Raw genomic sequence first — 65,375 nt, forward strand, 5'->3', positions numbered from 1 at the left:
GTTCAAACAAGCGAACCGGGTCTTGAACTGCTCGGACGAAGCATCACGTCTCCAACCATCATGTACTAAACTCCCCGCGATCATCTACACGATAAAACAAACACTTTACTCTATCGCTTACCAACGCTCCCAGAGCTAAACGATCGTATAGCGAATACTACACGATCGTGTACCTTTTACTAAGCGATGAAGCCTGAGGTACGTGATTACTTAGTGCGCTCTACACAATGCACGCCTTCTGCAATTGTCTAAATGACTACGATGTGGCAAAGTACCATCACCTAAACGATTTCTTAGCGAATGCCTTAGTATCGTATATCACGCGATCGTGTATGTAGTAACTAAGCGATGAGACTTGCTAACTACACGATCATCTAGCGTGCCCCTTTTACTAAACGATGAGCATCACATGCTCTAACTATGAACGTCTACCTCCAGCGCCTACGCGATCGAGCAACCAACGCTACGCGATAAAGGGAACGATTTACCCCATCGCTTAGCATTAGCTAAACGATCGTTTAGTAAATACTACACGATCATATAGAAAAATCTACACGATCATTTAGATAAATCTCAATGATTGTTTACTTTAGGCTACACGATATGACCAACGCTTGGTCTTCTTCTTCGTTGAGAACCTCATCTCCACGCTTCGAAATTTCATCATGAATGACTCGACAAACTCAAAATCTTTGAATTACAGACTGATTGCAAGTTAATTATGCCCAGAAAACACAGGGACCCTTACAAATTAACACTTTGTAATTGAAGAAAGTTTTAAGTAAAGGCAATTAAACCCGAAACATACATCAGCTCCATCCACAAATGCACTTAACAATTAAATACAAATGCAGAAACCCACCGATACTGTAAAATGAAGTTAAAAAAAGACTTGTAATTTGGAATATCAGAACAACCTGGCTCTAATACCAATTGAAGGTAATCGAACACGAGGATTTCCATGAGCAGCAAAAAGATCATTCCAAATTACAATCATATATGAACTTTACAAATTACAGTCATAAACAAAAACATAAGGTTATGCATTCGTTACAAAAATTATAGCATGATAATACAAATAATCAAGGAGAAATGCTACATACATTTGTAGACTCATCGCCAAGGTCATTGATCACGAATGCTCGAACATAGCAACCTCGAACGCTCGTCCAACACAACCGCTACACTACTCGAACACCACGCCCTCAAACTCAGAGATCACCTCGATCACGAACACCTCAACAACACGAACAGCCTCCACAGAACCTCGACGGTGTCGAGTTGAGTATGACACTACCAAGAAGGCTACCTTGGTATTCTCGGTGTGAGAATCCAAAGGGTGGGCTCTGTGTGGACTTGGTTTGAGGCAGAAGACGGAGGAAACAACAATCGTGTAAACGATTGAGCAAGTGGGAAAAGGCTGAACTTATCGTATAGGTTGATGCCCAATCGTTTAGCAAAAGCTAAGAGATAGTCTAGCAAAAGTAAGCGTATCGTTTATCTCATCGCTTAGTTGCGTGTCTGTCGCCTACAAACGCTACACGATCGTTTAGCTCGCTCCAAGTTTTCGTTTAGTAAATCCTATTTACTTGACAACTTCCTTGAGATTCCGAGAAGAAAAAAATCTTAAGCTTACAAAACATAACCTTACTAAAATTAGGAAAACAATTTTTCTTTATCTCATAGTTACCATGAAACCATCAATAACCTCTCACTCAATTGGTTATTTAGAGAAAAATATTTAATTAATCCAATAATTAATATTATTATAATATAAATGATAACCAACTTATCATACTATATTTATAACTATAGTTTTATTATTTCATCTCATGAAACATATAAACCATAGCTCTTTTTCTATTCCATGATACTTAATGTAAATCCATTTACATTAATCCTCCACTAGATGTATCTCATACATCATACCGATCATATCATATATAAATCGAATTACTCTTGTCAATTGAAAAATTTCAAATCAACACCAAGAACTGATCCTCAACTGAATCCATTGAGCTACCAAGGGGACCTTATGGACCTATAGCTCGAAGCTCCAATGGTACGTGAATAACTGACTAAACTTTTTAGTCACGGGATCCACCATCTGTTAACTGCCAGACACTCCACTAAAGATCGACAGCTGAACTCTCCTTACCGCAGATATATTATGTGCTTAACCAATCAGTAGTGCGACAACCCTTCACAGATCGCTCATAAATACAGCCTGGCCAATAACCGTTATGCCCCAATAGTTACATCTAACTCCTTAAGTATCACTGATCTCTCTAATGAACATAAGTCATAGTCCTACTATGACTAAGTCCTCTCTTCTAAAGAGAAGTTGTGGCCACTATGTTCAAGCCCCGAAATCAGCCCTTGAGGGAGTAATCTCTCTACTTATCCCTGCTTCGGGAAATGAGTGAATTTCATTTTGTGGATTGAGTTTCCAGCTCCTAAATCAAATAAGTCCCCAAAAAAGGTAGGCATGTTGAGTTAGAAATGTGGCCACTCTCACCCATACTAATCAAAGGACCGCCTTCAAAGGCAGGAGTTCCCAAAACACTCAGGATTGAGGTCGTGTCACCTATGGTCGTTTAGATGAGATGTAAGTCTCTAGTATCAATGACGTTATATACAAAGTCTAGTCATCTCGTGGTCCGGTCTTATACAAACTTTTTGTATAGGACACCCCCCTCGCACGTCTTTACATGAATGGTCAGGATCTATCATTTATAGTAGTTTACAATACTTGCAAACCTCTACAAAGTGGGTCGTATCCATAGTGTCACAAGGATCAAGTATCCAACCTTAATCCTTATACTACAGACCTATTTAGGTTATCACTTAAGGCATGATCCACTTGTATATCACATATACATGCTTAAGTTCACATAAGATAACTATGGAGCTTTGTTTATTGGATATAAGTAAATGCCAGAATGAAATAACATTTATTTTATTCATCAAATAATGTGTATCATTACAAACAACGAGACTTAAGGAGAATTAATTAGGACACCAATCCCAACATTAAGGTCAAGAGATATTGATGAGCCATATGGGTTTTATGTATTAAAAAACGATCTATTATTTGTCTTAACTCTCAAGACTATGGTGGGTGAAGGAAAATCAAAGTACAAGTGAGCGATTAAGATTTTTTTATTATTTTACATAGTGATTGATTACGGCTTGTTTGTTGTTTACTAATTAAAACTAAACCAAGTTTCAAAGAAAAAATACACATGGTAAAAGTGAAAATGGGGTTAAAAGTTGGAGTCTTCAAATATTTATGGGAATTTGACCGAAACTGAGATGATGGTACCTTAACTAACCAAGCTTATATTTTTTTTATAAGTTTAGTTGTTTATAAGTTTTTTTTAATTATATTTATGCATTTGTCCAGATAAATTTGGTTGCTATTAGTCTTCTCTTAAATGGATAAGTTTACACTTTCTTGGGTTTATAAAGTGATTGCATTTGTTTTCTACTTTCTCTTCAACTTTTGGGAAAAATCGAAGGTTACAATGTGGATGAGAAACTCCCTCTTTCAAATTCCTACTTTTGAAAACTCTTCCAAATTTATCGTTTTTTTCCTGTTGTAGAGGGAAGATTAGATGTGGGTTTGTTTGATTTGACATGGATATTTAGCCTTTCTTCCTTCAGTTGGGGGGCTATGGCTTCAACTTATATGTTTGTATATGAATGCTGACTTCTTCAACGTCTTCTTTCATTTTTCTGGAATTGTTATTGGAAACTTGAGAGCTAACTTGTTTTGTTTGACATTGTTGTTTTGTACTTCTAATTATGTTGATTAATGGTAAATGAACTCTTCCTATTTACGGTATATGGCTTAAGCTTACTTGTGTACTTGTAATGGAGTTTGGACTAGTTTCTGAAGAAATCAGTAGAGGTCCTTGAGCACAACCAAGATCGGTCTCAAATCCCAATTTTTACAGAACTTACAATTTTACAGAATCAAACAGAGCATTATGCATTTAAAATAAAAAAACAAAAGCATGCTTATAATAAATTGAATAAAAGACAAGAAAAAGGGTTTTAAAAAAAAAAAAAACTTTACCTTTGAAGAACTTTTCTTCTATAATTCCTTTTATCTAGAATTGCAATGAACTCAAAACTCAAATGGCTAGTACCACTTGATTTCCTCTGTATTCTCTGAGATGAGGATCAAGGAGTTTGTGGGCTGTTTTTTTGGAGAGGAAAGAACAATTATTTTGAGAGGAAGGACAGTAAGTTTTTCAGAGAGATTTTAGTGTTCCAATTTTTCTTTCTAAGTTTAAGGGAAGAAGATGATCGTATCAACCCCTTTCACCAACTCCCCACTTTCACATATTAGATAATATATATTAAACTATATGTTATATTGTATCTAATACAATATAATATATAGTTTAATTCTCTCATTAATGCACGATTTTTAATATAAATCACATTTATACTAAATTTAGTTATATGAATCTAATTCACATAATTAATATTTGAATCACATTCAAATATTTATTTCCTATCAAATAGATTTTATATTATAATGTATCAGTAATTATACCATATATAATTAAATTAAATTAATTATATCACATATAATTAATTTCTCAATTAATTTGAACAATTTGAATTAATCCAAAATTGATTCTCATTTAATCCATGTTGAGCTACAAGGGGACCTCATGGACTTGTAGCTTGAAACTTCAATAGTACTTGAATTAATTATTCAACATCCATTAATTGCTGGACACTCCACTAAAGACCGACAGCTGTACCCTTCGCACTACAAATATATTTCTATGTCCATTGGATAAAACCAATCAACGGTACAATGACCATTCATAAATTGCTCGTAAGTACAGTTAGTCCATAATTATCGTTTTGCCCATGTAGTTACATCTATCTTCTTAAGTACCATCGATCTCTCTAATGAACAATAAGTCATAGTCCAACTATGACCAAACTCCTATCATGCCAAGAGAGGGTGTAGTTATTCAAGCCCCGGAATCAACCCTTAAGAGAGCAATTTATCTACTTATCTCAACCTCAAGGAATAAGTGAATTTCGTCTTGTGTAGTTGTGTTCCCAACTCTCCAATCAGATGAATCCCTAAAATGGTAGATATGTTTAGTCGGCGATCTAGCCACTCTCACCCATACAAATCAAAGGATCGCCTTCGTAGACAGGATTTCACAACTTATTCCGGATTCAGGTCATATCACCTATGGTCATCCTGATGAAATGTAAGTCTCTATTATGAATGGTGTTATATAATAAGACTAGTTATTTCATGGTTCAGTCTTATACAAACACCTTTGTATTGAATACTCCGCTCACATGTCTTCACATGAATGATCAGGATCATCATTTGTAGCACTTTACAACAATTGTAACATCTACAAAATGGGTCGTATTTTGTAGTGTCACCAGGATAAGGTATCCAGCCTTATCCATTTACTATAGACCATTTAGGTTATCACTTAAACATGATCCATCTGTATGTCTCTACATACATGTTTAAGCTACAGATAATAACCTTAGATGTTAATTTATTGGTTTGTGGGTTTAATGCTACTAAATATCAAATAAAATATCTCAGATTTTATTAAATAAATAAAATGTTTGTACAATACAATTACAAACTACATAAGACATAGACCCCAACAGTTTCCATGTTAGTGATTTTGTGTTGCTTCTTTTGCAGGTGATATGAAAAAACACCTTGCTCCAATGCAGTATCCCAATAAAATGTCGCATCAAATTTCTAGCTTATACTACATTTTTCCTCTAGATTGCACTAATGTCATTGGGATACTGCAGGTTTACAAATTATTGATGATAAATGTTGAAGACTGAGGTTGTGGCACATGTTTCATATTTTGCTTCTTTAACATAACTATTGAATATTCAAATAGAAAACATGTCGATTGGTCAAGTAGAAAGCATGTTGTTGCAATTATGTTGGGGGCTGGTCAAATAGAAAGCATGTTGATTTTTAACATTGTCAATACAAGATTCGAAAAAAGCTCGAAAGGAAAGACAATACCAGTAGAGAGCTCGTAATTATTCTTGTCTTGAAGTATGATGTGCAGCAGGTACTTTCTTTATTAACATCATTGATCTTATGATTTTAATTCATATTGTTGTTTGAACGTTGTTGGAAGTACTTTCTTTGCTGTTTATATCCTTTCTTGCAACTTAGTATGGTATTTTTTTGGTTTATTTTTATATGAAGTGCTTGATTTGGTAGGTTTCCAAAGGAGGTTCCGTGGGAATATATAAATCTTCAAATCAATTTAATTTTGCCTTGAAAGGATTGATCTGAAGTAATGATGGAGTTCATTATTGATCAATATTAGCCTTGATTCTTTTTGCTATAGCTTCATCTTCTTAGGGAATGTGCATTTAATAAGAAAAGCTTTTTAATAGGTTGCACACACACTTCGTGACCTTGGCTTTTGAAGCATTGAAGGTTAAACTTTGTAACCAACATTCTCATATGTAATTTATACTGACATTCTTTTTCCTTTAGGGCCCGTTTGTTTTTTGGAAATGTAGATCATCGGAATGCCCAAAATTATATATATTAGAAATTATAGATGTCCGGTATCTTTAGATTACCATATTTGTTCTGTAGGAATATTTTCACAAATATCTAAAAAAAATTTGATAACTGTGTTTGTTTTGTAGGATTTCTACTTGGAAATGTCTTAAATTTACATAAAGTTTCAAGAATGCACTTACGACTATTTATTGCTTTACAATTAATTTGATATAATTTGAACTTATATAACATATTTGTTTTTATCAATTTGAATTTCTTTTAAAATTAATACAATTTATATTATTTTTATATTTGATTTTTCTCAACAAAATAATATATCATAATTTAAGATTTTTTATAAAATAAATATTAATTTAAATTTAAATTTGAATATATTATTAGAAAATAATAAGAATTATGATATAAATAAAAATATATGATATACATTGTTGACCGTATTTATTTTAATTATATAATGCACGTGAAGAATAATATATATATGTAAAATAAAATAAAAAGGAAGGACAAAAAAGTAAAATGGGGATACCCTCAACTTAGAAATCTGGAAAACCCATGTTCCAGGAGTGTATCCAAGATGTCTTTTGTCGGGCACCCTAGGATGCCCGGAATCTTCAGATGACCGTAAATACGGTAATCCAGATGTCCACTTCATAGAAATCTAGAGCCCCTTAATGAAATGTACTTTCCAACTTGTATGGATTTAGGGCGTGATATATTTTGAAGAGTTTCATTGGATCTCTTATTTTTAATTCTCTTACAAATGTGAAAGCTTAATCATAAAATCTAATGAATAAGGTAAGTAGCCCTCCTCTTTGATCCCTCGCATTCAACTTATATGTGACGTGCCTTTGATTTGTTTCCTACTTTTGTTTATATGTGACGTGCCTTTGATTCGAGGTTATAACTTCAATCCAATGAAGAAGGTAAGTAGCCCTCATCTTTGAATTCGAAGGTAGTTACTAAATCCTATTTGATTTTATAGGCCATAACTTCAGTTCGTATATTGCTAACTTATTATTTTTCCTCTCATTTCTTACACCAAAGTTTTCAATTTCAGTTATTTAATTGGCAACTTTGTATGTTAATCTTTTGTCTTCCTTTGGCAGATCTGCAATGTGGTGGCTATGGCAGGGCTTTTAAATGTTGTTCTAGTAATTCTCCATTTTGAATGCCATAATGTCTGGAAGGATTCAAGGTACGCTTATGGAATTTTTGTTTTATAGTATTAAGAGCTTTTTTTTTATGCTTTAATATAACCTTTATTTACAATTTTGTAGTATGATCTTGTCTAATCTCAATAATCTATCTTTAAAAAATCAGAAATGGGTGAAGTAAGGAGTTGGAAGCTTTTAAATTGTTGTATGGACCTACCTAATTAACGTACTGAGATGATTATATTTATAATATTAGCTTTTAGGAGAGTTAAACATACATGACTAATGCCTTTTGTTGTCACTGGCAGAACAAGAAAGGAAGTAATGGAGACAACGGTGTTCATTATAATATTGACAGATTATTTATATAAAGTTAGAATGCAAAATTTTGTCATGGCAACCAATACAATTTGTTATATATTATCTTGGTGTATATTCCTCAAATTCTTGTTGAATATTTAAATTTCAGATAAATTTTTAAAATGTCCCAGAAATTCTAGAATAGAAGTGAAAACGCTATGATAACATATAGCTAAAAATCATTACAAGTATGAATATATGATTAATTTTCTCTACCAGCATTCTTTAACATCTTATTTAAATTGTTAGTATGTAGCTCTGTAACAGAATCAGTATTTCTATTGCATTAGTAACATTTTCGTATTAGGATTCATAAGCATCATTCTAATATCCGATTTAAATGTTTGATCATTCGATAAACATCAATATAATATGGTGCCTTTTTTTCTCGCTTGATTAATTTCGCTCATAGCTCGAATTTCATAAATTCTCTTGTGTGGGGTAGTTGAATTCTTATATGTGTTGTTTGCCCATTTCTCTCTGCTTGTAGGAATTCTTGCTTTGGATTTGAAATCTGTGGTGGATGGTGGAAAGAACATAATGAAGGAACACCTGAAAGACTATGTTTGGAAAACACTATATAATGGCAACAAGTGTGTGCGTGCACTTTTATTATTATTATTATTATTTGGGGGGGAATGTATATTTATAAATAAGTTCTTACTCTTTTTTTATATTATACACCAATAAAAGTTGTTTGTATCTAACAAAGTTTTAATTTTGCTATATAACCCTTATGAGTTTTGGTAATTTGTTGATTACCTTGGTTTTAGAGTTAAATTATCATCAAATTCCTCTTTTGTGACTTATTATTATAGATTTGCAAAAGAAATTAAGATTTTATTTTGTGCATGTACAGGTAAAAGAGAAATATTATTGATTTACATGTGTAAGCAATATATATATATATATATATTATCTTTTTAATGACAAAACGATGACAAACATTTAACATCGGATAATTACTGAAAAAAGTAAGTGAAAATCGACATTGAAGATAATGTTCAATGTCAATTGAAAATCAATATTGAAAACAGTATTCAATGTCGGTTAAAAACTGACATTGAAGATAACTGACTTTCAAATCATGGTCATCTATACTGTCGGTTTAAAATCGACATTAAAGACCTTTTATAACATGATCTTCTATGTCGATTTTCAAGTGACATTATATCTCTATAATGTCAGTTTTAAACCGACTTTAAAATTCGATTTTGTAGTAGTGAGTGGATGAATTATGAAGCACTAATTATCATCACATGAAGATCTCATAATTGTTTAATAGAAGAAGAAGAAAATTGAAAATTAAGAATAAATTAGATCTAAGAAGCACTAAATTTTGTATTTTAGTTATATAGAACACAAAAATAAGAGTAAATTTGATGATTAATTGCTAGAGTAAACAGAAGAAGAAGAAATCATAGTTGAGTAGTCCAAATCTCAAATACCTGTCACTAATAAAATTAGCTCTAGATTTCTTTATTATTTATATATTTAAAAGAATTATTGGTGGGTGCATGAGACTACGCATAAAATTAAAAATTGATCAAGACATTAGTTTTTAGCTCTGGTTTATTCTTTAAAAATAAATAAAGAAAATAATAAGTTTTTTTCCAAGTCCCCCCTTACCCTATTCCAATTCAAGTTCAACATATGTTAACTTTAGACATATTAAATTAAAATCCTCTCTCATACTTTATATAATCATTATTATTATTTGATTACATTGCAGATGCTAATCACATGTGGACTCTACCATGAAAAGACAATTCTTTAAAATTTAAATTTTAAAAAATAAATGGTAACTTACATATCAAGCTAGTCTAGAATTTCGAGGTTTAAATCTTCACTTCTATTAGAAAAAAAAATTATAAAATCTTAGAGAAAATTATAAGAATATTAAATAAATATAAAAACGTAACCAATAAATTGCAAGTTAATTTATTTTTTAAAACAAAGAAGTAAAAGAAAAATATTGTGTTCGAAAATAAGCAGATGAAAATTTAATAGAAGAAGAGACTTCGTATGAGTGAATATTGGAAATTTGTTATTTCTAATTTAAAAAAATTTTTAGGGGATAAAACTAACATCTTTTTAAAAAAATTCTAACATCTTCCTTCTTTTTTCACAAATTTTAAGTAAAAAAATCTCACACGATGAAAATATAATTTTGTCCCTCGTTCAACTACTCCAATTTTATTTTTATCTAACACAATTTTTCATACAAAAATTCAATGTTAAAACTTTAACTCTTCACTTTTTCATTTACCGGTAAGATCTTGAAAGGAAATCTAATTTCCTGGTAAGTTTTTTTAAAATCTTATGAATTTGATTTAAAATCTTACGTATTTTTACAGAAGTTTTAAGGTTTTTTTTATTATTAAAAAGAAAAAAACTTACAACTTAGGAAAACAATAAGATCTGGAAAGATTTGGTTCCAAATCTTACGGGTAAGTTTTAATTTTTCTTTAACTATCATTCTTATTTTAGATTAAAGAGAAAATGCTCCAAATCTTACGAGAAATTCATTTGAGTATTAAAATGATATTTTTATTACGTGGAGCCTCACGATTCAGGTGTCTTATTATTTGTAAGCTTCTCCTTATATCCTTTCAGTGCACTCTTCATATTACTATATGTCTTATCAAAAATCATTTTGCCCTAATCATATCGGCAGAAATCCTCTGGATAGTAAACGAAACCCAATATCATCCAGTTTATATGTCACTTCCTTTCCCTCCCCATCATGGCAAGCTCCATGAAGTAAAATATGGTCATCTTCACCACATCCTCGTCACTCGCCAACTCATAGGTTAGAAACAACTTATCCAACTCCTACCAATTCATGTAAATTCTATCGACTAAGTACAACTACTTAAGCCTATATGGTCGCAACTTATCAGCCAGAACCACAGGACTAAACCTATATCTTAAATCGGTCTCTAAAACAAATTGTTCCTAGCCAAAAGACATCTTCTTCCCTAATAATTTAAAGACAATTGAGTCTTCTTTACTCTCGTTCACCTCCCTTAAAAGATGACATAAAGGCCCACCAAAAACCTGAAGGAATCTATGAAGGCCCTGACCGAAAACGTGGAGATCGGTCCCAATTTTAGTTTTACACAAAATGCAAATTACTATCACAAAATTATGCAGAAAAAGAAAATTTATAGCACGCCACAACATAAAAATAGAAAAGGAAATTAGGGTTTCAAGAAACTCTTACATTTGAAGAATAATCTTCTTCACGAAAAATTCCTCCTCTCGAACTATTATGAACAGTCATTGAAATTCCAAAGTAGACACCACCAATTTGGAACCTTGTGTATTCTCTTATGGGATGAGAAATACTAAGGAGTTGTGAGCTCTTAGATGTTTTGGATGAAAGAGAGAGATTGAAAGGAATTGAGAGAGGGAGAAATTTTACATAAAAAATTTATGTGTCTTCAACAACTTAAAAAAAAGCATCAAAGAGAAAAATGGGGAAGGAGTTACAACTCCCTCACATAAATTAATTTTTAAAAAATTAATTTAAAATTCAAAATTAATTTAATAAAATAAAATAAACAAATTATTTTAATTAATTAATTAATATATATATAATAACCATCTTATCATATACTATATATTAAACTATATGTTATATCAAATATAATATATTAATCTATAGATTTAATATTGTATCAGATACAATATAACCTATAATTTCATTTCTCTCATGAATGGTATTTAATATATATTTCATTTATATTAAATTCAATTATATGAATCCAATTCACATAATTATTATTTTAATCACATTCAAATATTTATTTCCTCTCAAATAAACTTTATGTTATAATGTATTAAATGCATTATATTAATTAATCAATATATAATATAAATTAATTAATTATATCACATATAATTAATTTATACAATTCAAATTAATCCAAAATTGATTCACATTAAATCCCTATTGAGCTATAGACAAGACCTCATGAACCTATAGCTTGAAGCTCCAATGGTACTTGAATAATTAACTAAACTTCTTTAATTAAATTATTCAACATCCATTAATTGTTGGGCACTTCACTAAAGACCGACAACTGAACTCTTCGCACTACAGATATATTTCTGTGTCCATTGGATATAACCAGTCAACAGTGCCATGACTCTTTACAAATTGCTCGTAAGTACAGTTGGGCCAAAATTATCGTTTTGTCCTTGTAGTTACATCCAACTTCTTAAGTACCACTGATCCCTCTAATGAACCATAAGTCATAGTTCAACTATGACCAAATCCCTCTCATGCCAAGAGAGGGTGTGGCTACATTTTTCAAGCCCCGAAATCATCCCTTAAGGGAGCAATTTATCTACTTACCCCGACATCAGGGAAGGAGTGAATTCCGTCTTGTGTAACTGTATTCCTTGCTCCCCAATTAGACGAATCCTTAAAATGGTAGGCATATTGAGTAGGCGATTTGGCCACTCTTAAAGGATCGCCTTCATAGGTAAGAGTTCACAACTTACTCAGGATTCAGGCCATGTCACCTATGGTCATCCTGGTGAAATGTAATTCTCTATTATTAATGGCGTTATATAATGAGACTAGTCATTTCGTGGTTCGGTATTATACAAACTCTTTGTATAGGATACCCCCACTCACACATATCCACATGAATGATCAGGATCAGATTATTTGTAGCACTTTACAACATTTGTAACATCTACAAAGCGAGTTGTATCCATAGTGTCACAAGAATAAGGTATTCAACCTTATCCATCTATTACAGACCGTTTATGTTATCATTTAAACATGATCCATTAAAGATATGGACAAGGTTGGGTGTTTTACCTTGGTAACAATACTGATATGGCCTGCTTTGTAATTCTTACAATTGTTGTAAAGTGTTACAAATGATCTGATCCCGATTATTCAAGTGGAGACATGTGAGTGGAGGTATCCTATACAAAGAGTTTGTATAAGACTGAACCATGAAATGATGAATCTCTCTTTATAAAGATGTTGCTAGAAGAAATTTACATTTCACCAGGATGACCATAAATTACTTGACCTTAATCCTGAATGAGTTGTCACCAGGATAAGATACTTAACCTTATCCATCTACTACAGACCGTTTAGATTATCATTTAAATATGATCCATTAAAGATATGGATAAGGTTGGGTGTTTTACCTTGGTAACACTACTGATATGGCCCGCTTTGTAATTCTTACAATTGTTGTAAAATGTTATAAATGATCTGATCCCAATCATTCACGTGGAGACATGTGAGTGAGGGTATCCTACACAAAGAGTTTGTATAAGATCGGACCATGAAATGATGAATCTCTCTTTATAACGATGTTGCTAGAAGAAATTTGCATTTCACCAGGATGACCATAGATGACTTAACCTGATTCTTAAATGAGTTGCGAACTCCTGCCTATGAGGGCAATCCTTTGATGGTGAAAGTGACTAGATTTATCGACTCAATATGCCTACCATTTTGGGGGTTCGTTTGATTGGAGAGCTGGGAACACAACAATATGTTGGCTTTGTAGCCTTTAATCTCAAATTAATTAATTTTAATTAATTAATTTTTTTATGATAACAAACCTAATTTTATTTACTAATAATTTTATTATTTTGAATAGTCCATAGCGTAGAGGTCGAAACAACAATTCCGACACCTTTTGAATCACCCAAATCGGAGTTCGAATGAAAAAGATATAACAAAAAAAAAGTAACGAAAAAATACCCAAGACGGAGACATGGCGAATTAATCATCAAATTGAACCAATTAGAGAGTGTCACTTAGAACTATAGGGTGAGTGACACATCGGGCTTTAAATTTTCAATTAGTGGATTTTAGTTTATATTGAAAGAAAAGAGAATTAAAAGAAATTGATTTTGTAAAAAAAATGATTTTGTTAAATAAAAAAATGAATGTAATATTATTTTATGTTTATATCTAACTACTAGTTTTTGACAAATAATGAGCTCTTATTTTTTTTTGTTGGGTTTTAAAAGATATAGTTTTTTTTTTTTTTTTATAACAGCTAATTGAGTTTAAATTGACCCAAATTAGAATACACTTTTTGCCATACTTCCTTCTCTTTTTATACTTCATTTTCTCCGAAATTATTTCAATTTTTCATATTTTACAATCCTCAAAGTTAGCAAAAAAAAAAAAAAAAAAAAGTCATCATTGTTACTCTCTCTACAAGCTTCCAATTTTCTTTCTTTTCATCTTATTCTTGAGAGAAATTTGTAATATATTGTGAGGATTAAAGTGTGTGAGCTCAAACTTGTATACCCACTCTTTTTAGAGAGTTTTCTTGTGTGATTTAAAGCTTCAAAAAAATATTGTAACTGTTGGATCTTAACCCATGGTAAGGATCAGGTTTGCTCTTGAACCCATAAAAAGAGCAAGGTGTTGTTCGACTCTCATCTGTAGAAAGAGTCAAATAAGATTTTTTAATCAAATTCTCAAGAGGCACTTGGAAAAGTGGATGTAGGTCGTGTTTGATCGAACCACTATAAAAATCACGATGTCTTTTTCTCTAACTCTTTCCTAATTATTTTTGCATTTAATTTCAATTGTTTGCTCTTATTGGTTGATATTGATTGAATAGACTATCACATACTTTTTTGTTGATATTTTTATTTAGTATCAACAGGATTTTGTTAATTTAATTTCAAAATTATCTATAAATTGAGCATAGTTTAAGAAGAAGTTTAATTAAATCCTATTCACCCCCTCTTCCCTCTAGGATTGTCATACCGGTCCAACAATTGGTATTAAAGAAAGGTTGCTCTCTTGAAATTTAATTTTCTTGATAAACTTTATTGTCAAAGCATTATGGCAAACATAGTAGCAAATGAAATTGTTGAAGAGCAATCTACTTCTAGACCTCCTTATTTTGATGGTTCAAATTATGCATATTGGAATACTAGAATGAAAATTTATTTGCTATCTATTGACTATAATTTGTAGTTAATTGTTGCTAAAGGTCCGTACTCATGAGAAAGGTTGATAATGTTAATAAGCCTAAATTAGAAGAAGAGTATGATGAAAATGAAAAGAAAAAAATGTTCTTTTAATGTTAAGACTATTAATTGTTTGTATTGTACTTTGAGCAAAGATGAATTTAATAGAATATCCATGTGTTCTTCCGCTCAAGAAATTTGGAATACTTTTGAAATTACTCATGAAAGAACAAATCAGGTTAAAGAGTCTAAAATTAGCATGCTTGTTCATAAATATGAATTATTTAAAATGGATGCTAATGAGTCTATAACGGATATGTTTACTAGATTTACTAACATTATCAATACTTTGAAGGGACTTGGTAAAGTCTATACAACATCAAAAAATATTAGGAAATTTCTTAGGTCTCTACCTAAAACTCGGGAAGTAAAGGTGATGGAAATCCAAGAAGCAAAGAATCTCATTAAACTTCCATTAGAGGAACTCATTGGCTTACTCATGACCCATGAGATTACTATGAAGGAACACTTGGAGGATGAGTCTAAGAAGAAAAAGAGCATTGCATTAAAGACCGTTTCCTTGGAAGTTGATTCTGAAGATGAGGATGTCCTTGATGAAGATGACGTTGCCTATATCTCATGTAAGTACAAAAATTTCATCAAGAGGAAGAAGCAATTCAAGAAACACCTATCAACCCAAAGAGAATCAAAGGTGAGAAGAGCGAAAAGGATGAGGTTATTTGTTATGAATGCAAAAGGCTAGATCATATAAGAACGGATTGTCCACTCCTCAAACCATCTAAAAAATCCAAGAAGTAGGCAATGAAGACTACTTAGGATAATAGTAGTGAAAGTGAAAATGAAAGTGATGATGATGAAGTGGCACACATTGGTCTCATGGCTCATAGTGGCAAAAATGATGAACTTGATGATGAGGTAACTCTAGAACCTCCTTCTTATTGATGAATTGTTTAAAGCTTTCAAGTATGCAAAATGACTTAGAAAAACTTAGTTCAAAATATGTTGTGCTTAACAAGAATTGACTAGTGAAAATAAGTCTTTACTTGATGAAATTGCTTGATTTAAAGAGAATGAGCATGTTGTGCAAATTGGTGGAATAAATGCCTCTTATGATAAGCATGTTTGGGATTGTGAAGAGAAAAATGCATTGTTTGATAAAATTAGGTTTCTTGAGCATGATGCTTGTGAAAAGGATCATTTGATTAAATCACTTAAAGAAAAAGAATTAAGTGTCTTGCAAAAATTTGATAAAGGTAAAGAATCTATTAAAAAGTTGACAATAGGTGCTCAAAAATTGGACAAAATAATTGAAGTAGGCAAGCCTTTTGGTGTAAGAGAGGTTTAGGTTATATTGATGAATGTTCTAATCCTTCATGTTCTAAAACTATATTTGTTAAAGAATCTTCTTGTGCCTAATATACCTAATGTTGTGTCTAATAATGCTAAATCTAGTTTCGTGCCTATATGTCATAATTATGGTGTTGAAGGTCATATTAGACTTAAGTGCTTTAAATTGAAGTATGGTTACACTACTTCTTCAAGAAGAAACTTTTCTCAAAGAGCAAAGTTTTACTATGCTCCAAGAAAGAATTTCAACAAGAAGAGTAAAGTGCATAAATTTGTTGTTAGAGATAAATCCTTACATAATGTTGTCTATTTTTTTTGTGGAAAATATAGACATAAAACTTATTCTTGTTACTTGTCTAGGTCCAATACTTTTAATGTTAATGCAAAATTGAAATGGATTCCTAAGTTTGTAAATGCTAACACTATTGGACCCAAATAAGTGTATGTACCAAATAATCAAACTTGAATATTTTGTTTGTAGATTTTTTTGAAAGCCTCCAAGAAAAATAAGTGGTACTTGGATAATGGTTGATCAAGGCACATGATCGAAGATCAATCCAAGTTTATTTCTTTCTCCGAAAAGGATGGAGGCATAGTAATTTTTTATGATAACAAGAAAGATAAAATTATTGGCAAAGGTAATGTTGGTAATGAATCTTTTATTTTGATTGAAAATGTGTTTTTAGTTGATGGTTTAAAGCATGATTTACTTAGTATTCATCAATTGTGTGATAAAAGATTTAGAATTTTGTTTGATAAAAAGAATTGCATCATTGAAAATGCTTGTGATAGAAAAGTCATGTTTGTTGGAAATAGGGTTGAAAATGTGTATACCCTTGATTTAAATTATTGTCCTATTATTGATAAATACCCTTCCATGTTACAAGATGATTCTTGATTATGGCATAGAAGACTAAAACATGTTAGCATGTACTTAATTTCAAATATTCCCAAACATTCTTTGATTAGAGGTCTTCCTAAATTTAAATTTGAAAAATATAAAGTTTGTGATGTTTGTCAAATGGGTAAACAAACTAGGTCTTCTTTCAAATCTAAAAATGTGATCTCTACTACTAGACCCTTACAACTATTACACATTGACTTATTTGGCCTTTCTAAAATTGCTAACTATGGAGGAAATTATTATGCATTTGTGATAGTTGATGATTTCTCTAGATTTACTTGGGTTTTGATGGTAAAACATAAGGATGATGCTTTGAAAAATTTTATTAGTTTTATTAAAAGAGTTTAAAATGAAAAATGATTTTTTATTTCTAAAATTAGGAGTGGTCATAGAGGAGAATTTGATAATGATGCTTTTAAAGTTTGTTTTTGTGAAGAAAATGGTTTTCCTCATTATTTTTCATCTCCAAAAACTCTTCAACAAAATGGTGTAGTTGAAAGGAAAAATTGTACTTTGCAAGAATTTGTTAGGTCAATGTTGAATGAGTATGGTCTACCTAAATATTTTTTGGCGGAAGTCATTAATACCGTTTGCTATGTTTTAAAATATAGTCTTAATTAGACCATCTTTAGATAAAACTCCTTATGAGCTTCAGCATGGAAATTTTCCAAATATTGGATATTTCAAAGTTTTTTATTGCAAATGTTTTTTTTAATAACAAAGAAAAACTTGAATTTTTTTATTCTAAGATGGATGTTGGTATTTTCCTAGGATATTCTTCTACTAGCAAAGCTTATAGAGTTTTCAATAAAAGAACTTTAGTAATTGAGGAATCTATGCATGTTGTGTTTGATGAATCATGTAATAATGTTTCTAATGAGTCTATTTGTAGTGATGATTTAGAAAAAGGTTTTGGAGATTCACTTGTTAGTGAAAAAGGCAAAGAAATTATCTCAAGTATGCAAGAAGTGAGTGTCAATGAAAAGAAGAAAGATGATTTTTCATCCATGCCTAAAGAATAGAGATATGCTCCATCCCATCCCAAGGATTTGATTCTTGGTGATCCCGAACAAGGTGTGAAAACTCTTTCTTTTCTTGTTTCTCAAATTGAACCTAAAAGTTTTAAAGATACCGAATGTGATGAGTTTTGGATTTTAGCTTCACAAGAAGAATTAAATCAATTTAAAAGGAACAAAGTTTGGAAATTAGTCCTTAGGTCTTCTAATGCATCTATAATTGGAAGTAAATGGGTATTTAGAAATAAAATGGATGAAAATGGAAATATCATTAGAAATAAAGCTAGACTTGTAGCTCAAGATTATTCTTAAGAAGAAGGTATAGATTATGAAGAAACTTTTGCACCGATTTCTAGATTAGAAGCTATTCGAATGTTGCTTGATTTTGCCTCTTATAAGAATTTCATTTTGTACCAAATGGATGTGAAGAGTGTCTTTTTAAATGGTTATATTGTGGAAGAAGTTTATGTAGAACAACCTCCGGGTTTTGAAAGTTTTGATTTGCCTAATTATGTTTATAAGTTGAAAAAAGCTCTTTATGACTTAAAACAAGCCTCAAGAGCTTGCTATGATAGATTTAGCAATTTTTTACTTGAGAATGACTTTAAAATGGGAAAATTTGATACTAGTCTCTTTATTAAGATTAAGGATGATGATATGCTTACAGTGTAAATATATGTGGATGATGTTATATTTAGTTCTACTATTCCATCTTTGTGTGAAGAATTTTCTAAGTGTATACATAGTGAGTTTGAGATGAGTATGATGAGAGAACTTAGTTTCTTACTTGGCCTCCAAATCAAACAACTCAAGGATGGTATCTTCATAAGTCAAGAAAAATACACAAAGGATTTGCTCAAGAGGTTCAAATTCAATGAAGGTAAAATTGCAAAAACTTCTGTGAGCATTAGACTAAGCTTGACAGAGATGAAAAGGATAAATGTATGAACATAAAGACTTATCGAGGTATGATCGGATCTTTACTTTATTTGATCCCTAGTAGACCCGGTATCATGTTTATTTTATGTCTGTGCTAGATTTCAATCTTATCCTAATGAATCACATTTGCATGTTGTTAAAAGTGTTGGGATTAGTGTCCTAATTCTCCTGGAGTCTCAGTGTTTTGTAAAGATACACATTGTTCAATGAATAAAATAAGTGTTATTTGATTCTAGCATTTACTCATATCCAATAAACAAAACTCCTTGGTTATCTTATGTGAACTTAAGCATGTATATGTGATATATAAGTGGATCATGCCTTAAGTGATAACCTAAATAGGTCTGTAGTATAAGGATTAAGGTGGGATACCTGATTCTGGTGACACTACGGATATGGCTCGCTTTGTAGAGGTTTGCAAGTGTTGTAAACTACTACAGATGGTTGATCCTAACCATTCATGTGGAGACGTGGAGTGGAGGTGTCCTATATAAAGAGTTTGTATAAGACCTGGATCACGAGATGATTAGACTCTGTATATAACGTCGTTGATACTAGAGACTTGCATCTCACCTAAATGACCATAGGTGACACGACCTCAATCTTGAGTATTTTGGGAACTCTTGCCTTTGATGGCGGTCCTTTGATTAGTATGGGTGAGAGTGGCCAGATTGCCAAATCAACATGCCTACCTTTTTGGGGACTTGTCTGATCTGGGAGCTGGGAACTCAATCCACAAGATGGAATTCATTCCTTTCTCGAAGTAGGTATAAGTAGAGAGATTGCTCCCTTAAGGGCTAATTTTGGGGCTTGAACATAGTGGCCACATCTTTTCTTTTGAAGAGAAGACTCAGTCACAGTAGTACTATGACTTATATTCATTAGAGGGATCAGTGGTACTTAAGGAGACAGACGTAACTACAAGGGCATAACAGTTATTGGCCCAACTATACTTACAAGCGATTTGTGAAGGGTTGTCTCACTGCTGATTGGTTAAGATGGACACATAATATATCTGTGGTAAGAAGAGTTCAGCTATCGGTCTTTAGTGGAGTGCCTGGCATTTAATGGATGGTGGATCCCGTGACTAAAGAGTTTAGTCAGTTATTCACGTACCGTTGGAGCTTCAAGCTACAAGTTCATAAGGTCCCCTTGGTAGCTCAATGGATTCAATTGAGGATCAGTTCTTGGTGTTGATTTGAAATGTTCAAATTGACAATAGGTATTTTGATTATATATGATATAATCGGTATGATGTATGAGATACATCTAGTGGAGGATTGATGTAAATGAGATTTACATTAAGTACCATGGAATAGAAAAAGAACTATGGCTTATATGTTTCATGAGATGAAATATTAAAACTATAGGTTATAAATATAGTATGATAAGTTGATTATCATTTATATTTATGATAATATTAATTATTGGATAATTATTTTTTTCTTTTAAATAACCAAAGTAATGGGTGGTTATTGAATCATGGTAACCGTGAGTTTAAAAGGAAAATTGGCTTTCGTATTTTGAAAATAAGGTTTTACAAAAGATTGAAAAAGTTTTGAGTTTTCTCTCCGTGCAAAAAAAAACTCACGAGGTCGTCAAGTAAATTCGAATTTACTAAACGACGGCTTGGCAAGCTAAGCGATCGTGCAGAGTAGAGCTAAATGATCGTGCAATATTTACTAAACGACATAGTTTTGCTAGACGATCATTGGCTCAAGATAAGCGATCGTGTAGTGTCTGTAGGCGACAGATCGAGCTAAACAATAGACTAAACGATCGCATAGATTTTGCTAGACGATCGCATAGCTTTATCTAAACGATTAGGCATCAACCTATACGATAGGTCTTCGCCATCTCCCACTTGCCCAGTCGTATACGTGATCAGTGTTTCCTCCTTCGTCTGCCTCACACACAAGTCCAACAGAGCCACCCTCTGGATTCTCACACCGAGAATACCAAGGTTGTCTTTTTGGTGGTGTCAAACTCAACTCGACACCGTCGAGGTTTTCTGAAGGTCGTTCGTGGTGCTGTGGAGGCCGTTCGTGTCGCTGAAGAGTTCGTGGCCAAGGCGATCGTTAAAGGACGAGTGCGAAGAGTTCGTGTCGAGGAGATCGTTGAGGACGAGTGTGAAGTGTTCATTCTATGTTCGTTGCGGCGTTGCAGTGGTGTAGATCGAGTGTTCGAGGCTGCTGTTATTCGAACGTTCGTGCGCAACGGAGCGTGGAGACACGTCTGCTATTATGCGTAGAGTTTGATCGCTTTATGCATTTGTATTGTTCATGCTAAATCTCTGTTAATTGCATAACCGTTTGTTTTAAAGTCGACTGTAAATGCATTGTGTATTCATGATTGTAATTTGGAATTATCGTTCTTCCGCTGCTCATGGAAATCTCGCTTCCAATTTTCTTCAAAAAGAATATCTAAATATTTGCTTGGAACTATTGATATATGCTTGTGGTATCCTAGAAATGTTGAATTTAATTTGGTAGGATATTCCAATCCAGATTTTACCAGTAGTTTACTTGATCGTAAGAGTACTAGTGGGACTTGCTAATTTCTTGGTAGTTCCTTAATATCTTGGTTTAGTAAAAAAAAAAATGGTTGCTTTATCCACTACCGAAGCGGAATATATTGCAATTGCTAGTTGTTGTGCACAAATTCTTTGGATGAAACAAACTCTTTGTGATTTTAGATTAAGATTTGATAGTGTGCCCATGTTTTGTGATAATACTAGTGCTATTAATTTGACTAAGAATCCTATTCATCATTCTAGGACTAAGCATATTGATATTAGGCATCATTTTATTAGAGAGCATGTGCAAAATGGTAATCTCACTCTTGAATTTGTAAGCTCTAATAATCAATTAGCAAATATTTTTACAAAGCCTTTGAATGAAGAAAGTTTTTGTAAAAATAGGCTTGAACTTGGTACTATTTGTTGTGATGCATATTGATTTCCTATCTTACTTGATATTATTATACAATGCATACTGAAAGGGGGAGAATTGGAATCTTTGTATATATCATATTTTTAGGGGGAACACTTGTATGTTTACATTTTTTTTTTATGATTCCAAAGGGGGAGAAGTATAAGAAAAATGTGTCATGATTATTTCTATTGAATGTATTATTTAGGGGGAGAATTAATTAAAGTGAAGAATTTAATTCTTTTAAATGAATTTCAAGCATGATATTTGTGGTGATATGTATACTTGATCTTGAAATTACTTATTAATCACATGTGTTGCTATGGTTATATGCATTTCAAGTTATTTTTTTTCTACGGTTTGTCAGCATCAAACATCGAAGTCCCAAGAGGAACTTGGAAAAGTGGATGTAAGCCGTGTTTGACCGAACCACTATAAAAATCACAGTGTCTTCTTCTCTAACTTTTTCCTAATTATTTTTGCATTTAATTTTAATTGTTTACTCTTGTTGGTTGATATTGATTGACTAGATTATCATTTTTTTTTATCAATATTGTTATTTAGTGTCAATAGTGTTTTGTTAAGGTAAGTAGATAAATTGCTCCCTTATGGGCAATTCTGGGGCTTGAACAATGAGGCACCTCACCCTCTCCTGAAACGAAAGGGATTCAATTATAGATGGACTATAACTAATTGTTCATTAGAGTATTCAATAGTAATTTAGAAGTTAGATGTAACTACAAGGGTAAAAAGGTAATTTTGACCTCTGTTATACTTACGAGCAATTTGTGAAGGGTCAACGCACTATTGATTGGTTATATTCAATAGATACAAAAATATATCTATAGTGCGAAGAGTGTAGCTGTCGATCTTTAGTGGAGTGACGGCAATTGATGAAGGTTGATTAATTTAATTAAAAAGTTTAATTAAGTAATAAAGTATTATTGAAGCTTCAATCTATAGGTTCATAAGGTCTCCTTAGTTAGCTCAATAAGGACTAATGAGAATTGAATTAATTTTGGTTTAATTTGAATTGTTCAAATTAATTAAAGTGAACTAATTGTATAAGTTACAATTAATATAATCAGTACAAGAAAACACCTCTTTCCTGACACTTCAAATCATTGGAAAATGTTAAAAAAATACGTCAGGAGTTCCATTCCCGATGACAAACTTATCATCGAGAGTTTGGTCGGGATATGTCCGTCGGGAGTACAACTCTCGATGCGGAAACACAAGCCGTCGGGAGTTTGGAACTCCCGACGCATGTATAGACATCGTTGGGATATCTTCAAGCTCCTGACGGCTGGTAAGTCATTGGGAGTTTAATTTCATAAATTCAAAATCTAAACTTGAACTCCCGACGGCTGGCGACGTTTTTCGTTAGGAGAGTCTTTTTTTTTAAATTTGATCTGAATAACCTAAAATATATAACATTATTAAACAACTCAAAAATATTTCATATTCACATAAGAATAAAACAAAAAAAAAAAAAAAAAATACAAAGTCAATAGTATTCTTTATTACACAAAATAGAGAAAAGTTGGCAAAATGTTTTACATAAAAAGTAGTCTTTACAAATACATAGAAGAAAGAACTCTCAACAACGTCTCCAGTACTGCATCTCCAACACATGATCTCCAACAACATTTCCAACATCATCTCCAAATAGCATCCTACCAAAAAATAAAAACCATAAGGTGAATCCTACAAATCCTACAAAACAAGGAAACTTTGCCACATCTAAAAACTTGCATGGTCATCTTATTCGTCTAGAATCATTAACATGAAACTTAGCCACATCTAAAAACTGTGATACTCCTTCTCTATACTCCTCTGATAACTTCTTTATACTCCCATGATAACTTATTCTTAAGTTTGATCCATTTTTTATTCATCCTTAAAAATAAACCTTTTCTGACCAACTCTTAATCCAAATCAAATTATAACTTGTATTATTTAGATAATGAATAGTACAAAGATCAAAATGAAACAGTTTAATAGATGGTGGTTCATGAATAATGAGCATGGGGAATAAAATCTCATCACGTCATCTTTTCATTTAAGGTAAAATTTAGTCAAGTCTTACTTTTTTTTAGCAAAGCTATGTCTTATAAAAAAATAATAATAAATAAATAAATAAATAGTTACATTCCTTAGATTTTAATAATTCTTCCTACCTACATATATATCAATCTAAACTGAAAATGTCATTTTCATTCATGGCTAATAAATTTCAACAAGCAAACTAAAAAAAATTCATTAATTAACATTAAAACAAATCTCAATAGAAGTCACAAACACCTTATCAACAAAGCTATAGGACAATAACATAGCAAAAGAAATTGGAAGGAGGGTTAAAAGCACAACTATCTTCTAGGAACATCATAACACTTCCAAATTCATAATTTCAAGAGATAGAGATAGAGAGAACACGTTACACAAAAGATAAAGATCATTTAAAAGCCTTTGTATATATATCTCTTTAGTAAATCAAAATCTTTCAATGAATCATATTACCCTCAAAATACCTTTTTTTTTTTTTTTTTTTTGCTATGGATCAAGGGTCCGTAATCATTCACAACTATAAGGTTGAGGTAATATTACAACTTTATAAGAAAAAAACTCCAACTCAACAAGTATGACCAATCTCATTTATGCTTTCCTTTCATTACCCTGTCATCCTACAAACCTATTCACCAAAATCAATGCCAAAAGGAGATTAATGCTAAATTAATTTACAAAACTCTTCATGTAGAAATCAATTTATTTATTTGTTTACTTACGTTTTATTCTTACAAAGGAAACAATTCATTTATTACCAAAGTTTTAACACTTATGTCCATACAATCATAATGAATTATCAAAAGTTAATTGAAAATAATTTTCTAACTATGTGAAATTTATGGTACTAAACATCCATTATGATAGATATGGAACATAACACCAAGGATATAAAATATAATATATGCAACGAACAACTCTAAGAGTCAAATTTTAACTCACCAAAAGTAGTTTTCAACCAACGACGACCAGCTGCCTTGAAGATTGAAGGACGAACAGACGATTGATGACGAACGACGAATGGAAAACGATGGACAAATGACGACGGACGATGGATGAACGACTGGTTCGATTTAGGCGACGAACGATTAAAGGACGAACGGCGACAGACGATGGAAGAACAAACGGACGACAGTCGAAACCAGCTAGTTCGATTTTGGGGTTTTTGTTCTGTGTGCTAGGGTTAGAAGAAAGGAAGTAAACATATCTGAAATTGGGGGTTTGATTTGGGGTTTTTAAATCAGAACTCCTGACATGCTATCGTAATCTTCGAAAGTTCCTACACAACTCTTGACAAATTATTTCATTCATCAGGAGTTATGCCCATCCAGCTTGGCCTTCGTTCCTAACTCTCGACAGGAATATGATTCAAGTATTTATTATATGACTAAGATTCATATAGAAATTATATGTAAAAATTAATGTGAATATGATTCATATTAAATCTATATATATAGTTTTATGAGAGAAATAAAAATTTGAATATGATTCAAATATTAATTATATGAATATGATTCATATGGAAACTATATGTTAAAATAATGTGAATATGATCCATATTAAAACTATATAGTTTGATAAGAAAAGTTGTTATTTGAAAGTGATTCAGATATTAATTTATATGAATGTGATTTATTAAAACCTATAGGTTATATTATATGTGATATCATAAACTATAGGTTATATGTTATATATGATATAACATAGAGTTTAATATTTCTTTATATTAAGTTAGTTAATATATAGTTCAAATTATTTGAATATTGTATTTTTAAAAAAAGATGATGGAGTTATTGTGATAACTCCCTCAACCCCTCAATCTGTCATATACATGTAACACATATACTTGTAGGACAGAGAGAGAAAAAGAAAAAAAAAACATGAAAAGCTTCACAGTGAATCATCTTCTTCATCCCTCTCCTTCTCTCCGTGCTGTTTTTTCTCTCAATGGGTTCTCAAAGAAAATACCTCTCCCTTTTCACCAAAGTTAAAGCAAGTCCACTGTGTTATTTTCATCCTTGAGAATAATGAGGAAGACATTGTGGTGGTATCTTCTTCATTGCTACTGTGTTCGTGATAGTGCCAAGTTCAGGAGATCGAGAGAAGCAGTGTTCATATTCGTGCTATGGAGAGGAAGCGAGAAGACATGTTCTTCAAGGGTGAGTTTCTCTCGATCCCTTCACCTTCCTATTAAAAGTAGAATAGCATGCTTAGATTTAATTTGTTTATCCTTAATTTCCATCACTTTATATTCTTGAAGTTCTGTAAAACGATAATAGAGATACGAATGCATTTGATTGCTTTCACTTCGAAGTATTCAAAATCTCTTCAAAATAACATGTATTAACTTATCCTTAATTATAGAAATTGTTTTTCAAAGATGGGAACAAGAAGTTAAGTTAGTAGGAAAATATTGGGTTGTAAAGATTTTGGGTACTAGTGTCATCTATAAAACAAAGCAAAAACAGAACTAAATTTAAGACCAAACCAACAAACAAAACCACAAAAATTTGACCATTAGCAAGTAAACTGTTTTCGATCTTAACGAAGATCCCGAGAGAGATCGGGGACCAAGATTGAAAACAATGTTTGAAATAAGCTTCCATCTCGTGCCTCTAGGACCAAGGCATGCCTCGAGCTTGAGGGTTTAAGGCATTAAGTGTTTGGTCTCGGTTCTTATCTCAGGCGAGATAGTCACCGAGATCACATACAAAATTCCAAAACCCTCAAAATCCAGAAAGTCTTGAGTGTGATTCGACTTGTTCCGGGTTGAATCCACACCTTTCCTCCCAACAAAACCAGAAAACCCCCCACATGTTCAAACCACACATCCAAAAAAATGAAAACAACCAGAATACCCCAAGCAGATGGTTTCAAATTTTCATATAAACTCTAAACCCTAGGAAAGTTAAAAACTTAAAGATGCAATCTGTAACTAAACCAAAAACTAAGGAAGTCGCAAAATATCTTTAGTTCTTTCCTATGTGTTCAAATGATATAACGTTTCGCTTAAATCTCGAGGCTGATCTCGGTTGACAAGGACCGAAAAAACTATTTGAACAAGTTTTAAAAAAGTGTGCTTGAATGTAAAATGATGAAATAATTTCGGGCTATTTCGGACAACTTTCCTACAAATAATTAACATTTTAAAAAATCTATTACATTTATATTGATCTTTTTGTCATTATTTCAGAAATATTGCCAAAAGTAAAAAACATAATATAAGTCTGTGAAGTTTTCGATTCTTTTTGTTGGTCATGTTTGTTCCAAGGGTTTTAAGATGTAAAAAAAGTACTCACGTTTGTTTCAAATGTCTACTTCTTAAAATTTAGACAACTATTATCTTTGGATGAAAATATCTCATGAAATATGAGATTTTATTATCTTCTTGGAGATTAGACTTTTTTCCCTAAGGGTTTTTAATTTCTTTTTCTTTGAAAATGAACCAAAGAAATGATGGAGAAATTACTCATTAATTACCTTTTTTTTATTAACACTTAAAATGCTTTTAATCTATTTTCAAACTGCTTTCAAATAGACGATGTTGAGCTAACTTATTTATAAATATAACAAAATGTAATTATCTATCAGGGATCGCGATAAACATTTATCAATGTCAGTGATAGATGTCTATCGTGATCTATCACAGTCTATCACTGATAGATGGTGACATTTTGTTATATTTAAAAATATTTTTAACAGCTTTACCATTTAAAACAATTACCCAATTACTCATATTATTTTGTGAATTGTATAGTACAAATATTTTAATTAATTAGAATTTTTTAATTGAATCTAATAATTTCAATTATTCTTTATTAGAAAAAAAAAAAAACTTAAAATTTAATAAATATTATTCTATTAGGAGAGCGTTGAGAAGTGGATTAATATTTGATGACTTTGATATGTTCGATTTTTAATTAAATTTATAAAATATAGAATGAGATTTATATATTTTTTCAAATTGTTTAATGTTCATCGATAAAACTCAAAAGCTAAAGATAAAAGTTGAAAAAGTAGAAAATTCATTGTAATTGTTCTTTTGTTTTTTTAATACAATAAGGGGCGGGAGGTTTCAAATCACCAATATCGTAGTTGATAATACTATACGTTAGTTGAGCTATATTTTCGTTAATTTTCAAAATAGGACTATTTTTAAATTACTTTTTTAAAAAATAATAGAAATATATTAAATAAAAAAAAGGTTTATAGTTAATCAGATCAGGGTTAGATAGATAAAGTTTTCTTCATTATTTTATCAATAAAAAGAAATTACATATAATTTTGAAAAGCTAAAGAGATGTGTAATGCAATGTCCTTTCAAAAGGCAATAATGCATTCTTTTATGAACATTTTTGCTCTTATTATCTCTGCCCAAAAGTTAAGATTAGCATTGATAAAAAGCTATGTAAAATAAATGGTAACAAAGTCCACATCCATTAGCCTTAATCAAACACCCCACTAAACTATTCTTAAAAAATAAATAAATAAACTCCACTAAATTCAATTAATTAATATTTTCAACTTGAGTTCCCTATTGATTTTCTTTTTTGACAATATTTTTCCATACTTTGAGAATCCACTTCAAATTTACAATCTTTTAAAAAAAGATTATAAATTGATTTTAAAGATTTGTAGGATAGCCACATTTACCCAACACACATTAATTAAAAATAATTAAATTTCCATCATTACATTTAGAAGTTTTTTTTTTTTTTTTTTTTGAAATATTGAAAACTATGTTATTAGTGGAAATTATGTTATAGTATGTTTAAAACCTAAATCTTGCTTTTAATCGCACAAAAAAGAAAAATCACAAGTTTTTATTAACAAATGAAATAAACTTCAAATCATCAAATAGGTTTGAAGAAATTAAAAATTCGAGGGTGAAAATAATAGAAATCGAAGTATTATTGTGTTTTTAAAAAAATAATATTATGTTATGATAGTATTTATGAATTACTTGAGGAAATTTACTTTAAGAAAACTATAGTAATTAGAAAATCCGACCTATATTTGATCATCAAAATATGAAAAGAAAAAGTACACATACATCTTAGATTTTTTTTTCCCTAAAATAAGCATAACTCTTAATTTGAGTATATTCTTTCTCTTGAGATTAGAGATTCAAACTCTCATATTCATATTTATCCTACTAAAATAAATATATGTCAATATTTGTTAAGTAATTTTTAAATTTTAAAAAATATATATCTTATATTTTTTAAATCAAACAAAGTAATATGAGAAGTCCCATTTTGGATGTTGTGTTCTTTGACCTTTAGAAAGGTCTATTTTAGTCGTTTAGTCATTATTTGTATATATTATTTTGATTCCTAAACTTCTAACTAGTAAATTACAATTTTTAGTTCTTAAGATCTAAACTTATTTCTTATTTGGTTATTAGGTTTCTAAAACTAACAATCTCATACTTGCTATTTAAATTTAGTTTATATTTTGTCCTGATCATTTCAAAAGTGACATATTGAGGTTAGATTTTGATTTTTCATCGGTCCTTGAGTTGAAACTACGTTTTCTTTTCTTTTTTTCTTTTTTTTTTTTACCTCGAACTAATTATAAGTCAATGATTTCAAACTTCAAGAGAAAAAAAAAATTAGAAATCAATTTTAAAACTAGGAGATTAAATGATATGAACTGGTTTATTTAGGCTTCATTTGGTAATCATTTTGTTTTTTATTTTTATTTTTTAAAAATTAAGCTTATTTCATCCACATTTTTTTACAATGATTTGCATTTTTTTAAGTACAATGGTTGAACTCTTAGCCAAATTCTAAAAATAAAAATAACTTTTTGAAATTTACTTTTTTTGGTTCTCAAAATTTAGTTTGTTTTTTAAACCATTGATAAAAAGTAAATAACAAAGAAATAAATTTAGAGATGGAAGTAATGTTCATATGCTTAATTTTCAAAAACAAAAATAAAGAGCAAAATGGTTACCAAATGTGGTCTTAATATTTTGAAAATAATTTTATTGTTTTCAATTTTAGTCTTTTTGCCCATGTTAAGTTGTCTTTCCATTGATGATGTGTCATGCATTTAGAGTTTTGAGAGACTATATAAAACTTGGTTAATAGTTGCACGATAAATATTATAATGATTAAATTTTAGTATTTGTACTTCTTTCGAGTTTAGCTAAAAGAGCTTGAATTTTTGCAATTCATATCTTTTAGTATTTATACTTCTTTTAATTTTTAGAAAAATGGTTTTGATTGTTTAAGGGTTAATCTCTCCTAATTTATATAGTACATAAAATTATCAAAATAGCCTTACTACTCCTCTACCTCAACTCCACCATAGTTATCGTCGATTATCACTACCTTCCACTAGCCAACTCTTACAACTAACATCGATAGCCACCTTTGATCAATGAAAATATTTTTAAATTATTAGTTCAAAGTATTTAATAGTCATCCTTTATCATAATTTGCATTAATATAAAGATTTTTAATATATAACAACTAAACAAATTTGTAAATAAAAACCGTTATGAGAAAATATAAACATATTACTTTTGAAACTTCAAAAACCAAATAAACACGACTTTCAAATTAAAGACCCAAAAAAAAAAATCAAAATATTGAATCATCATTTAGTAAATTTAACAATTTAAGGGAATGTTTGGCTCACCGACATTAGTTGAGTTGAGTTGGTATAATATATCAACTCATTATTGGTGAAGTTGAGTTGGTATATTTTATCAACTCACCCCAACTCTCCTTTCTTCCAATATTTTTAATGGTTTCACCCATCGGCCACTGACACACTCCGCAAACTAACTTTAGGCTCCAACAACCACCTCTGATGATAACTTCGATAACCAACTCCAGGCTCCAACAACCACCTCTGACGACAACTCCGACGATGAAATTCGGGCTCCAACAACCACCTCCGATGATAACTCCAGTGACCAACTCCGAGCTTCGATAACCTTCGTGCGACCAACTCCGAGCTTCGATAACCTTCGTGCAACCAACTCTGACAACCAATTCCTCTGACAACCAATTCCAATGACCAATTTCAGGCTCCGACAACAAACTCCGATGACCAACTCCAACAAGCACCTTCGTAGGCTCCGACAACCACCTCCGACTACAAAAACATTATTCTGTCTATATTAAGTGTAATATTTATACGTAAAAATTGTAAAAATATATTTTCATTTCAAATGAGTGTTAAAGAACATTTAGAGAAAAAGTAAATACATAGTTGAAAAGTATGTAACATATAAAAAAAAAACTTATAGCAAGAATTAGTGAAAAATAGAGATTTATTCTCTGATGATCCTCCAAATTTAGAGGAATTGAAAGTGAAATTCATGAAGAAATGTGGTGGCATTTTATTGGCTGCTAAGATGCTGGGGGAGAGATTTAATTAAAAAATCATTACATATATAAAAATATAGAGCAACAATAGAAAGAAGATATAGTGCAACATCAAGAAGAAGAAAAAAAATAAGAAGATGATAATGAAATTAGAAAAATTAGGAATCAAAAGTTTTGATTTCTCTTTGGTTTCTCATTTCATTTAACCATATTTCTACAAGATATGTAATGAGTTCATTGTTGTTCATTGTCCAAAAAAGAAAGAAAAAAAAATCAACAATTAAAAGAAAAAATTGCAATCTATATTTTATTCAAATAAAGATGGGTAGAATTTCTGAATTAAAAACTCAACTCTACACCCAAAACACAAACATATGAATTCAGACCAAATAACTCTACAACCAAACACAGACATATGATCTTCACATATATATATATATATATATATAAATTCCAAATATTAGTTTGTGGGAGGGAGGTAAAGCATAATAAAGGAAAATTAAAAAAAATATATTATTACAATAAATATATAATAGAAAGATTTAATACATGTCAATCACCAAACAAGTTAAGAACCAATTTCATATATTTTTTTAATTAATAATTCCAAATAATAATTAAAAAAAAATACCCATTTTGGTTTTGGCACATAATAAACCAATTTATCCGTACCATTAATTATTAAAACCCCCTTTGCTGAAGAAGAAACACAGAAGACCGGAACCGAAACAGAGCCCGGCCCTGACCTCGGGTCATCACCTCCAATGGCGTCTATGGCTGCCGCCTTCATCAAACCTTCAAATCCCATCTCCCAATCTCCAATAACCTTCACCAAAACCTTCACCCCACCGATTAAACTCCCAATTCCTCTCATAAAAACCAGCCGCCACCATCGGATCCGGGTCTCCGGCGGGTTGATCGACCCGGACGGGGGAAAACTTGTGGAGCTTATTGTGGAGGAATCCATGAGGGCTTCGAAGAATCGGGAGGCTCTGAGTCTGCCTCGAATCAAGCTCTCGCGAATCGATCTGCAATGGGTTCACGTTCTGAGTGAGGGCTGGGCTAGCCCTCTCACCGGATTCATGAGAGAATCCGAGTTCCTCCAAACGCTTCATTTCAATTCGCTCCGTGTGAATGGATTGGTTGTTAACATGTCGGTGCCGATCGTTTTGGCCATTGATGATGACCTCAAGAATCGAATCGCCGCCTCCTCTAAGGTTGCGCTCTTTGGCTCTGATGATCGCCCAGTTGCAATTCTCAAAAAGTAAGATTATGCTTTTTGTTCAACTCTGTTTTTCCTTTTCTTTTCCTTTGATATTTATTTTTAAATTTTTTGGGTTTTTTATTTTTAATGAATATTAACTTTGAATTTAAGTTTTGAAAAAAGAACTTTCAAATTATTATGTCATTTTCAGAGTAGGTAGGGATTCGAATCTCTACTTTTAGTTTTAATCATATATGTTTTAGTCGGCCGTTGTTAGAACTAGAATCATTAAGGGAAGAAATTCCAATTTTTATTGGAAAAAAAAGTTAGATGTTTTAGTCCTTAAATTTTAAATCTAATTTTCACATTTGATGGTTTACTTGTTTGGGATCTCCTCATGAATTTTAGGGATTGCAAATGAATTATGTTGTTTGTTAGGGTAGGAAACATAACGGTTTTAAAATCCAAAATGATTTCAAATCTCGTTTTTACTTTTTTTTAAAAAAAATTCATTATTAGAATGCTATGATTTTACAAGATTTTATAAGAACGGAAAGTAAATTACTTATACCTCATTTGGTAATCATTTCATTTTTTTTCTCTTTTTGAAAATTAAGCAAATTTTTTCCTCATTTCTTACAATAATTTGTATTTTTGTTAAATACAATAGTTGAGTTCATAGCCAATTTCTAAAATATATATATATATAGTTAAAAGCTACTTTTTTTAAATCATTAGTAAAAAGTAGATGAACAAATTTGAAGTTAGAAGAAGTGTATATAAGCTTAATTTTCAAAAACAAAAATAAAAATTCAAATGATTATTAAACGAGGTATTAATTAACTATGTCAGATTCTAACTTTCAATTAAAATATCATAGTTAAAAACTTGAATTAGTAAATTCTTAACTTTCTTGTCTCATTCAGTTACCCTCCAAACCCTTAATTTTAATAATTCATTTTAAACTTTTCTCGTTCCAAACAAAGTAATCAATTTAAATTCATTTCTCGGATTTCAAATCTCATAATTTAAAATTATTTCTTAAACTTTCTTGAATTCAAACAAAGGATAAGTTTCAAAATATCATACTTTTACTCATGTGTTGTGTTTAATTTTTCATGGGTGTTGAGTTTAATTTTTATTTAGCTCATATGCTTCAAAATGTTATACTTTTACCATTGAATTTTGAGTTTAGTTTTCATTTGGTCTTTAGATTTCGGTATTTCACACTTTTATCTTCAAGTTGTTATTAATGGTCACTTTGGTATTTGACGTTAACTTTTAGTTAATTAATTTTAAATAATTATGATGTGGACTTTTAAATTAATTTTATTTGTGGTGAAAAATTGGTGAAATTTAATTTAATTCTTCTAAATTAACTATGAGACATTAACACAAAGGACTAAAATGAGTATTTAATTGGAAAAAAAAGGTTAGAAGTATAAATCTTGAAGCCACAAAAACCAAATTGAAACAAAACTTAAAATCCATAAATAAAAATATAACATTTTGAAATTTAGGGATAAAATAGAAATTAAACTCAAAACTCATGGATAAGAGTGTAACATTTTAAAACTTAAAAACTAAATGAAAACTTCCTCTAAAACAATGGACAAAAAAAAGGTATTGTACCCTATTTTATATTATATTTAAATCTTTTTATATTATATATAAATTTAGGGCTGTGGTATATTTTCTTATATTTGTATATATGTTCGTCTAGAGTATAGTTTAAAATTGCGATCGAAATCTGAAAATTGAAATTTTAACAGACTCGAAATTTCAGTACGAGGAAATTTCAATTTTCTCCTAGTTTCTTGAAATTTCTAAATTTTTATCGATATTTCAATATTTTCATCGAAATTTTTCGAAATTTTTTTTTAACAATTGACTATGCTAGTTCAGTGAAAGTTTTTTCTCTTTTATCATAAATTTTTTTTATTTTCAAGAAATTACATATTTTCATTCAAATCTTTTTCATTTAACTTTCATACATTTCACCTCAATCTTGAATTGAAGTGAGTTCTCTAATATTTTTCTCATTTTCTCTCAATCTCTATCTACACTTTTCTTTTTCTTATTTCTTTCCATTACGTTGTGTTTTGTTTATTGTTATGCTTTTTACATCTCTCTTATGTTTAATGTTATGATTTTTCTATCCTTACTATGTTATGTTATGTTAGTTTATTGTTATGATTTTTTTTGTTTGTATCCCATTTTATAACAAACAATTTATAATTATTTTATATATGTTGTTTAATTTTGTAATTAATTTTCAATATCTGATATTATTTTGTAATTATTTTTCAATGTCTTTTTAAAATTTCTACTCTCGCATCGACATTTGCACGAGTATTTTACAATATACGCGAGATATTTGCACAACTATTTTACTATATACACCCAAGTATTGGCATACTTTATAGAAATGATGATTAAAAATGATCCGTTATAATCTAATTCAATCACAATTAAAGTTTTCTTATCTAATTATAACATTTTTCATCAATTTTCATCAATTTCCATAAAGTTTCTCAAAATTTTTATCGATATTTTCATAAAGGCATGATCTTAATATTTTTATCGACATCGATATTTCAAACCTTGATCGGTGGTAAATTTCGAATGAACTGATGTGACTCTCATAAAATGGATCCATAGCCATAGGAATAGAAGTGCAGCTGACACGTGTATTGTTTGTTCATCTTTCATAGCTAAGGCAATATAAAGCTTTTAATAAAAAAAAAATTAAAAAAATAGAGGCGGTTCGGATTGCAGATATTGTGTCATGACATGAATAAATATCTGAAATTTATATATCTAAGATAATTAATATCTGTGTTTGAATTTAGAAAATGAGCTAAACTATTTACATATATAATAAACTATTGCTATGTGTAAATAGTTTCATATCTTTTCCATTTATAAGAATTTTCCAATGATTAATGTATGTAAGTTAAATGAATGGTAAATTTTGTAGATAGAAACTAAAACTAAATAATTATCTAATCAAATGTAAATAGTCATAATTAAATTTAATTATTTAATATATTGTTATATGATTAATTATTTAATCACTTAAAACATCTTAATCTTTTTAATTAAATATTATTTAAATTATTTTATTTAATTAATAAATATTAATTAAGTAGAATATAAATAATTAATGATAAAATTTATATTGAATAGTTAAGATACATAAAATATTAATGATAAATGATAAATGTACTATTTGAAACTTATTAAGTTTAAATAATATATTTATATTTAATAATTAATTAAAATTAATATTTATAATTAATTGATATTAATTTATTAATTAATCATACTTTATTCATCTCTCAGGTATAAAAATTCCACAAGTATGGAGGGTACTAAAAACCCATTGTAATATAGGTTTTAAAATTCTCAGGATAATAATATCGTGGATATTAAAAAATGAAATCCTATAATACAAACACATATATTAAATGTCAGTCTAAAATCTCATGACAATATCAATGAAACAAATGAGCTTTAAGAAAGAATTTAGGTATGCTCAAAAAAGGAAAAAAGTAAAATAAATTTATGTTCCCTAAATTTTGAGTATGATTTTTATTTAGTTGTTAGGTTTTAAATCATTTTGAGTTTAATTTTTATTTAAACTTTTAGTTTCAAAATATAACATTTTATCCTTGAATTTTGAATTTAGTTTTTATTTGGTCTATAAATTTCAAGACTTTACACTTTTACTCTTGAATTTTCATTAATACCTAATATTAGCATTTGAGTTAATTTTTTATTAACTATTTTTAAATAACATAAATAATTTTCATTAATTTTTCATCCCTAATAAAATTATTAAAAAATTCACATCATAATTATTTGGAAAATTATTTCAAATGATAAAACTATTGAAAATATTTACAAGATATAGTAAAAATGTTTAATTATCAATGATAGACGCTGATAGACATTGATAGACTTCTATCCGTGTCTATCAATATCACTTATAGATCAGTGTCTATCATTAATAGTTCTAAAATTTTGTCATATTTTGTAAATATTTCCGTTAATTTTTCTATATTTAAAAACAACCCTAATTATTTTGGACTAATTAATTAAAAGTTACACCAATGACCAAAAGAGAGTATAAGTAAAAATTCAAAAGTTAAAGTGTAAAATCTAGAAAGTTAGGGATCAATTGAGAATTAAATTCTATACTCAATGATAGAAATGCAACATTTTGAAATACAGAGATCAAATGAAAACTAAACTCTAACTTTAGGAGTAAAATCGTAAAATCTTGAAATAGAATAGAACCATAGTTAAAACTTTGAGAATAGAATATTACTTTCCCTCATATTTATCATCTTTTTCTCCCACCATTTCAAAATTAATTTCAAGTTGTTTTTTTAATTAATGTTTCTCAAACAGGTATCATTAATCTTTTCTCCTATTTTTTAATGATTAACAGAATAAAATTTATAATTTAAAATGTATAAAAATCTAATAATTATCATGTAAGTATATTAGAAATTAAGTACGAACATAAAAGTATGTAGAATTGTAATAATATGTATACTACAGCCTTTTTTCTTCCCTTGACTTCAACCTCATATATTGGTGGAATTCCTTTTTTCCTTTTTTTGAAAAGGATACAATATATTGGTGTAAGTTCAAAACACCTAGTTTAGATTATAGTAACGTCATAATCAATTGAAATATGTTCAAAAGTTCTTTATTAGACATCGGTTTGAATCTTTTCTTTATAAAATCGGTTGGTTTGATTTGATTCTTGATTGATCCCAAAACAAACAAAATCGAACCAACTTTCGACCCTTGTTCTTATAATTAAATTACATAGATGTTGTAATAGAAATCCATAGGAGAAGTAGTTTGTCTGATGGTTTTTGTTGGATTGAATCAGTATTGAGATTTACAAGCACCCCAAGGAAGAAAGGATTGCAAGAACATGGGGAACAACAGCTTCAGGGCTGCCTTATGTTGATGAGGCTATTAAGAATGCTGGAAACTGGCTGATAGGAGGTGATCTAGAGGTCATAGAACCAATCAAGTACCACGATGGCCTTGATCGTTTTCGATTATCACCTGCACAACTTCGCAACGAGTTCACCAGCCGCAATGCCGACGCAGTGTTTGCTTTCCAGCTACGCAATCCAGTGCATAACGGTCATGCTCTGCTCATGACCGATACTCGTCGTCGCCTTCTTAATATGGGCTACAACAACCCCATCCTCTTGCTTAATCCACTGGGTGGCTACACCAAGGCTGATGATGTTCCTCTTCACTGGAGGATCAAACAACATCAAAAGGTTCCTAGCTAAGCCACCCACTTTATATCATATTTCCATTTTCCTCAAATATTAACCACAATGCAACTAACTCAACTCTTGAAATTCACTTCATTAGGTTCTTGAGGGTGGCGTTCTTGATCCCAAGACAACCGTCATCTCCATTTTCCCTTCGCCGATGCACTATGCCGGTCCAACCGAGGTGCAGTGGCACGCAAAGGCAAGGATTAATGCAGGGGCTAACTTTTACATTGTTGGTCGAGATCCTGCAGGCATGGGCCATCCAACTGAGAAAAGGGATCTATATGATGCTGACCATGGGAAGAAAGTATTGAGCCTGGCACCTGGTTTAGAGCGCTTAAACATCCTTCCTTTCAAGGTTACTGATATGAACTTCCAACTTTTCTGTCACAATTACTTCATATTTCTACTTTTCCTTTCTTATTGGTTCCAACTTCCAACTATAATGCAGGTTGCTGCATATGACAAAACTCAAGGTAAAATGGCCTTTTTTGATCCCTCAAGACCTCAGGATTTTCTTTTCATATCAGGCACCAAGGTACTTTCTCATACCAACCTCCGCAATTCGAGAGAATCGATGCCATTTCATATCTTTTCCAGCAGGAAATAACTGTCTTTTGTCTCTAAAACTATAAAACAAAGAAAGGGAGAATAAAGATTTTTTTCCTCCTCACTAGAAATCTAGCCTTCATTGAAGAAAAAACTGAAACATTCTGAGATGGTGTCTTTTCTTGTTATTTGTTAGATGCGAAATCTTGCAAGGAATAAGGAGAACCCTCCAGATGGATTTATGTGTCCCGGTGGCTGGAACGTATTGGTCGAATACTACGAAAGTTTGGTTCCAGCAGACAATGGGAGGATCCCCAAACCTGAAGCTGTAGCAGCTTAAATCTTATACATCATAGAAATGGATTTCAACCAAAACACTTTATCTCTTGTTTGTAATATAAAATTGACATTCTGTCAAGTGTCTTGAGCTGAATAAAGTCATTTAAGGAAGTGGCTTACCCCTGTAACATGTGTGCATATGGAAAAGTTGTAACATATAAATGTGTGATGCTTTTCTTGAAGTTGGTTAGTGGATTTTCATTTTTATGTAATATAACTGTGGGACTATAATTTTTACTTAATGAAGTGAATCATTAGCTTGGTAAAGTCAGAAATTTTCTTTCTGGTGGAGTAGAACTCTCTTTTGTGAACAGGATTAACAGGTTCATAAGGGAAAACGGGTCTCTCCAAAAATTCTGTAATTGAACTCAGTGTTGTATGTATATATAACTCAGAAATGCAGAAATCTTTAGGCGTTGGCTTTCATGTTCATATAGAAGGAAAAACCGAAGAATCAAATCGAACTTCGACATTGCCTCGTCATAACAAGACTCAAGCGGAATACTGCTATTGTTCAGAAATTAGCATCATATTCTGAACAGGATGAAGATAGTTTATGTGAAAGAAAGCAACTTTGTCTGTAAATGAAACTTGTATTTGTCTTTACAAAGAAAACTGGTAACTACCAACTACCAAGAAAATGAAATGAAGTTGACAGATTCGGACAACCTTTCTTGTTTTGTTTGGAAGAATGATCAGACACCAACCACAGACTGCGGCTTTTGAGCTCAAGTTGAAAAGGTATACACATTGAAATCGGCATCGTCATCGACATTTGCATTGACATCAGAGAAATTTCTTAAAATATCTCAAATTTCACATCGTCCTTGTTGCACATCATACTAAAGCTATTTTGTTTTCCTTTGCTTCCAGACCATATTAAAATATAGGATACATCAATATCATTTCTTTGTATTTAAACCATAATTTCCTCTAGACTTCCAACTTGACATGAAGTCAAACACTGATAATACAATAAAATAATGGAGATATGAACAAATCAAACAAGGGTTATCTTTCTTGTCATTCACTCAATCTAGTTTTGTTTCTTTTTGGTTGTATAATCATATCATTAAAAAAAGCCTCTTTTTGGTAGGATTTGTGACACATCCTGAGTCATCATCATATTCACAAACTCATGGTAGTCGACCTGGCCATCTCCATCCAAATCAGCGTCTCTGATCATCTGCAGAACTTCCTCATCTGTTAACTTCTCCCCCAAATTAAGCATCAAACAGACATGGCTCAACTGCAAAATAACAAGAAATAAATCATGATATAGATGACATCTAAGAAGCACAAACATTTTAGTTTGGCTAATGTTTCCATGTCTGACGCTTGGACACTCTGACATTTAATGAACACGTATCAGACACTTGTTAGTATAATAAATATGTTAGACACTAGTTGTATTAAGTCCAAAGAAGAACAACATTCGGTAGACATGCATCATACACTTCTTACCTATACTAAGTCAACATATATATGACAAAAATAATAAAATTTGAGAGCGAAATATATCGAATTAATTTTTTAAGCGTAGAAATAAATAAATTCATTAACTTTGAATTTCCTTCCATTTAAAAATGTATGTTTTAATAAACGTGTCTTTGGTATGTCTGTGTCCTAAATTTTCTTTTAAAAAAAATGACATGTCACCATGTTAACGTGGTGTTGTATCTGTGCTCGTTAGGATGACATTCTTTAATGGGTTTGCTCAAAAATTTGAAAAGATTTTTGCCTTTGTTTATTAAAGAATCAGATCTTTGTACTTTTATACCTCATTTGCTGATATATATCCATCTTGGTTTTTATCAAACACCTTGAAGGCCTCTTTGAGTTTCTCCTCTGTTTCTTCCTAAAATCAGGACAGACAGAAAATGGCATCTCAAATGTTAGAAGAATAAAAAGACTCAAAATCATGGGGGATGAAAAGAAATGAAATGAAATGAGAAACCTCCATGATTTTGGACATCAATTTTTGGAATTCCCAAAAATCAATTTTTCCATTCCCATCTGCATCTACTTCACTGATCATTTGCTTGAGTTCTTCCTCTGTTGGATTTTGACCCAAGTTTCTGATCTCGGTTCTTAGTTCATCAAGGGTGATGCAACCTGCTTATTCAAATCCAAAAATAAAGACATAAATCGAACTTTTCAAATAGAATTCAACCAGAAAAGGAAAGAAAATGACCCACCATCTCTGTTTTTGTCAAAGAAAAGAAAAGCTTCTATAAGCTGATCCATTTGTTCTTTAGTCAGACCTTCCCCCATCTCCATGGAAACTAACACAACACCTTCAAAGAAAAAACAGAGAGCTAGAGAGAGAGAGAAGGAGAGAGAGAGAGAGAGCGGGGAGAGGTCTTTGTGGGACTCCGTGAGCATATATATAGAAGCCAAGCCACAACAACCACAGGCCTCTCTCCTTTATTTATTTTTTTTTATTTTATTTTTTTTTTTTTTTGGGAAACTTCGACCCCAAGTTATTAAAACTATTTTTCCAAAGACTTAAATATAAAAATGTTATAATGTCCAAGAGTCAAGTAAAGGTTTGTGACCGACCAAAGTGAGTGTCATTAGAATCTTTTCACTTGAGAGGAATTTAATAGGATGGATTCTTCTTTTGGGTTGATAGTCAGAAATAGTACCAAAAAGTTTTCATCTTTCACGTATAGCATTCTGATTAGTCAATTATTTTTATAGTATATTTTGATATTATATGGCCCTGGATCGATACCAAGACTAAAACAAAATTTTTAAATATGACACAATCGAACCATCAATTTTATGCTTCGTGAAAATTCTAATTAGGACAATGACCAACCAGGATGAAGACCAAGATCAAATTTGTGGAGTTGAAGTTTTTAAGAGTTTATTGTTTTGATTTTCTCGGTGAATTCGAAAGTCATTGAGACTTTTTTTTTCCTTTTGGCCAAAAGGTAAATGTGTAAACTTTTTTTCAAAATTTAAAATAAGAAAATCTAGCATAAATGAATAGAAACCAAATTAGAGAAAAAAGAAAATAGAAGAGAGTAAGTCATCCCTTCTCCAAGATAACTTGAACATAGAGAATACAAGAACAATTGACCAAAACTTTTACCTCTTTTTTCTCCCCATTTTATTCAATCCCATCAGCGTCTAGGTCGAGGTTCCAAAAAGCTTGACTATTCAAATATACTATTAAAGAAGAAGTTTTTATTTTGGTTGCTCTTGGTCGAGACACACCGAGACGAGTCATTAAAACAATAGGTCAAAATGATATTATTTGTAAAAGAATGAAAGCTTTTTTGTGTTATTTTTTATAATTACTCATTCTTTACATTATTACATGTAAATTCCTACTTACTTTTTTCTTCTGTTATTTCTATCTAATTTAATAAAGAAGTAGATTGTACCCATTTAATATTAGTCCAACTAACTAAAGACGTTACATCACATAAAAAAAAATCAAATATTCAAATCTCAAACTCACATCGGATTAAATTATTAAAAAAAAAAAACACTTCATATTAAATTTGTTTAACCAATGAAATAATGTATTACATTGGAAAGTAAGTAGGAGTTTCATGTAGGCATATGTTGTTCTTAATAGAATAGACTTTTTTTATTAAAAAATATATTTTATTGAGCATATATTCAATGAAAATGAGACTCGTACCCATATTTGTGGGGATTATGGTGGCAATTTCTCTTTTGAAACAAATTTTATTTTGAATATTAAGAATGAAGTTATAAAAAAAAAAAAATTGTAATACCCAATTCCATTGAATTTAAGTTAGGTCAACGCTTGAGCAATTTCATAGAAGTTAAAGTTTAGAATAAAAGAAAGATTCATGCCCCAAATTCCACGCTGATACTTTCATGATATTAAGAATATACTTAAAGAAATCATTTTTAATTAGCTTCTAACTTTTGTGGAGTTCCATGAAAAATCTTCATCTTTGAGATTCTAGCGTCTTTCTTCTCAATCATTTTCAACAGAATTCAAAAAGAATTTGTGAGTTTCTTGATTAAAATTGTAAGAGCTCAAAAAGAATTATTTATAAGATCTATTAGATATAAAATCATAATATATAGATTTATTAGACATTCTTAGGAATTAGAATCAAAATTGAAAGTTTAAGAATTTATTAGTAACAATTTTCAAAATTGAGAGGCTAAATTTTTAACAAGAGACCTTCACATAAATGTAATTTTAAATGCATCGATATATGATATGCATTGATACATGATATCTAGATTAAGTAACACTAATTGCAAAATTATTATAATTTTTTATAGAATTATTCGCTTAAAAATCATTTAGTCAGTTTTCATAAAAAAAAGTTTTATACAGATTAAAAAAAAATCTACATTTTATTTATATGAGAGAAGATTAAAAAAGAATTAAATTTTCTTACCTATTTCTAACGTACGAAAACTAAAATATTATAGATTTTTTTAAAAAAAATTAGAAATTAGAAACTTAAGTAAAATGTAATTTTATTTGGTATGTAATTGATTTATACGTAGGTATACATATTATAACTATTAGTCTATTAGATTAAGTTCAAAATTAAAATGGAAAAGTGCAATTTTCCCGAATCTAGCCATTGGTTTTTTTATGAAACAAAATAATATAACATTAAATACACATACAATTTTTTTATATTTTAGAAAAATCAACATACATATATGTAAAACGTTACAAAGTTGAGGGGTTGTATTTTAAAATTCATTTTGTTTTAGTTATCTCATTCGTATATAATCTTTTATTGCGTGAAAATTACTATTAATAGTGATTAATTTTGATAAAATTAGCTTCTTATGATTAAATTTAAGATTTATTAAAAATATATTTGAAAGTGTATATACTAAAATCGAATTAAATCTAAAGTATATGGACCAAAATAGTACTCGAGATAAAATGTCATGCAAAATTCATGAATAAAAATCTAATGAACGTCCAAATAAGTAATATGAGTTGATGATAAAAAAAAGTTTGTTATTCGAATTACCGTCCTTGTTTGGAGAATTTTTAAAAAAATAATAATAAATAAGACACTTGTTCGCAAAGGCAATCAAAGTTTGATAATCATAGGTCATAATCATGACATAGAAATTTTATTTCAAAAAGAAAACACAAATCATAACATAAAAATTGATGGGGCCAACACTTTTGAAAATAGTAGACAAGACAAAATGTACTTAACTGCTACGCGGTTCCTACGTTCTAATTTCTCATCGTACATGTTTGATTTGACAATCTTGGCCGATTGTATTTTTTTGCTTTTTTTTTTTGTTCAAACAACTAAAGAAAAAAAAAAACCTCAATTCATAAAAGTTCATTTAATTCATACTTTAACGTCGAATTCAAAATTTTGGGTGGATGGTTGGTTTTTATTTTGTTTTCTTTATCAAGCAAAGAAAAAAAAATAGAGAAGACAAATATGAATCAATACTTAGGTGTAGCCTAAGTTTCATACTCTCCCTTCCTTCACACTTGAAAAAATATTCTTTAAATTGACAATTTTTAATTAGGTACAGCTTATAAAACCACCCGATGTCCAATAATCGAGATGATTGAGTTAGATAGCCCAAATCCAGAAATTATTCCTTCCAAAATTGTGTGTGCTTTGTTGGTGGAGCATGAAGGGCTAGAGAGTTGGTGTCTCGACCTTTTACATTAAAATTTCAAGTGTCTTTCATGTTGTGGTGGAACATAAGGGTTAAATAATACCATTTTTCAAGTTGGGGATGTGCATTTCAATGAATTAGAACATGGAGATGCCATGTGTTTGGAACACATCGAGACAATGAAAATCGATCGAACTTTGAAATCAATTATTACTAGAAAACATATATACTAGAGTTCAAAAATGATATAAAAATTATACAAGAGATTTGTATATTCTTATCGTGCAATCACTATTCTACAACCCAAAAGAGAAAATGGTTGGTAGGTGCTTCACTATGGATCTTTCCTTTTGGAATGTAAAGTACCTAAGATGGTAATATTTGACTTTAAATCCATCTCCCGTTGTTGCCCTTGCTTATAAGATCCCCAATCAATTTGCTGTTTGTTTCTTAAAGCCGGTAATTCATATCAATGAAGTTCAATTAAAGCCGGTTTTTGTTTGGCCAACTTCGCACGTCTCGACTATCTTCAAGAGACAAAGAGACAACCGTTTGACGAAAACTGGTTGTATATGAAATTTTGAATTTTGGGTCGATGACCAACATGACTTGAACTCATTCTCTCTAAGTCCTTTATATACCTATGATCCTTACAGAGCACTAAATCCACACATGGGTTTGTACCTTTCACATTCTTGATTAACCAAATTTATATTTCCAAAATGTACTTTCATAGTACTCGGAACAGAAGGGGGGAAATGGTCCATTTAGACATAAAATGGTAAACTAACCAGGTCCAAAGTCTAATATTCAGAAAATAAGGGTCAGGAAACTTGGGAAGAAAGTTTCAAGGTTGAGCTTTGATGTGAGCTCACATTTGAACAAGTAGTCAATGCTCCAGCACAAGTAATCACAACCACAACCTGAACAGTCTAAGTCATACAGAGCGTCTAGTCTAAATAAACTTTTATTTTAATATAACTATAGGTTCCAACTGCAGTTGTGATGACTCCCACGGCCATTAATAGCATTGTTCCAAGACAGAAGAAGAAAGTGCAGTTGTCTCTTTCTTGCTTCTTTTGGCGGTGGTGGAGGGAAGTAATGCAGGGTTTGGGATATTTATCTTTTCAATATTAGCAGCTATCTAAAATCATCTCAGAAAATAAAGAAAGCAAGCTAATTTATTGACTTAAAAGGTTTCCTAATATCACCGTGGACTAGGAATATGTTGTGCAGTTTTCTTTATTACATGTACAATGCCAGGAAAACGGTATCAATCCTGATCAAGCATTCTATTTTCTTCAAAATGGCCTACACTACAAGCTTTTATAATCACTTGGCAGTAAGAAAGAGAAGACTTACAAAGCCGTCTCAGATGGTGGCTGAACTTCCCGGAGCTGGACTGAATTGTTGAAGCAGTGATAAAAGCCAAAGTGTGGGAATCTCTCATACCAGGTTTCCTGCTGAGCATGTGTGTCCCAATGCTCCCCACTGCTGCTCTTTCCATACTTGTGAACCCAGCCCGAACCATTGTGGCCCTCGCCCCATGTACGGTTCCACCGTTCTCCATGTTTACCTTCCCACCAAGTTTCCCCCTGTTTGACACCATGACCATTCGGATCAAAGTTTTCATCCCATTTGTCGCCCCACTTCGTCCATCCATCACCTTCACATCGTTCAGCCCATTTATCTGTGTACTTAATGCTGCCACCTTGTCCATCATACTTTTCACCCCATCTGCAAGAGGAAAGTAGATCGAAATGGACAATTTCTTGAGAAACTTGTCATCAAATTAAATGTACAAAATCTTGAAAAAGGGAATCAGCGGATTGAGAATGCATCATATAAGACCAAGTCAAGAGAACAACAAGAATAATAGTTGATTAACATCTCTGACATTTGAAAGAAATTGATACCTTTCATGCCAGATATGAGCATGACCGGGATCAACGTATGTGTTCGGATCAATTTTACACCATTTATGAGCATTCTTTTCAGCTTGGCCAGAGGTATTATAGTATTCCCACCATTTCTCTTGCCACTCCGTGCCACTTCCATTTATCCCCCACTTGTCTGCAGTTTTTTCCAGATGAACAAGACCTTGTTCCTGAAAGACAGTTAGTTCAGTAACTTCAGTTAAGGTCATAAAAAAGATTTTTTGCTGTAATGATTGATATTAGGAACCAAGGGTTAGCTGCGGGGAGTTGAGAGAATGAATTAGAGGAAGAAATAAAGTAATTTCCAGAATTCACTATATAGATGGATCTCACATCATTTCCAGACATGTAAACATAAGTAAATCCTTTAAAAATATCAGAGAGTACGACACAATAGAATCTGTTAGATATCAACTGACACATTGTACATTACACACTCAGAGGCATTTCCATCTTCTCGCAATCTCCAATAGGTGGTATAAGTATAACTTGAATTTCAAAGGTATCAACTTAGTAGATGGATGTGAGCTGTCCATTAAGAACATTAAGTGAGTGCATAAAACAAATAATTTTAACAGGATATTGCAATCAAAATCGATCTTTTTGCAGATGGCAAAACAAACTATTGAGACTTTAACTGCTTGCATAAAGCAAATATTTTACAAGGATAATGTGATAGAAGCAAGCATATCAGCACAATCCAAACTGACCTGCCGCATAGATTCTCTCCAATATTCACGCCAAACATTTCCGTAGGCATCACGACCAGATTTCTCTGAACCAAGTTCCTTATAGCCAAACTCATCAGCAGCTTCCCAATATTTGTTCTGCCACTCAGTGGCTAGGTCTGCACTAACTCCCCTCGTTATTGTCCACTTGCAAATCACACCATCAGGTCTCCGCTCAACTCCCGTCTCCTTCCACCATCGTGACCCATCTGGATCTATTCCTTTTGTTGATTCCTTATCTGTACTATTAAGGGCCTGTGATGCTTCTGCTGCAAATACCGAAAACTCTATCCCAACATTTTCATCTTCTTCCAAGGAATGTGTCTCTGTTCTGGTTTCTGATGATTCTAATTTTTCAATACCCACCAATGACTGAAAGGGTGGTAGAAGAGATTTGACGTTTTCAGATATTTCACTCTGAAACGGAATTGAGAGAAAGCCAATCGGTGGCTCTTTCTCCTCAACAAAATTGGATAACATTGGATATGCCTGTGATTTCCCAATTGGTCGCAGCTCATTGGAAGCATTACCATTCCCATCATTATCTGGAGGGGGTGTCCAAGACCAGAAATCTGGACCAGGGGTCCCAGTTTGTGAAGTTTCAGACTCAGGTAGCAAGGTGTTCTCAGTTTGAAATTCAGATAATTCTAGATGAATCATAAACAATAAAGAAATTAACAAATATAGAAAAAGAAAGAGTTAGTAAGAGAACCAGAAAAACTACATAAAAATCGGCTGTCAAACTGAACCACACTAACACTAGGTCTTTATTCTTTTCTTATTCTTTTCTAATCATGTTAGTCAACACTGCGATTTAAATTATTAGGATATTGATACATATCTATATTTATTAATCAATTTTTTGAACTTGAAACTCAGAGAAGATATGCCTAGTCAAAAATGAAATTACATTCATTAGGTAGCAAGCCAAACGGAAATATGTTAACTACTAGTAATATTCAAAGATCAACCTTGAAAGAGAGTCAAATACAGTAAAGAAAGAGCCAATAATTTATAACTTCTCATACTAATAAAACTTTAAGGCTTTTCCAGTCAACAAAGAAAATCGATTCTTCAAGATTCAATAATGCTGATCATACCTTCTTCACGATCGAGCAGTCCACCGTCATTACTACTATTCAAATTCGGAGAAATATTCGAATCACGCGAACTCGAGTCTCCCACAGCTACCATTCCAGTCTCACCAACAAGTGCACGAGCAGCGGCAATGGCGGCAGCAGCTCGATGAATGACCTGCATCCGCTGAATCCGATCCCTCTCCTCGTTCGGGACCTGAAGAATCTTACTGAACTCCTCGCTCTTCTTCTCCAACTGACCAGCACTTCGATCACCGCCATTGCGATCGTCATTTCCAACAGTATTTTCCACAACTTTCTGAAACTCAATGGCTTTCCGCTGACGCTCCACCGCGTTCTTCCACATCCCGAGATACGATTCGCCTCCATCCGAAACCCTAATTCTCAGTCTCCTCGTGCCTCTCACCCGCCGAATCTCAATTTCTCGTTCGAGAGGGAGAATGAGAAAGTTGTTGTGATTGAGTTGGGGAAAACGAGAGGCGACGGTGGCGCGTGAACAAGCTCCTAATCGGAACGCCATCGTTGAAACCGGAACTGCAGTGATGAAATTGGAAATGGGATAAGCTCAATGATTCAATTTCAGGTGATGATTTAATCTTGTGGACGCCATTTTTTTTCTCCAGTGTACACTCCTCGTCCCTCGGGAAATGGAAGAGAGTTTCTTGAATTGGAAGAAAGGATGTGATGCCGTTACCCGTCGGTCACCTTTCTTTCAAATAAATGTTTCTTTAGTGGTCATTTTTTGGACGGTGACACGTTGCGTACTGTCATTCTTGAGGGTTCTTCTTATTTTGTGTTTTTGCCTACTTATTTGAGTTTTATTATTATTCTTGTATTAGAAAATACTACTAAGTTATTTTTCGCTTTTTTTGCTCTCTGGATCATTTACGTCAGGTTGAATAATTATTTTATTTTTACATTTTTTATCATAATTTACATTTTTCTTAATTATAATTATTAAATTTTTAGTCAAATTTTAAAAATCAAAACAACTTTTTAAAAGCTACTTTTTTAATTCTCAAAATTTGGCTTGATTTTTTAAATCAGTGGTGAAAAGTAAATAATACATGAAGAAATTTAAAGGTAGGAATAGTGTCCATAGACTTAATTTTCAAAAATAAAAATAAAAACAAAAAATAAAATGATTACCAAATGAAAGTTAATGTTTTAAGAGTCGGTATTTTGGTATTGTCTCATGAGCTTACAACCTTTTTCTTAATGAATGAGAGAATTTTTTTGTTTAATTTATGATAGTATTTATTTTGGTTAGTAGATGTTTTTTTATCTTAGCCATTTTTTATCCTATGTTTGGTTTCTTCATATATTATTTAGATAATCTATAATATCTATAGTCAAAATAAGGAAAGTTGAATTAATATAGGATATGTGTCATCAAATCTTGAAGTTGGTTCGATTTACCTACTCCACATGTTAGGGAAAAAAAGTCTATAATATTTGTGAATTTGTTATCACTAAAAATATGACAATTAAACGTCCTTTCTAGTTTTTACAATTAAACTATCGGTAACTTCTTTTAATTAAATGCAAATTTGGTGCTTTCATGGTACACTTTTGTTTTATATTTTAGTTTTTAAAAATTGTGTTCATTTTCTTCTTATTCTTTCACCATGATTTTCGTAATGTTTAACTAAATATTTCAATTTTTAATCAAATTCTAAACCTAACATTCTCATTTTTTAAAATTTGAATTAACTGAAACATATGATATTTAACTTATAAAAATAAGTTTTAAGAAAATAATATTTTCTTTAAAAAATCACTTTTAAACAAATAAAAATATAGTGTATAACAAATTAAATATATACATGCATATTTAGGTTGACCCAATGACAAGTGTATTGAGTTTATTCAATATATCAATCTAAATATGGGTCAAACAAGTCAGACTTATCCTAAAAAAAAGTGATTCATATTCAATCTAACAAATAGATGAGTTGGGTCGTATCGACCCAATCAAGATCAAGTCAAGGTTGGGCATAGGTCCACCTTCAGGCCATAAACTTGTTGATAAAACTAAATTTTGAGGTAGTAAAAAGGTGTGGAGATGTTTGGAGCTATATCTAACTATTATTAACGTAATAAGTGAGAATTTCTTTTTGGCTACCAATATAAAGTTAGAAAACATAATTTTTTAAAGATAAGAATGTACAATAGAATAATTTTTTATTATTTTTTGAATTAATAATAAACATATTTAGGTTGGGCATAGACGTTTGAATTAAATGTATGATAGAATAATTTGTTCTTCCACCTTTGAGTATTAAACCTTCCAAACATATTTTATAGGGACAACAAGAGCTAAATTTGAAGGATGGTTTTGAAAAATAGCTAAATGAATTTTCTTTTGTAAAAAAGTTTTTAAAAGATTATCCACTGTTTTTAAAAGGAAAATTGTTATGGATGGAAAAAACATAAAGAATATTTTTAAATTTAACAATTTTTTTAATTGCAAATATAGCAACAAATTTTAATATATTATAAATATTATATAAAAATAATAGATGTCCATTAATGCTTAGTGTCCAATGCCAAGTGTAATGTTCTCATTATCACATGTGTTGGTATATCATTCAACCACCTATGCATAGTGTCCAAGTGTGTCACTTCCTACTTCCAAAATCCCCTATAAATAAGTGGTCATTTGTAGATTTTGTAGAGACATATACATTTGTGAGAATTCCACTTCGATTTACATATTATCCAATTTTATAATTTTAGTTATTTTATGTTTTTAGTTATTTTGTTTGTTTATTATTATTATATAAATATATTATTATATTATATTTTCTTCATATCTGTGTTCCCATTGTGCTCCTCCATTTCACAACATGTTATCAGCACGAGCTCCTGTCATTTTTCCTGCTAAAGGTAGGTCCTAAAGTTATGTCATTCTTTCCCTCTTCGTTATAATTAATAAATTTAATGTTATTTTGAATATTCAATATTTATTAAATTTCTAACGTAAGTACAATATTTTATGATAGTGTTGCCATGACAAATCGCACAAAATTAGAATTTGTCGCCCTTGATATTAACGGCAATAATTATTTATCATGGGTACTTGATGTCGAAATCCACCTAGATGCCATGAATCTTGGGGAGACTATTAAAGAATGAAGTAGAACATCCGGTTTGGACAAAGCAAAAACTATGATTTTCTTTTGACATCATACCCACGAGGGATTGAAAATTGAGTATCTTACAATAAAAAATCTCCGTATCTTATGGAAAATTTTGAAAGAAATGTATGATCATAAAAAAATAGTTATTCTTTCTAAAGCTTGTTATTAGTGGATGCACTTGAGGCTACAAGATTTCAAATCAGTAAGTGATTACAACTCTGCATTATTTAAAATCAATTCAAAATTGTTGTTATGCGGATAGAAAATTACTGATGTTTATATGTTAGAGAAAATATTTTCTAAATTTCATGTCTCAAATATGCTCCTGCAGCAGCAATATCGAGAGAAGGGTTTTAAACAGTATTCTGAATTAATTTGGTTTCTTCTCGTGGCTAAACAAAATAACGAGTTATTGATGAAAAATCATGAATCTCGACCAACCAGAACAACACAATTCCCTGAAGTGAATGCTGTGAATTTTAATAATGATCGTGGTTGAGGTCGTGGTCGCAGTCGAGGTCGAGACCGTGGTAGAGAAATAAATAATTATTATTTTCGTAGTGGTCATTCTAATCACTTAAATTTCAAAAGAACCACACAAAATGATGATAAAAAAGGAAAAGTTCCACGAGATAAAAGTTCAAATAATGTTGAAAATAAATGCTTCCGATGTGGAATGATCGGCCATTGATCACGTACATGTCGTACGTCAAAACACTTAGTTAACTTCTATCAAGCCTCCCTGAAAGAAAAAGAGAAAAACGTGGAAGCAAATTTTGTATACCAAGATAATGACATATTTGACCTATCCCATATGACAAATTTGGATGTGACAGACTTCTTTGAATCTCCTGAAGAGAAGATTGGCACAGTTTGTGGTACATCAAGTGTTTATTTTGACTTTAAGGGGGCATTTGGAGCGTAGAGTAGATTATTATAGTCTCTGGGTTATAACACTGCTTGTTTTTATAGTCTACGTTTGGGATGCAGACTATTATAGTCTGGTTTATAATAGTCTGTATTTGGGGTGCAGAGTATTATATTTTGTCTTATAAGAATCTATGTTTGGAGTGCAGGTTATTATAGTCTGAATTATAACAGTCTATAATTTGAATGTAGATTATTTTACACCATGTGTAACTTTTTCTACTACCATATTTTATAATACTAATAATTATGCATATGAAATATCATATTTTGAAAATATAATTAAGACTATATGTTCCACTAATTTATACAAAATTAATTTGATTGTAATTTATATTAAAAGCTAACCATGACTTTTTTGTCATTTTGAGAGATGCCTTGGTTAACATGGCTAAAAAAGAAAAAAATGCATTACTTTCGGATGCAATTCATGTATTTCATATATAAAACTTTTTTTTTTAGGTACAAGCATCTCTAAGACAAAATAACTAACTCATGATTGCATGGTTAAAATATTACCTTTTTTTTAAGGTACCAAATCTACTACAAACTTAAATGCATAATTGAAACAAACTAATCATTGTTCATTATTGAAAAACAGTCCAAAACACGGGTTGATCAAACATTCTCTTCAAGGAGGAGGTTGCAATGGTCCAACTTCAGGGTTGTGGGAATGGATAAGAAGCTCTCAGTATCTTGCACACTGCGGAATATGATTTGCATAAGTTTCATCCTCTGTCGGTTATGTAATTCGGGAATATCTTGAAGTTGGTTTATGACTTCTGCACGTAGTTTGACTTTAGTTGCACGCTTCTCTTTTGGATATTCTGCAATCGCCTTCAATTGGTCCTTTGCGAACTCCATCACATTCCTAACAATCTTTGCCATTTCATATTGATTCCCACTTCACTTCCTCTTACTTCCTCTCGAAGCATTTCCTCCTTCAGTGCTTCGACCGGTATGTGTTCCATGCATGTCATCCTATGACATGTCCATTCCCTGACTAGACATCGTGGGGATGTTTGGATCCTGTGATTTATGAATAGAAACTTCATCATTCATATGGTTTGGCACGTTAGACCCGACATCCATAAAGGTCTCTGACCGTCCTCCCATAGCCCGATCCTTGCCAAAGATATAGGCCAGATCATCATAGTATGGGAACAACTTGTGTAGAAGCTCCTTTAATGCAGGATGACTCTGCATGAAGGGTGAAGTGGATGTTATGATTTTGTTACCAATATTTGTAAATCAATTTAGAAAAAAATGTACCTTCACCCATCCATCAAATAACTCGTGCTCTACAGTGATGCATTGGAATTCCTCATTCCGGCCAAATCCACTACAAGCTGGTCCTCTCATTTCTGCGATCGCTTAGTAAGTTTTTTTCCAGGGATTTGACTCGACAATCTATAGTTGGTGATCCTTGGATATTATAGTCGGGCAACTTCTTAGCCATCAAACGTTGTAGTTGTGCCAAGTAGCCAGGTCAAAATGTCCCATTGTCTGATCTCCATCCACTAGATGCGACCAACGCCACCAAGCCCTCAACCAGCTTCGCTTCTTCCTTTTTAGTCCAAATGTGCTTCGGAGCTCTTGAGGAACTTGACATTCTAGTATATACACGTACATATTTTAATATAATTAAACAATAAATGACAAGTAGTTGTAGCAAAGCTAATGAGAGAGTTCATGAGTAAAGTTAAGCACAAAATATAGTAAACATAATGAGAGAGTTCCAAATAAAATCATTTCACAACAATAAACAAAAAGTATAAAGACACTACACGTTACGCAACTCCCATTCAGTAAACATATGTTGCGCCAGTTCATCCCTCTATTGGGTCCATTCATTTAAACTCTCAATATAATTTATCTCATCCCCCTCAGTTGTAGCAAAGCTTGAATCCACCTCATCCAAATCCTCAGTCAGTTCATTATTAGTCATCTCCCTATTGATAAGATTGTGCGGAAGGCAACACGCCATGATGGTTCGACATTGGATTTGCACTGGGTAGTATGATTTTCCTTGCAAGATTGTCCATCTACCCTTCAATAACCCGAACGTTCTTTTGATGACATTCCGTGCATAAGAATGCTTTATGTTAAAAAATTCTTGTGGAGTTATTGGTGCATTACCTCTTCCACGCCACTCCGAAAGATGATATCTTTCGTCTCTATATGGAGCCAAAAAACCCTCCGCATTTGGGTATATGGCATCACATAGATAATAATACCTTGTTGAACATCCAATCATTTCAATTCTTATATTACAAATACAATGAGTAGGGAGATATGGTATGTGTAGCTAGTTACCCTTTGGAACCTTCAGTCCATTAGGTCGTGATATTGCATCTTTGAGAACTCGAGAATTAGTTGTGGATCCTTCACACCCTAATAAGACGAACATAAAGTCGCAATTTGTATCACACACACCGAGTACATTTGTTGCAATTTCACCATTCCTCGTCCTATACCTTGGGCGATTAGTTGCACTGACATTTACCTTGATGTACGTGTCATTTAATGCACACAGACAATTCTGCATTCGAACAAAATAAGAAATATTCATGCACATACGTTCTCCTAAGAAATAAATCACGTCGAACTAATGTTGGTGTATTTGAACTGTACCTCAAACCATTTCTATCGCAGATTTGTACATGAGTTTGTGATCGACAAAGGTTTTCTTAACAACACGTCGTATAATCGTAACACTGCTAATAAAACAGTGTTGAAATGCCTAGAAACAGTCTCACCCCATACAAACTCTCTTTGAACCATCTGGTTCTTAATGTTATGGGCTAAAATATGTAAGAACATGGCAACCATCTTCTCCACATCTATAACTTCAGTTCCAACTAATTCGCCAGTGGTCTTAAGTAAATGACATAAAATGGAAAAACATCTTCTATTCATTCTTGTAATTTGAAGACAACATAAATCGGGCTCATGAATGAGTCGAAAGTATGCTAATTGGCTAATACGATGTCTACTCTCGTGTGATGTGTTTTCTATCCTCCTATGGCCATTCAGTAATAACTCTAGTGTTGAAAATAACTGACGTTGTGAAGCTGTAAATGCTGTTAGTATCGTACTAATTCTGTTGGGTCAATTATGTACTAATAAATTTGGAACTGGTCCTGAAAAAAAAAATTAGATCATAAAATAATTACAAAACTAAAAATAAACTGAGTCAAATTCCAAAAATATTTCTTAATCATGTTAACATTATTTTTTTTTTATATTACTTAAAAAACAACACTTTTTTATTACTTTTTTTAAAAATATATTATTTTGTTAAGTAAACTTAGTCAAATTCCAAAAATAAACTTAGTCAAATTCCAAAAAGTTTTTATTTCCTAATACCATAGATGTCTTTACACAACCAATGACATAAAAAACAACATTCCATAAAAGGTAAATGATGGATGAGCATCATGCTATATATAAAGATACTTTGATTTTTTACCATTTATAACTTTTTTTCTATGAAAAGAAAAAAGGGAGTGAATGTTAGCTGTTGTTTGTGGATGTTAAAATAAATAACAAAAATTTCCATCGAAATTGTTTGTTTGTATTTGTCTCACTCCTTCGCAACACATTGATAAAACTCATTTTTATAAATTAAGAAAATAACTTTGATAAAAATTGTTGAAAAACACTGTAGTTATTTGAAACTCTTGAAATACATACCAATTGAGAAAATAATCTATTCTCACCTTTCTCATCTTCTCTGCTTTGCTCCCTTATTCTAATGGTTGTTTTTGCTACTTTTTCTTGTTTCATAATAATAATACATACCAATTCAGAAAATAATAGATTGTTTTAAATACCATGTAGAAATTTGAGAAACGACAAAATCAAGCATTTTAATTCTTGTTCCAGTTTCCAATTTATTAATAACATGAATCAAAATATTAATTCATTTTTTTTTTACTAATATAATTATAAGAAGCTTTAGAAATAAATATTGCAAAAATTTCCCAAATTTTTTATTTTTTAACTAATTGTCATGAAAATTTGCTTTTAATTTAAAGTTGCAAAAGAACGGACACAAAAAAATAAATAAATAAATAAAAATAAAAAATAGATAAGAAACAATTAACAAAAGTAACATATATTCAATCATCCAAATCTAGCAACATATATTCAATCATCCAAATCTAGCAACAAATATTAGGTCGTGATATTATTACAGTCAATCATCTAAATATAGCAAAAAAACAAATTACAATAAACAACATTAGCTAAACAGTGTTTAAGTGCATGTAAACAAATAAGAAACAATTAATAAAAGTATTTAAATGCATGTAAACACCTTAGTAAGAGAAAGTTGGTAAATAGTGTTTAATCCAGATGATCCCTATAAGACCAACCCTAAAACAAATTACAATAAACAACATTAGTACACTAAGCAACAACTGCAATAAAAAAAAATATATTGGATAAAGTGGGAGAAGATATATCATTTGCGTTATGAGGTAGATGGAATTTGTTTGTCCTTATACTTGAAGGCAAGTGAGAGCATAATTATAAAGTACAAAAAAACAAAAAATGGAATAGGGTCCAGCCTCAGAGTTATGAAATTCATTCACTGAAACTTGAATTTCAGATAACCAACAAGATGAATGCAGTAAATAGTACCAACAAAATGAGAAACCAACAAGATGAATGCAGTAAACCAACAATAGAAACTAAAAAGATGCAAAGAAGAGAAATAACACTGAATAAGAAAATGTTGGAGACAAGAGAAATAACATACCAATTGCATTAAGCAAGTAGATGGAATAAGTTTGGCCTAAGTTGAAGTGAAGTGAGACACATATATAGTTGTATGAATACAATAAACAGTAACTAACAAACACTGTCAGTAAATATAGAATAGACCATCCAAAAAAAGGGATATGGCAATGATGAATACCATAAACAGTACCTAACAACTACTATCCGTCAATATACAATAAATCATCCTAAAAATAGGGGATATGCTAATGATGAATGCAGTAAACAATACCTAACAACTGTTGTCAATCAATATACAATAAACAGTGGTCAAACGGAGGTCAAAAGTTACAAATTGGACAAGCAATGGACAAACAGAAATTGAAATAAACAAATTTTTTACAGAGACAGTAATAGCAATGAAGAACATAACATATCTTTGATAGAACCTAATCATATAACCTAATCGAAATCCATTCTTCTTTATCAAAATTTAAATCTAGTCTTCTTCATTCTAATCAAAATCCATTATTCTTCGATATAATGAAGAGCATAATTCAACATAACATATATTTGACAAAGACAATAGTAATTGAAAACAAAATAATTAAGTATAAGGAAGAGCATAATTCAACATAATATATATTTGGCACAGATAGTAGTAATTCAAAGAAAATAATTCAGTATAATGAAGAGCATAATTCAACATAACATATATTTGACAGAGACAGTAGTAATTCAAAGCAAAAAAAATCAGTATAATGAAGAGCATAATTTGGAAGCAAAATAAGGAACATGAAATAATTTGTCCATTGATTTACAAAATTTTGAGCTAAATTTGAAAAAAAAAAATCATCATCATCGACTGGGAAAGGGAAAAAGAAGATTACCTTCGACCTCCCCCTTTTCCAAGCTCCAAATCTCGACCTCCCCTACCAAGCTCCAAGGCCTATTTCGACAGAGTGAGAATATCAAATAAAGTAGAAAAGGGAATCAATGTTTTGGAGCGGCAAAGGGAAGAGACACAATCTATATATCTGTGAAATGAAAAACCAGATCTGAAGAAAAACATGTAAGAAATGTGAAACCAGATCGGAAGACGGCACTAAAACCAGATTTGAAGCCGGAGAAATAAAAAGAAGGAAGAACAAAACCAGATCTGAAGTCGAAGAAATAAAGAGAAGGAAGAATGAAACTTAAGCATAGCGTTCGATTGGACAAGAAAGGAGAAAAATTGAGGGAGAATGATCAGACAAGAAAGGAGACAGAAATGCGATGGAGAACAGAGGAGATGCAAACAGTGAATTGTTAAGGTTGGGAACAATTACCCTAGGGTTAAAATGTGATAGTATGATTAGAGCTTCAATTAAAAATAGTTGGATCCCCAAACAAGGAGTGGGCTATTATAGCCTACTCCACCTCACTCTAATCTTGGGCCCAAACAGGTCCTAAGAATATCTAAACTTAATGTTGTTGTTTTCTTTTATCTATCTTCATATTTTTTAGTAACCTTTGTATATTCTAAGTGTTATTTTTCTTATTGTAATTATTTTCTTTTAATGAAGAAACATGGATCATTTTCATATGTTGGATAACTAGAAAATGAGTAAAGAAGATTTATGTCTGGCAGACAGTGCAACTACACATACAATACTTACAAATAAAAAATAGTTTTCTAATTTGACAATGCTGAAAGCAAAAGTAAAATACAATATCAGGTTTTGCATACTTGATTGAAGGTTTTGGAAAAGAAAATATTATTTTACCTAGAGGAACAAAATTTACAATTGACAATGCATTGTTCTCTAGTCAATCAAGGAGAAAACTTCTAAGTTTTAAAGATATACGTTACAATGGCTATCATATTGAGACTGATAGTAAGAGTAATGTAAAATATCTATATATCATATCCACTGTCTCAAATGAAAAAAAAGTATATTGGAAGAGTTGCATGTTTTATCTTCTGGATTGTATTATACTCATATACGAGTAATTGAAACATATGCAACAATGAACCTGAAGTTCATGAATCCAGACATATTTACAATTTGGCATGACCAATTGGGTCATCCAGGATCTATAATGATAAGGAGAATTATCGAAAATTCAAATGGGCACCCATTGAAGAACCAGGAGATTCTTCAATTTAATGAATTATCATGTGATGCTTGCTCTCAAGGAAAAATTGATAATTAAACCATCACCAGCAAAAGTGGGGACTAAATCACCTGCATTTTTAGAACGAATTCATGGTGATATATGTGGACCCATTAACCCACCAAGTGGACTATTTAGATATTTTATGGTATTAATAAATGCATCCAGCAAATGGTCACACGTGTGCTTATTATCAAGTCGAAATCTTGCATTTACAAGATTACTTGCTCAAATAATTAAGTTAAGAGCACAATTTCCTGATTATATAATTAAGACCATTCGTCTTGATAATGCTGGTGAATTTACATCCCAAGCTTTTGATAATTATTGTATGTCAATTGGGATAAGTGTTGAACATTCTGTAGCTCATGTTCATACATAAAATGGTTTAGCAAAATCATTTATAAAACGTTTGCAATTAATTGCAAGACCATTACTTATGAGAGCTAAGCTTCCTTTATCTGTATAGAGACATGTTATTTTGCATACAACGTCACTTGTACGCATTAGGCTAGTAGCTTATCATAAGAACTCACCATTACAATTAGCTTATGGTCATGAGCCAAATATTTCTCATCTGAGAATTTTTGGATGTGCAGTATATTTTCCAATTGCTCCACCACAACGTACTAAGATAGGTCTGAAGGAACTCTTATACAAGAGTACCTCTAAGTGGAAGTGGATGATTCCAAACTCATTGTGACAGCATTACCACATTTACATTTTAACAAAATAGATATGCAATATACTACAAATTACCGGCATGCTTTTAGAACTAAACAACAAAGAGAAGAGATACGTACTAGTTGAAGAACACTTCTCCACAGAAATTCTCGTTCTCTCCAAGGGATTGCTTCTCTTGCTCTCGCTGGAACATCCAAGCAATCGTTCACCAAAACCCGATCGTCTACTCACGAATGGCCTCCACACGAACATAGCAACAATGGGAATGACACCACCACTTAGAACCCTCGGTATTCTCGGTGTGAGAATCTAGGAGGTGTGGGCTCTGTTGGATTTGGTAGAGGGAAAGAGGAGAGGAAAATTGTATACCACGACCAAACAAGTGAGAAGGTTTATGTCTATCATATAGACGATGCTTGATCGTTTAGAAGAAGGTACACAATCTTGTAGTAAATAGGCTACGATCATATAGAGATCATTTAAATCGCTTGAGCGCGTGATCGTTTAGGAAAGAGCTAGATGATTGTTTAGCAATTCCTATGCGATCGTTGAGAAAGAGACACGCGTGTATACGATTGTTTAGAAACTTTGAGCTATCGTGTAGTCTCTTAGTTTGTTATGCGATAGGTTATATACACAATGCATGAGCGAATGACCGATATCTTGCAAAATGAAAACGATTTTCATTTTATTCTTCAGTTACAAAAACTGAATGAAACCTCCCACTATTACACGGTTACGGAGAAAACACCGACATAATTATCCTATAATTTTCCAATTAAAAAATAATAAATATATTATATTCATTAACCTATGGTTTAATATCACATATAAACCATAGTGTTTTCTCCTCCATTAGATATAAATCATATTTATATCATTTTTCCTCCAAATTAATGTATCTCATACATAAAGTCAATCATATCATATATAATTAACCAGTTCAAACATATCATATATAATCGAACTTCCTCTTGTCAATTTGAACACTTCAAACTTACCTAAAACTGATTCTAAACTTGAATCCATTGAGCTACCAAGGGGACCTTATGGAACTATGGTTCGAAGCTCTAACGGTACGTGAATAGCTGACTAAACTCTTTACCCACGAGATCCACCATCCGTTAACTGCCAAACACTCTACTAATGACTCACAGCTGAACTCTTCTTACCACAGACATATTTCTGTGTTCATCGGATATAACCAATCAACAGTACGATAACCTTTCACAGATGCTCGTAAGTACAGCTGGACCAATTTACTGTTTTGCCCCTAGAGTTACATCTAACTCCTTAAGTACCACTGATCCCTCTAGTAAACAATACAACATAGTCCTACTATGTGTGGACACCTCTCGGGCCATGAGAAGATGTGTGGCGCCACATCGTTCAATCCCCCGGGATCAGCTCTTAAGGAAGCAATCTATCTACTTACCTCTGCTTCAGGGAAGGAGTGAATCTCATCTTATGTAGCTGAGTTCCCAGGTCCCAAATTAGACTAATCCCCAAAGCGGTAGGTTTGAGTCAGCGATTAGGCCACTCACACCCATGCAAATCAAAGGACCACCCTCAAAGGTAGAAGTTTTCAACTCACTTAGGATTGAGGTTATGTTACATATGGTCATCCTAGTGAAGTGAAGTCTCTGTCATGAACGTCGTTATATAACGAGACGTTAACACTTCGTGGTCAGGTCTTATACAAACTCTTTATATAGAATGCCCCCGCTCGCATGATCTCCAAATGTTGGAGGTGTGGTAGGATGGACGTACATCCCATAAGATGTTCCCNTGTTCCCGCGAATGTAGTGTAGTGTTCCCGGATTCAATTGACCCATAAGCAAGGTTTGTTGGAAACTTTTTTCCATCCATGCTAAAGTAGCGCAGCAAGATTGCAATCCCAAAGCCTCCGGACCCCCCAGCCTTCCTTCCGCTTTCGGCCGACAGACATCCTTTCATGCTAAAGGAATGATTTGGATCTTTTGAGTTCTGGCTCAGCCCACAGCACAGGAAAGGGTTAAAGATCCTGTAAATACATTGACACATTCTATGCCATATTTCTTATATGATTAACCGCAGACAAGGCCTGTAATTCATCTGCAGCCCAGACCAGCTACTCCTGTAAGCAAGGTTCGCAAGATAGTTTGTCCATCCTTTTCTACATCTATCGCTGAACCAACTGAAAAGATAGGCCGGCTGGAAAAGTTCCCCAACGCCCCCTGAGTGACCAGCTAAGTCAAACTCCAACATGTTTGGAGAGTTTTGCCTTCCACACGTGCCACTGAAAGCAGAATGACCTCTTCTCATTGCCTGCCCCTCCTTGAAAAAAGGTCCAAGCGAAGCTCATAGGTTGGAAAGAAAAAAGTCTCTCCTATAGTTGGACACTTTTCTACTTAAAATCCGTTCTATTCTAGAAAACAATTCTGGTTGATATGTGTGAATGAATGGAGAAAAAGATTAAAAAGAGAGAAAAGTCAAGCAAGAATGAGAGTCTGGCTTTTTTTTTTAATATAGATTTTTTCTCGGAACATAGGAAGGCATTCCTTTTCTCTGTCTTAGAGATATGATATTCAATGACCAAAATGATCTTGTCACGAGCTGGATTCATGTCCCCACATGAATGATCAGAATCAGACCATCTGTAACAAGTCACAACACTTATAACTATTCTACAAAGCGGGCCACATCCGTAGCGTTACCATGATAAGGTTTCCCTTCTATATCCATATATTATAGATCATTTTGGTTATCACTTAAGACATGATTCACTTGTATGTCTCCACATACATGTAATGACAACTAGAGATTTTAGTTTATTAGTTTATGGTAAAGCAAATAAAACATCCAATGTTTGTAGACAATAAGTGAAGAAAATACCATATATTATACATCACAAGCATTTATTCAAAACTGTGTTTACAAACTACAGGATACGAGAGTTTAGGGCATCATCCCCAACAAGGTCCTCAAAGGAGGTTAGGAATATATATTGGATATGATTCCTCATCAATTATTAAATATCTTAAGCCCCTGACGAGTGATGTATTTACTGCATGATTTGTTGATTGTCATTTTAATGAGACAAATTTTCCAACATTAGGGGGAGAAATTAAGAAGTTGGAAAAAGAAATTACATGAAATGCATCGTTATTGTCTCATTTAGATCCTCGTACAGATCAATGTGAACTTGAAATTCAGAAAATAATTCATTTTCAAAATATTGCAAATCAATTACCAGATGCATTTATAGATGCAAAGAAAGTAACTAAGTCACATATACTAGCTGCAAATGTTCCATAAAAATTTGATATCCCAACACAACCAGTTGTCACTAATGAGTCAGGAACACGCTAGAAGTGTGGTAGACTAGTGAGTTTTTAAGATAAAAATCCTTGAAAACGAAAAATAATTAATAGGAAAAAAGACTTGGTTGAGGATGTAAATACCCATATAGAAATCCTCGACATGATTAGTGAGGAAAGTGAAATACCTAAAATAATAATAAGATTTCAATAAACTATGTCATGACAGGAAAAAGATGGAATCGAACTAATGTAATTATTGACAACATTTTTGCGTATAATGTTGCTCTTGATATTATATTTGAAAATGAGGATCTTGAACCAAAATTTGTTGAAGAATGTCGACATAGAAAAGATTGGCTTCAGTGGAAATAAGGGAATAATTAAATTCACTTGTAAAACTTCAGGTTTTTTTACCAGAAGTCCAAACACCAGAAGGTGTTAAACCTGTGGGATACAAATGGGTATTTACGAGGAAAATAAATGAAAATAATGAGGTCACAAGATATAAAGCAAGACTAGTTACACAAGGTTTTTCACAAAAACTTGGTATTGATTTTGAGGAGACGTATTCTCCAATGGTGGATGCAATTATATTAAGATATTTAATTGGCTTGACTATGTATAAAAGTCTGGATATGCATCTTATGGATGTAATCACAGTATATTTATATGGATCCCTTGACAATGATATTTATATGAGAACTCCAAAAGCATTTAAGATACCTGAAACATATACATCAAATTCCCAGAAATGGTATTCAATAAAGTTACAAAGATCACTATATAGATTGAAACAATCTGACAGATGTGGTATAATTTCCTGAGTGGATATTTATTGAAAGAAGGATATCAAAATAATCCAATATGTTCGTATGTTTTTATAAAGAAATTACAATAAGGATTTGTTATTATAACTGTATATATTGATGACTTAAATATAATTAGAACTCATGAAGAGCTTTCAAAGGTAATAAAATATCTTAAGAAAGAATTTGAGATGAAAGATCTCGGAAAAATAAAATTTTTCCTTGGTTTGCAAATTGAGCATTTAGCAAATGGAATATTTATTCATCAGTCAACTTATACAGAAAAACTTTTGAAAAGATTTTATATGGACAAAGCACATCCACTAAATACTCCAATGGAAGTTCGTTCATTGGATATAAAGAAAGATATATTTCGACCTCGAGAAGATAATGAAGAACTTCTTGGTCCCGAAGTACTATATCTTAATGCAATTGGTGACTTATGTATCTTGCTAATAATACAAGACCAAATATTGCATTTTCAGTAAATTTGTTAGCTAGATATAGTTTTTCTCCTACAAAAAGACATTGGAACGGAATTAAGCATATACTCCGTCATCTCCAAGGAACAATCGATATGGTTTTTTTTTTATTCAAATAAATCAAATTTTAATCTAGTTGGTTATGCAAATTCTGGATATTTATCTAATCCACACAAAGCTAGATCTTAAACAGGTTATGTTTTCACATGTGGAGGAACTACTATATCATGACGATCGGTGAAACAGACTATAACGACCACTTCCTTAAATCATGTTGAAATTCTTGCAATTCACAAAGCTAGTTGAGAATGTGTATGGCTAAGGTCAATGACTCAATACATTCGTGAAACGTGTGGCTTGTCTTCTAATAAAAACATTCCAAAAAGATTATACGCAAACAACACAGCTTGCATAGCCCAAATCAAAGGAGGATATATTAAAAGAGATATAACAAAACATATTTCACTGAAGCTTTTCTACACTCGTGATTTTGAAGAAAATGGTAACATCACTGTATAACAAATTTGTTTGAAGGATAATCTGACAGACTTATTTATAAAGGCATATCAATCGCAACTTTTGAAAAATTGGTACACAACATTGGAATGCGGACTCAGAGATCTTAAGTGATGTTTTCATGAGGGGAAGCTAATAGATTCTTTTGAAAGTATCAATTATATGAAATATGTACTCTTTTTTCTTCACTAGGATTTTTTTCCCATATGATTTTTCTTAGTAAG

At 31.6% G+C, this 65,375-nt stretch overlaps 4 protein-coding genes across 4 annotated transcripts; 1 reads left to right on the forward strand and 3 right to left on the reverse strand.

The window, feature by feature from the left end:
• Positions 1-30,879: 30,879 nt before the first annotated feature.
• LOC120092963 lies at positions 30,880-32,424 on the reverse strand. The gene is made up of 2 exons (XM_039051231.1): positions 32,297-32,424; positions 30,880-31,391 (listed from the first exon to the last, which is right to left on the reverse strand). The coding sequence occupies exons 1-2, from the start codon at positions 32,412-32,414 to the stop codon at positions 31,081-31,083; spliced, it is 429 nt and encodes a 142-aa protein (XP_038907159.1). The 5' UTR covers positions 32,415-32,424; the 3' UTR covers positions 30,880-31,080.
• On the forward strand, positions 32,360-39,299 carry LOC120092961 (ATP sulfurylase 1, chloroplastic-like). Its single transcript, XM_039051229.1, has 5 exons — positions 32,360-32,888; positions 37,738-38,143; positions 38,241-38,501; positions 38,595-38,681; positions 38,889-39,299. Exons 1-5 carry the CDS (start codon positions 32,389-32,391, stop codon positions 39,030-39,032), a joined length of 1,398 nt encoding a protein of 465 aa, XP_038907157.1. The 5' UTR covers positions 32,360-32,388; the 3' UTR covers positions 39,033-39,299.
• A 624-nt stretch (positions 39,300-39,923) lies between these two features.
• On the reverse strand, positions 39,924-41,424 carry LOC120092962 (calmodulin-2/4-like). Its single transcript, XM_039051230.1, has 4 exons — positions 41,230-41,424; positions 40,989-41,146; positions 40,812-40,889; positions 39,924-40,280 (listed from the first exon to the last, which is right to left on the reverse strand). The coding sequence occupies exons 1-4, from the start codon at positions 41,414-41,416 to the stop codon at positions 40,104-40,106; spliced, it is 600 nt and encodes a 199-aa protein (XP_038907158.1). The 5' UTR covers positions 41,417-41,424; the 3' UTR covers positions 39,924-40,103.
• Positions 41,425-45,810: 4,386 nt separating this feature from the next.
• Positions 45,811-49,112, reverse strand: LOC120092960. Its single transcript, XM_039051228.1, has 4 exons — positions 48,413-49,112; positions 47,295-47,959; positions 46,564-46,754; positions 45,811-46,384 (listed from the first exon to the last, which is right to left on the reverse strand). Exons 1-4 carry the CDS (start codon positions 48,927-48,929, stop codon positions 46,006-46,008), a joined length of 1,752 nt encoding a protein of 583 aa, XP_038907156.1. The 5' UTR covers positions 48,930-49,112; the 3' UTR covers positions 45,811-46,005.
• Between the last annotated feature and the right edge of the window lie 16,263 nt (positions 49,113-65,375).

This window comes from Benincasa hispida, chromosome 12 (assembly GCF_009727055.1).
Source record: "Benincasa hispida cultivar B227 chromosome 12, ASM972705v1, whole genome shotgun sequence".
In the NCBI taxonomy this organism is placed as follows: Eukaryota; Viridiplantae; Streptophyta; class Magnoliopsida; order Cucurbitales; family Cucurbitaceae; genus Benincasa; species Benincasa hispida.

What these genes read in the sequence shown, in the direction of transcription:
- LOC120092960 (XM_039051228.1), bottom strand. Translation starts at nt 48,929, where the DNA reads ATGGCGTTCCGATTAGGAGCTTGTTCACGCGCCACCGTCGCCTCTCGT. An exon ending in ACTGCTCGATCGTGAAGAAG is followed by an intron (nt 47,960 to 48,412) that starts GTATGATCAGCA and finishes TGATTCATCTAG; the next exon opens with AATTATCTGAATTTCAAACT. An exon ending in GGAGAGAATCTATGCGGCAG is followed by an intron (nt 46,755 to 47,294) that starts GTCAGTTTGGAT and finishes ACTGTCTTTCAG; the next exon opens with GAACAAGGTCTTGTTCATCT.
- LOC120092963 (XM_039051231.1), bottom strand. Translation starts at nt 32,414, where the DNA reads ATGAAGGCGGCAGCCATAGACGCCATTGGAGGTGATGACCCGAGGTCA. An exon ending in GGGGGTTTTAATAATTAATG is followed by an intron (nt 31,392 to 32,296) that starts GTACGGATAAAT and finishes ATGTTTTTGTAG; the next exon opens with TCGGAGGTGGTTGTCGGAGC.
- LOC120092962 (XM_039051230.1), bottom strand. Translation starts at nt 41,416, where the DNA reads ATGCTCACGGAGTCCCACAAAGACCTCTCCCCGCTCTCTCTCTCTCTC. An exon ending in CTTTGACAAAAACAGAGATG is followed by an intron (nt 41,147 to 41,229) that starts GTGGGTCATTTT and finishes TTGAATAAGCAG; the next exon opens with GTTGCATCACCCTTGATGAA. An exon ending in TGATGTCCAAAATCATGGAG is followed by an intron (nt 40,890 to 40,988) that starts GTTTCTCATTTC and finishes TCCTGATTTTAG; the next exon opens with GAAGAAACAGAGGAGAAACT.
- LOC120092961 (XM_039051229.1), top strand. Translation starts at nt 32,389, where the DNA reads ATGGCGTCTATGGCTGCCGCCTTCATCAAACCTTCAAATCCCATCTCC. An exon ending in GGATCAAACAACATCAAAAG is followed by an intron (nt 38,144 to 38,240) that starts GTTCCTAGCTAA and finishes TCACTTCATTAG; the next exon opens with GTTCTTGAGGGTGGCGTTCT. An exon ending in TAAACATCCTTCCTTTCAAG is followed by an intron (nt 38,502 to 38,594) that starts GTTACTGATATG and finishes ACTATAATGCAG; the next exon opens with GTTGCTGCATATGACAAAAC.